This window comes from Stegodyphus dumicola, chromosome 3 (genome assembly GCF_044657685.1).
Source record: "Stegodyphus dumicola isolate Sdum_Otavi_A_Nest chromosome 3, ASM4465768v1".
NCBI classification, from domain to species: Eukaryota; Metazoa; Arthropoda; class Arachnida; order Araneae; family Eresidae; genus Stegodyphus; species Stegodyphus dumicola.
This window is the reverse complement of record NC_140770.1, coordinates 264,309,337-264,378,019: the sequence shown is the minus strand read 5'-3', so window position 1 is coordinate 264,378,019 and position 68,683 is coordinate 264,309,337. Positions and strand designations below refer to the sequence as shown.

At 34.8% G+C, this 68,683-nt stretch overlaps 1 protein-coding gene across 3 annotated transcripts; it reads left to right on the top strand.

Annotated features, from left to right (window-relative positions):
- Positions 1 to 8,554: 8,554 nt before the first annotated feature.
- Positions 8,555 to 67,927, top strand: LOC118185010 (uncharacterized). 3 transcript variants are annotated; one of them, XR_004757527.2, is made up of 8 exons: positions 8,555 to 8,713; positions 13,039 to 13,150; positions 34,072 to 34,247; positions 40,420 to 40,576; positions 53,181 to 53,450; positions 62,715 to 62,873; positions 65,004 to 65,192; positions 67,636 to 67,927. XR_004757527.2 is itself a non-coding variant. In XM_035354777.2 (5 exons), the coding sequence occupies exons 1-5, from the start codon at positions 8,677 to 8,679 to the stop codon at positions 53,410 to 53,412; spliced, it is 714 nt and encodes a 237-aa protein (XP_035210668.1). In that variant the 5' UTR covers positions 8,555 to 8,676; the 3' UTR covers positions 53,413 to 53,567. The 3 variants fall into 3 exon arrangements, 2 of the variants coding, with proteins under 2 accessions (XP_035210668.1, XP_035210679.1); XM_035354777.2 differs by lacking the exons at positions 62,715 to 62,873; positions 65,004 to 65,192; positions 67,636 to 67,927 and having other exon boundaries at positions 53,181 to 53,567; XM_035354788.2 differs by lacking the exons at positions 8,555 to 8,713; positions 62,715 to 62,873; positions 65,004 to 65,192; positions 67,636 to 67,927 and having other exon boundaries at positions 13,093 to 13,231; positions 53,181 to 53,567.
- The last annotated feature ends 756 nt before the right edge of the window (positions 67,928 to 68,683 follow it).

The window sequence follows — 68,683 nt, the reverse complement described above, 5'->3', positions numbered from 1 at the left end:
TGTTTCAAAACCGCAATATATCAGTCAGTCGTCACCGTTTCTGACAAGCGCTGATGCCTTTACAGAAGTCGCGGAAATTATACTAACACAATGCTATCTTGGCACAGCGCGTATCAAACGGAATTTAAAACGGACCATGATTTTGTACCAAGTACTGCTTCTGTTGTTTGCTTCTGCGGAGGATTCTCCATAATGTCCAAGTAATTACGGTTTCATCCCGTTGCATTTATTTTCCATCGCCAAGTGCGCGATGGTTCTGTATAGGGCGAGCTGCTCATTCTGAATAAAAGAATGATTTAATCGCTCACCCAAATGTCGTCATTTGGAGTCAGAAAAACAGGTAATTTTCACTAAAGATTGGGTACCCGGACATAATGATCGACGTGGGACTCTACGAAGCAATAAAAGCTGAAAAGTGCGTTAGCAGCTAAGTCTTTAACTTCTTTACAAGTAGTAAGGCATTGTATTCAAGTTAGATGTAATTTAAAGAATATTTTTGAAAGCTACTTGCTTAGAAATTTGAAAGTTGCTTCCTTAGACTGTTAAATTGCTGAAACAAAACGATAGAATCGAATGAAAAAATTTTGCTATGGAAAGGGCAAAACGGAAATTTGTTAGACAGTTCACAATTAAGTTAATTTCAAAAATAGAAATTAATTTAAATGAGCCGTTAAAAGATACACTTACTAGAAGTGCAAAGGTTGAAAAATTGTGTGATCTAAAAGTAGTGAAAAATTATGAGGTAGTATCTTAAAAATTGTACGAGCTAAACGAAAATGTTAATTAATTAAAAGTTTTAGACAGTGAAATTGACAGTCATATGGATTTAAGTGAATTAGAACAGGAAGTTATACGAAGTAAATATTATCAAGAAGAAATCGCCAAATTGCTAGGGAGAATAGATGGAAGTATAAAATTGTATTCGGGTAGTGATCGGAGTGTTAATATGTACTTTACAGAATGTAACTTCTGAAAAGATTTGATAGAAGTACGGTGAAATTGACTGAGTTAGAAATATCCAAATTTTATGGGGACCACAGTAATTGGTTAGAATTTTGGAATAGTTTTGAAATAGCAATACGTAATAATGAAACATTGACAAAGGTCGAAAAATTTAACTATTTAAAATCGTATTTGGGAGGAAAGGCTCTTACTGTGGTTTCAGGATTTTCTTCTAGTAGTGAGAACTACGACTGCTACCACAGCATTGCTTAAAAGGCGTTTTAGTTGAACGGACCTTATCATAAGTTCTCATATAAATAAGACGTTAGCTATCGATCCAGTAAGAAGTTCCATTAATGTAAAAGCATTAAGAAAGTTGCACGACAAGTGCTAAATACAATTAAGAAGCTTAACTCTTAACGTCACCGCTGGTGCGTACGCAAATATATTATGTCCTTTGATTTTATAAAAATTGACGGAAGATATGAACACTGAAGGCAACAGAAGACACAAACCAACTTGAGAGTTTAACATAAATAAACTTTTAGGGCTTTTAAGAAAGGAAATGGAATAGAGAGAAGCATCTGGCTTGTTAATTCATTCTAACTATAGAAATGTTAATAACGAGATCGGGAGAAAACCTTCGAACAAGATTGCTCTTCTAAAAGGTAATATGGGAAGTGCATCTGCTTTGACGAATTCACTGCAAGAAGGCTGTATTTTTTGCAGATATGAGGCAGAAAATTGGCCATTGGCCGTTCGGGATAGGAAGCGAGAGGCAGAATTGCAAGGATTATGCTTCCGTTGCCTAAAACGCAGGCATATCGCAATACAATGTTGGCGAAAAGACACGTGTAATATATGCAACAAGCCATATAATTATTTAATTTACGTTGAGCAAGTTATTAAAAGCGAAACGACATCTGAATCTGAGAATACATCAGTTTCTAATTCCCGAAAAGCAGACATTCTAGTACAAACTGGTAGTGCTATTTTAAATGCAGGCGAAAAATAGGAGTTAGTAAAAATTCTGTACGATTTTGGATCTCAGAGTCGCTTGGTTAAAAAGGAACTTGCTAATATTTTAGCGCTAGAAGTAGTTAGGAAGGAATGTATTAATATATACAGATTTGGGAGCGAAAGTTCATCTTCGTCGGTTTATGACGTAGTTTGTTTGAATCTGCACAATACAATTAATCCGGCGTTATACAGATGCTGACGTTTTGACGGGAGCTGATTATTTGTGCAAGATTTAATATAACAAATCAGTAAGATTAAGCAGAAGATTAATTGCTACTAATAGCATTTTCGGATTTGTAATTCAAGGAAGAACTTTTTATGAACCTAGCTCTTAAGCTGTATGTGTAAGTAATACGACAATTGAACAAAATTTCTGAGCAATTAAAAACCTTATTTGAGTTGAACACGATAGGAATCAAATTTGAGGTGGAAAGCAAACAATGCAGCGAGGATATCATCCATTTGTTTGAAGATAACACGGTGTATAAAGACATGAAACTAAGTTTTGTCGAAAAAAGATCATCAGAGTTTAAGTAAGAATTATGATGTAGCTAACTTAAATCTTATTAAGCGAGGAAATAAATTAAGAAACAATTGAGAATTGTTCCAACACTATGACGCAGTGTTACGGCAACAGTGTTAAGCGAAGGGATTATTGAAGAATGCGATTTCCATGTTCCGGAAATTCGAGTTACTACCTTCCTCATCATGCAGTTGTAAGAGAATAAAATTCCACCACAGTTTACATATTGTATATGATGAATCTTCTAAGGGTAAAAGCGACGTATGCCTTAATGACTGCTTAGAACCAAGAAAATAACTTAAAATTATTTATATTTGCAAGAGTTCAGTCTGGGGTCTTATGTAGTCCATTTCTCCTCTCCGCGAGGATTAGATTGAATTTAAAGAAACATACAGAAAGTAAAATTGAAGCTTGCCAACTGCTATATAATCTTTCTGCTGATGACTTAAGTTATGGAGAAGACACGGTGGAGAAGGCTTCGTTCTTGTCTTGCAAAAAATAATGGCGGAAGCTAGCATGCAGTTACGAAAATTTGCCACGGATTCTGAAAAATTGAAGGGCATATGGAGAGAAAAATATCGACTGTCAGCCGACCTTTAATCTCAATGATATACCACTGAAGATTTTGGGACTGGTATAGAATAACACAGACGATATCCTGAAGATTGATTTTTCCAATGTTTTAAAAGCGATCGAACGCTTTGGCGAAAAGCAAGCTACAAAACGCACCGTGTTAAGTACATATGGAAAGATCTTACGACCCTCTTGGAGTGACTATATTATCAGATTGAAACTTTTATTACAGTCAGTATAGGTGAGGGAAATTCGTTGCGATGAACTATATAATGATCTGCAGTCACAGTGGAAGGAAATGGTGTATGGAAATCAACTACTTGTAAAATTTGGCTATTAAGAAAACCTACTGCAAAGGTTTTCTCTCTACAGTAGTGCAAGTGAACATATTTTCCACTGCTAGTTTAAAAGCATATTGAGCAGTAGAGCATTTAAAAAAGCGATCCAGAGCAGGCTGGAATACAAAATTCCTGCTAGCTAAATACCGACTAGCGCGGAATAAGCAAATTACCCTTCCAAGACTCTACTTTCTGAGAGCTCTAATAGCAGCGAGATTAGGCAGATATGTATATTGTCTGTATTTACATTTCTTAAACCTCGTGACGTATTTCTTTGGCCTGATTAGCAAATGTGTTTGTGTTGGATCAAGAGCTATGTGCTTGAGACAGGAAATAATTCGTCTTCGATCGCATAGTAGAAATCCAACAGAAGTCGTAACCTCAAAATTGGAATTTTTGTCCAGGGAAAAGAAAATCCAGCTGATAAAATTACGCGCGGGGGTAGAGTATATTCTCTTGTGTCGGATAAACTTTGTTGGAATGGACCAGTTGGCTTCAGGAGTGTCAAAATCCAAAGTTCCAAACAAACATTAAACTTCCGTACTATGCAGACTTTGAAGATGAAAGGCGGTTAAATAGTACACAGATGTCATGTGAAGTTAAAACCGAACTCGAACCGCTATTGAATTTAAATAATTATAGCAGCCTACATAGGGTTGTCCGAATGACAGCATAGACAAAGAGGTTTGTTCATAATATCAAACAGAAATTCGAGAAGATAAAAGGATTCATGACAGAACAGGAATTAGCTGAGGCTGAAAGGTTCTGGGTAAAATATATTCAAGAAACAGAGTTCTAAGCGGAATTAATACAATTATCTGAAGAAAAGGCGATGAATGGATCTTCTCGATTCAACAGGTCCGTGGTCGAGTCCCGGGGAGGGCATTACTCATTTTTCATCTCTCCAGCTTCGAAATAACCTAATATCTCTACAAGGGTTTCTCCAATAGTTTGAGCCTGCCCAGTGTCAGCAATTCTTAGGCTTCCACAGCTTTTTCACTTGAAGTAACAAAACCTTTCATTAGTTTTCTACCATTTTCGAACTCCGATAATTCCCTCTTAAAATATTTTTCAGATTTATTCTTTAAATTGGCATGCTTAGATTCAAGATGTCTTTTGAGAAACGATGATTTCATGCTTTGATTGGATAACAGTTCATTGCAAACAACACACTGAGGTTGAGTGTTCCTTTCATCTCCATTGCAAGTAAATCTAAATGATAAATAATTTTCATTATATTTTTTAGAAATAATTTTTTTATCTTTTCAGTAGTCTTAGTGTTAGTAGATTGTCCTGGATCCATCACCTGTGAATTGTTACTTTTTTGCTTAGGCAATCCTAAGCATTTTTCCATTTTGAAAATCTAGGTTTGCTTTACTATTTTTTTTTAACAAATATTTAAATGCGACTTAAATTTACGATTTCTTCAAAAACAGGCGACGATATTCTCGTATCGCGTAGAAAGGTAAGGAATACAAAGCAAATAGAAGACAAAATATCTACTGTTAGAGATAACAAACCGACGTAAAAAAAAATAATTCTCTTTGAAAATGGAGCAATATGAGCCCGCAAATGGCAGCATAAAGTTCTGGCATGCTAATAAATCGAAAACCTCTAAGAGAATTAATGAGATACTCCTATCTTTTTTATAGGAACTTAGTTTTATTGCCTATTAAATATAGCATCCATTTCTATCACTCCTTTTTCAAACATCATTTATGGTCAATTTTGTTATGCCTACGGCTAAAAGAATACGTGTGAAGCGTACATCATGAAAGAACCCCGAAAACTGCCAAGCGACCAGATCGTTCGCCATTTCCTAAAGTCTATAAGCGGCTATTGACGTAGAACAAAGCTCAGTTCGCATAAATTTACGAGTGTTAGAGAAAAAAACTAAGTCAGGATGTTGGATTTTAATTTTTGAATTTGTTAGTGAAAAATACTTTGATTCTTTACGTACCACCTATTTTTCTTTTGAGAAAAACCACTAGTTGAGAATCCCTGCTTTAAATTATTCTTAAAGAATGTAAGTCTCTGTAGTCAGGAAAAATCAGAGAGAGAAATATAGCAAAAGTTTTCAGTTTTGCAATTCTTCTTAGTCATTCATTTTTACTTCTTTACCAAACGAAAATCCATTTCTCCCTTTTAATTTATATTAAAATAAAATAAAATTTTGATTTTTTCGCATTTCTCATATTTACAGAATAACTTTTTATTCGAGTTTCATTTTCTACAGCTTTGGTTTAACTGAAAATTTTGGAATTATTAAATTTTTTTTACTTATTTCAATTCGTACAATTATTGTATGTCTTTATTGCAATTTTTACACAAATCATTGTTTTCTATTTTGTCAAAATGAATGGGATATTTGAATTTATTTGATTTGGTTTGATTTTAATTACTACTGAATTATTGCAGTTTAAAGCGCATAACTTGGCATGAACATTATTTTCCTGTTTTAGTTAAGAAATGTATATTCGGATTTATATTTTTTTATATACTTTGACCTTAGCGGTTTAGCGCAGTGTCTGCAAATTTTAAGAATTTTCGCGTAATTTTTCTCTTCTTTATTGTGTTCAGAGAACGAGCTTCCCTACATTTTAAAATGTATTCGGCAATATAATGATTGTTTTACAATATATTTACAAAGCACATTTTTTTTACTTTGACATTTGTGTTTTTTGGAATATTCTTGTAACTGGAAATGTATGTGAAATGTATACAAATGAGAAAATAAAAGCAACATTAAAACCTTTATGAACGGTGTATCTGCGCAACTAGAGCCCATGTACAGTGGAACTTTGGATTATGAACGCCTCAGTTCACAAAAAAGTCGGCTCAAGAACAAATAATTTTAACAAGAAATGTCTCGGATGTCCATTGGTGTCGTAAGTTAGGAGCACATAAGGTCGGTAATATACGATTTTCAAATGCGACGTTTGGAAATAAACTCTGGCATAGCTTCCTCGAAAAATAATTTTAATATTTTCAATTGCTTAACTCTCGTTTACAAAGCCTGGCAGAAATTACAAAAACTATGACTCTGGCCTGGAAGAAAGTATGACAAGACTAGGTTGCAGAGAGACACTTTGAACACTCTGATATGTATAATGCTAATGTTTTTAAACAAAACCATGGACTAAAAAGTAAACAATCAGTGTGTGGAAAAGTTACTAAAGCATCATAAAAATGATCTCACCAAAAAAGAATTATAACACCAGAAACAGCAACAATAGATGTATATAGAATAAATGTCTTCAGAAGAAAAAATCATAAGACACCTATTCCTTTTATTAGAGAACTTTGTAATCAATAGGGCAAGATGCGAAGTTTTCAGGCAATAATACCACTCTGAGAGAGATCTAGTGAATTACAGCATAAACATTTGCTGTTATAAAGACTTGTCTCATTTCAGAAATATTTTGAAACGTAGACAACAACATATCATATTCGACAAATTTGAGTGAAACGGAAGTTTAGTGATTCTCAAGCAGAGTGGGTCTTAGAGACAATGAAAATGTGAAAGAAGATCACCTAAAAAAAGTTATGTGACGATTTTATGGAAGAAAGTTTCGCATGCAAACACTTACATCCCCCTCTTTAACTATACCATCTTCTTCGTACACTGTTTTTTGTGCAAATACAAGAAAATTTAATTTCGTATCTATTTTATTTGCTTAATATTGTATTTATATATTTTTTTAAATGACCTCGATCGATTTTTAATTATGAATTTGTGTACAAAGCACTGTTGTATAGTTTAACTAAGCACTCACATGGGGTCCAAGAATGAACTAATCCATTGAAGATTAATTCCTCAAGGAAAAAACGTTTCGGCTTACGAATATTTCGTTTGATGAACTGCATTCAGGAGCGAATTAACCCTTTCCGGCACGCTACTTTTTAAAGGAGTTTTGATAAAAAAAAGAAAAAAAGGTAGGCAGTCTAATTAGGCCTAGAGGAGTACACAAGCAAGATTTTATGAAGATAGCACTTATCTGTGTTTAATTCTGGGGGTGTGGCAAAATTGGCACACTGATTGAATAGAGCTTCGAAAGGAGTTCTGAAACGAGCATTTTTGTCAATGCATTGACGGATGAGATGCGGAGAAACAAAGAATACAGACTCTCAATTGTCCTAGATTATCGGTGAGCCCGGTCTGGGCACACCTAGGGTTTGCTGTTTGATTTTAGGCAAGATTTCAAGATAAGAATTTAAAACTAATATAGAATAAGGAGATTAGCATACAGCCAAAAAATAACACAGAAATTTCTTTTCAAAAAATTCCTTTTACACCCTAAAATATTCTGGAAGATTTCTTTGAAAAATAAGGGTCTTAAAAAACTAAACATGGCTAAAATATATGAACTGGTTTGTGTTGAGCTGCCATCTACTATAAATAAAGAAGTTTCAGAGTAACCTATAGCACAGATCCTTTTCATTAAAATTTTCTGTGCGTACAGAAGGACCAGACACACTCTACCGCAAAGGGAAGCTTGTAAACCGACGTTTCACTGTACTAGATGTTTGTAAATTTTGTATGCATATCCCAATCATTTGTGTTATTCCATGTGTGCCCCAGCTTTTATATCATAATCATTATATATTCCTTATTATCGCTGCTTAGCATAAATTATAATTAGTTTCAGGACACTTATCATCTTTCATTTTACTTGCTAATTAATTAATATTGTACAATTATTTTCTTTAATGTATATTTTAATGTTTAATCTTCTAGTGATAGTGCATTAATTGTTTATTATGATTATTATTGCAAGTATTTGTTACTTTTATGCTTTCTTATTTATGCCCTAAATATGTTTGTACGTACAATACGTTAACTATTTTTTGCTACATTTCTAAACTATTTACTGTTTTAATATCGTGTAGCCTTGAAACGTTAACTCTTGAGTTTCACGAGTTCTGTCTGAACAGTCGCGACACAAAACTTTCGAATTTAATCACCGGAACAGGATACAGATTCCATGCGAGGACTGATTATCCTCCTATAATGAATAAAACTTCAACTAGCAATTCTGGCGGCGTTTTCTTGTTCTATCCGGAAGAAATTACAAACTAAGTTTGTTTATCTGTACGGACATGGAATTTCCGTTAAAATAATTAGTAGGCTGCAATCTTAAGAAACAAATTTTCTTTTTGAGATATACATATAATTCTTTTACCAAAATGCGTTGCCCCACTTGTGAAGAGAATTTCGTCAAAAACGGTTCAGTAGAAATTTATTCTTTCTGGCATCGAAATTTCACATTATAAATCAGGATGTTGAAATTAATCTTGGCATTTCTTATGATTTCAGGTATGGTTTTCAAACAGTTATGCTAAATAACGTTTAACGTTTTTGATAAAATAGAGTTTAACATTTATTAGTTCTATGTATGTGCTTTAAAGCGAAATGTTTCATGCCTTATACTGTTTGATTGTTCTGAAAATTAAAATTCTAAATTCGAAGATAAATTTAAAATAGAATAAACGTTAAGGGACACAAGAAATTTCATCAACTAATTGCGTGGAATGCCTTAAAGTAGATCTATCAGAGCTTAATTATGTCACATTGCTCCTGAATGAATAAATGAGAAGAAAGCAATGATTTTTAATCTAAATGATGATAAAAATTTAGCAACAAATTATTAAAAATCTAGCTGTAGGTGTACATATTTAAAATAGAATGTTTAATTTTAAATATCTAGATGATTCTAGATATTTTAAATTGAACGGTATACTTTGAGAAATCAATATTACCTACTCTTATTATTTTATTAGATGATTAAAAGCTGTGTGAGAACATTTTATGACACGATTGTAACGATTTTGGTTTATTTTATTTTATTACGGCAAAACATTCGAGGGAAGAACATTCTCTGCCTAAGACATTGGGAGAGACGACATTGAGAGCATTACTGTTTTAGTTCTCATATTAATTATTTCAGTATATTATATAAGGTTCGTGAGTAATCTAAAAATTATTGCATTTTTATACATACAAATTGATAACTTTATACGGTATTTCTCCTGCCTCCCTAGAGTGCCTTCGTAGTGTAGTGGTCAGCACACTGAGCCGGTATTTCAGAGGTCCGCGGTTTCATTCTCGGCGAAGGCGATTGCTAATTTTTCAATCTCTCTTGCTTCCAAAAAATCCTATAGTATCTTCTGCACCTTGCATCTTATATCTTGCAACATCCTGCAATACGTAACCTATGTTGTAAAATGTAACCCTGTGTGTTTTAACAAATATCTCGTATTATTCTGTAATATATGACATATTTCTCGTATCATCCCGTAATATGTATCATATATCTCGTATCATCTTTTAATATGTAACCTATTTTGAACCTTCTTTACTTCTGTATGTGTATGTCACCTTATGCATGCCCTTTGTATTTGTCACCTTACGTATCTACTGCACCTTGTGTTCTACGTATCATGCATCCTGGCATCTGCCAATGTTTGTATCTTTTGCTTATTGTAACATATATCCCGCATGATACTGTATCATGCATCTTATTTCGCACCTTCTACCCCGTATTCTGTCACTTATATCACTCTGCACCTCGTATCATCTATCTTGGCATCTGCATATATCTGTATCCACAGGATCTTGCATTATATATCTCACAACATTCTGTAACATGTAACTTATTCTGCACCTATATATCTTATATTCATAAGTATGTGTACATCACCCAATATGTGTCACCTTATATATGTTCTTATGAATGTCCCATTATACATCTCATGCACCCCATGTTCCTATGTAAGATGTATTTAGGCATCTGAATATATATGTATCTTCTGCACAGTCTATCTGTAGCCATCGTATGTTCTTATGTATCATGTATCTAGGCAATAGATAAAGGTGGACGTGGCGCTATACCGATAAACCGTATTGGTAGAGGAGTGGTGTCGACGTTCTCTATCGCATGTCGCTACAGTGGCGCCCGAACTAAAAAGGGTGTTGGACGATGATTCTCCTCACCCAAGATTTGGCGATTGGATCCCCTAAAAACCCCAGTCGCACTTTAAAAGGGGGAGTACCACTTTTAAAAGGGGAACTATATAAGGTGTTTCTTCCGCCTTCCTAGCTTGCCTTCGTGGTGTAGTGGTCATCGTACTGATCCGGTATTTCGGAGGTCCACGGTTCGATTCCCGGCGAAGGCGATTGCTAATTTTTCAATCCCTCTTGCTTCCAAAAATTCCTAATGTCTCTACAACTTATCGTATTGGAGAATATGATTCATATAAGAAAATGAATTCAATGAAATTTCATTCTGTGTGGTTAAAATTTGTTTTATATTTTTATTTCACATATGTACATGTTCATTGATGTCTACGGATTACAAGCTTTTTAATTTTATTTTGCTCATTTTTCATTTAGGCGATTACCTGAACAATTTAATTTTTCAAACTCACCTTCCTATGATTAAGCGTTTGAGCCTTCCCTTATTTAAATTCAATATTTATCTTAAACATTTCTTCTTTCTTGTTAATTCATTTTAATGTTTATTTCAGAAATTTTAAAGCAGAGGGAAAGTGTCTCAAAGATGTATCCAACCCTAGCCAACAGATATTCGCACACGTTTGAATTATCACAGAATTTTAAAGCTTGTTTGAACTGATATTAAACCAGTACCTAATATAAAATTAAAGCATTCACTGATTAGCCGCATGAAGAAATTAATGATTTATATGATACAAAATATAACCTCTTTTCAGATATATTATTAACTTTTAGTATGTTAAATCTATACAGTGTAAAATAAGAGTAATGCTTCTTTAAATATTTATCTTGCTGCAAATTCTTTTATGTAGTTTTTAGTTTCTAAACTTTAAAATTAGAAAAAAAAATTACATTTCAAGAATATAACAATGGAGAAGAATAAAGTACTAATATTTAAATAATATTAACAAAACCATAACGAATATCGTTATTTACTGAGCAAGAATCAATGATTCATCAACAGTGAGAATGATGTAAAAAACAGACTATGGTTTCCTTACGTTGACGCTATATCTCACCGGTAGACGAGCGTTGATTACATGTACGTAGGACGTTACTGGTCTGAAGATAACTAAAGGACATTGAGTAAAAAATGGGAGATAAAGCAGGTTAGAAAAATCTGGTGGGTAAAAAACTTTTAAAATAACCATTCAAACACAACTTGTCAATTTGCATTACTGCATCCTCCCCTTATCGCTCTGCATAAGCTTCTAGACGTTCTTCATCGTGAATACTACTTGTTACAGCAAGAACTATAGAGGTTCTAATACAAAACAAGACAAATCGCTGCAAAATTAACATTTTGATCAGGAATGACACCGTATTAATATTTTCCATGCATCTCTGAAAAGTTTTAATATTAACTTTTCTTTATCCTACCTTTAAATTACATTTCTTATTTCCTTGTTCAATTTTTTCCAGTAATAGGCAATTCTGCATTTTAAAGATACGTTAGGCACAATAAAACAAATATCTTGTGCAAGTTCTACATTTATAGCGGAAACATAATTTCAGGTTAATAAGTTTTCTAACTGTTTTATTTTAAATTTATCCCTCCAGTGTATAAGACATTGAAATGTGATGTTTCATTTTAACCAAAGAGTAGAGCAGGAGGTGGCCAATTTTTGTGCAGAAAAGATCTACTTTGTTCTATAAAATGCATCGCGATCGACACGTTGTCATAAGCGTTTTTGATTCGTGCCTTTTTAGGAAAGACATAGAAACACAAAATTAAATTTTCTTAACCTAAATATAACTCACATTTAAAATAGTCATTGCGTTGTGTTAACTTTTGACGGAACAACAACTAATTCAAACTTAAAGGTGTACTAGTGAGTGAATGAACAAATCAAATAAAACATACACTTAAATATTTCAGTGAAATATGCCGGTTTATTTAGAAACAAAACATCTATTAATTCAAATAATCAAGTGATAAAATCAAATAGAAAAAATTATTTTCCCGGGAAAAATAAAAAAAAAAGGAATTCAACATAGGATCATATCTAAAATTTGCAAATTTCACCTTTAATACAAATAGGTTTAACATTTTACTACAGACTTATTTTTCCATATTGCACATAAAAATTTAATTCTATTAAGCTTAACATATTTCTTGGACTCTGGTTTTTTTCCACTAGCCAATCTCATAATGGTTTTCAGTAGAATATTTGCTAAATTCTAGTATAACAATTGAATTTACACCCTTATTGCACATAAAAAAAATCAGTTATCCAAAGGAAGGACAACTTTAACAAAATTTCCAGGAGGAATTTACATTCCACTGAATTTATACCAGAGTTAATGGCTTAATGTACCAATATTTGCACGAAATGATACAATGGGAAAGATGTCAATTAATTGACCTTAGTTAGAGAAACTCGAACATAATGCCCCAAAGTACGTTTGATCTTCTCATGTGTGGAACTAATTTTGTTATCGCGTTGCCCCTTGTGTCATTTCTGGATGTATATCGCAGAAAGAACTAATTACGCTACCATGAGAAAATTTCTGTGGTAGAGTTTATTGAATCCTTAGGTCCTTTATTTGTTAGAAATAATTTTAATAATCTATGAAGTTTCATTCAAATAATTTGCCCTTAACATTGAATTTTATTCCGCTTTCAGGAATTCACGAAATTAGTGCAATGCATTACTTACAGGAATGTTTTGAGGACGTGGAAGAAAACATTGTATTACCATATTTCCCAAGTGAAGACGCATTAAGGAGGTCTTGTTCGTATGTATAAAATTACCGTTTAATGACTTTAATGCGGGATTCAAGACCATTCTACCCCAACTGTATTAAGGTTTATATTTCGTAAGCATGTTTTGTGATCTGTTTCGTGTCAAATATTAATATTTTAAATTATTTAATCTTACATAGCTAATAAAGGAGATAGTCATGTTATAGTATTTTTAAATTAAAAAAATCAATATTGTGAAAATTACAAAATCGTACTTTTTATATGGTCATTCCGATTTGTATAACTATTTTAGTAAATATTTATATTTATTCTTAAAAATAAAAACCCCAGATGTTTTATTACCACATATGATGCAAATTGGCTAAGTTACTTTATTTTGAAGTTTGATAACATGTTCAATAGTTCCTACACCAACTGAAAAGAGAAATATTTGAATAGGTAAGCAATTCATGAAGAAAATTGTCTATTTAGGAATATATACGCACTATTCGGGTTCCTGGTGTTAATAGTTTTAGTAGTGAGCAGTGCTATACATACTGTCATGAAACAGTTTATAATTTTCATAAATAAAAATATTTTCAAAAGAAAGTTTTCATTCAGAGGATTTCATACAGAATATCGTATTCTAGAAAGGAGTTATAGACTTCAAAGTTAATACAAAGATAATTCGTAACATTATTTGTATAAATTTAAAGTGAAGACATGTATAGTCCAAACACGCTTTGTTGTATGACAATAAAATTATAACCCTAAAATAGAAAAACTGTGTGCGCCTATCATTAACGTAGTTTCATGATTTAAAAACAGTAAAGTTCTTCCACGTAAATGCTTTTGGCATACGAAATGTAAGAAAATTAAAAATCGAAGAATTTTGGATTTTCATAAATCACAAAGGAATGCTACTGAATAGCACAAATTTGCCTAATTTATGTTAACCCAGAGCTTTATTTTTTCAAAATAAATGTAAATACATCCTTTGTCAGAAAAGTTTAAGGACAATTTTTTATTTCTGAGCTTGCAGCACTAAAGAGGAATAAAAGTTGTTTTCATGTTACCTGATATCTATTCTTACTTCACACGACCTAAGTCATGTGTCTGCGCAAGGTTATTGATATATAGTCAGTATTTTGTCGGACTTCCTTTATTTTTTATCACTGCTGCAATCCTTTTAGGCATGCTATGAACACGAGACTGGTAGTAAGCTTGAGAAATCTTTGTACACCACACATGCCTTATTGCTTTAATAAGTTCTGTAGCACCGGATGGTAGCTTCTTCGCGACTTTATTTGTCACAATACACCACAGATTCTCTATGGGATTCAAATCTGGGCTGTTACTTGGCCAATCAAAAGCTTAGATTTGAGTAGCCCTCAGATAACTTAACATTCCTTGCCCTGTGACACGGAGTCCCATCATGCATGGCAATTGAACATCTGTGAACATCCAAGTAAAACTTCCAACTTGTCACATAACAAATTAAGGCACCGACTGCCGTTTATCGTGTTTTTAGGTGGCAGGAAATATACAGCAGCAGTACCAAGCGCAGACATTGCACCCCATATCATCTGTCTTGGAGGGTGTTTCACTGTTAGAATCGTATATCTGTCAACATATCTTTTTCCAAAGGGGCGGCGAATACATTTGGCACGGGCAGAAAATTACTGCACACTTGATTCGTCAGAAAATAACACTCTACTCCACTGTTGTTCTGTCCAATTCTGGTATTGTCTGGCAAAATTCAGTCGTTCCTTTTGCATACTTTGAGTAAGTCGAGGCTTTCTTGCACTTTTATAGGAAAATAAACTATAATCTTCAGTCAAAAGTCTTGAAATAGTACTCGAACTGACGTTGGTCCCCTTTGTAGCCAAAGCAGCTCTAATTTTATTGCAGGAGGTTGTTGGACATCGAGTGGTTATCCTTCTTATCACACGATCATCACGTGCACAAGTTTTTCTTGGGCGACTGCTTCTCTTAAGATCCGTATACTTTCCCGAAATTTTGAACTTACTGATAGATTGATGATGCATGTCTCTCTTGCTGACATTTACCTTCAAACTGATTTCACGTTCAGAAAAGCCAATTTCATGCAAGGATACTATTTTTGCCCGTTTTGCAAGAGTAAGTGAAGGATTTTACCCTTTATAAGAATTATGCAACAGCACTGTCTACGCAAAATCCAATAACAAACTGCTGATCATTGCAGTAGAAAAGCATTTGATGTAATCAACTCATGATATAACGCAATCACGAGCGAAAATAGTGCAATCTGTTAAAATACAGGAAAACGGCTACTGGTTTTGAACTTTTGCACGTGACTGTACAATGGATGCTTATTGTAAGCAAAGAGTGAACATTAAGTTCTGCGTGGAGCTTGGGAAAACCTTTTGATAATTTAGAATACAGCGCCACCTATTGCATATGGAGAGAAACTCTCCCTTGGCCATCTGGAGTCGGCTAAGCAACATGCCAAAGCATGTATTACAACTGAATGTAGATAATTACTGTAAATGAATTAGTTAACTCTTTGCTATACAGTCCATTCATTAGTTTAGAATTATAGGGTCATAATACACCTTTAGTGAAACATGATTAAGCAGGCATATGCAGGCGAGGCAAGTTCAAGAAATCATGTTTTTGAGTGGCACAGAAGGTATTCAGTGTAAGAAGGCAGATATTCAGTGTAAGAAGGTTCCAGAGCTGATACCTATGCGTGGAGCGTGTAAGGCAGTTAATGCAAGAAACCTGTCGTGTAACTCTGCATATGATATCAGAAAACTGAATTATATCGTCATGTGTGTTATATAAGGTTGTAGAGTTGCGCGCCTCCAACCTGCACGCAACCAAGAGGTGACTGTTGAAACTGGAAAATAGACAGAGTCTTGCTAAGGGTTTAAGTCCCTTTTTATTCAACTTAAGAAATTACAATAGCGTGCTCTTGACGCTCACAAACTACGCCGACCCGGCGGTAAAATAAAAATAAGAACCTGAAAAGAAATAATAACAAGACTCTAACTACGAGGCTCTCTAAAAGTAACTAACCTCACCGCGTTTTACAATACCGCTGCTAATTCAGCAAACTTTGAATATCACTTTGAACGATTAACAATTCTGCAAGGCAAGCACACAGGCCGAAACGCGGGGTTCTTCAATTTCTGGCTAACTACCTCCGCGCTCGTGAAGTACGAACAGCACACCTCGAACTCGTTTCCTTTCTATTTAACTCAGAATACTTCCGCTGATAATTTGAATCCTTGCGCGTTCTACTAAAATTTACATACTCTGGCATTGGCAGATCCAGGGGAAAGTAAGGCTTGACAGGAAAGATAGTTTAAACTTACAATAAATGTTAGTTAAAATAAATATAAACCCTACAAGGTTTTATGCGAAGATTTAGGGAAACGGAACCTTAATGCAAGAATCGCCCGTCACTCACTAACAGGTAAACGGGAAGAGAAATAACGAAAAATTTCCGCTGAACTATTGAACGTGATTCCTCATTTGCGTCAAAGATTATTGTGATTTTTTCTGGTTTCCGTGAGTGAAAAAGTGACTGAAAGGAAAGCATCATCAAGATTATTGCAGACATCCAAACGGGTTGTGACAAATGTGCTTCAAAGCATCGCAGTTGAAGATTTCCCTTTTTGCTTCCAAGACCTCCAGAAACGATGGCAGTTGTGTATAGGGCCCAAGGGGACTACTTAGATAGCAGGTAGGATCATTACTTGGTAAATGCAATTTTCTATCTTTTACGAAATCTTTCCTGGAATTCTTCTCACAAAGAATGTATTTATTTATTTATTAAATATATGTTCAGATACAGGAGGACTATAAAGATTTAATTACGGAATTATTAAGATAAATTACGTAATTATTAAGATTAATTAAGTAATTATCGAGCTATATAAAGATTTAATTACGTATTTATTAAACATATTGTTGCGTGCGTACGAGTTCGTTATGAAATGAATGCACAAGTCCGATGAAAAATGAACAAAAATTTATTATTATCACAACAGAAATGCTTAAATTTTCTCAAATTATCATGCAGTATCACAATATCTCACAGTAGTTATCTTTTAACTACTCAAATGTACAACAGAACGTAATTCAAAACAGCTAAAGAACGCTAATCCGCGAATTCGCTATAATCAACAACGGCAGTTTTCTAAACAACAACAAACTAAGCAACTACTACAAACTGAGATGTTTTCCTCCTTTTATAAGATTTTAAAATCACGCGCTAGAATTTTCCAGCACTTTCTCGGAATCAAAAAGAGATATTTATTTATTTAACGCACGCGCTCTTGTATTTTTAATTTTTCCGGCTTAGCTTTCTTTTAATATTCGTCACGCGCTGCACTGCGCGAGAAATAAAATCATTTAATTTATAATTGAACTAACATTAGCTTTTTAAATACCAAATTCGTAATACTGCCCCCTTCCCAAGGACTGCACGTCCCGGGCAGTACAATCCCTGGACAGGAAGCTAAACTTACAACTGTGGCATAAATGCAACTGAGGCATAAACATTACATTACAATATCAAACAATATAAACAATAAATACAATAACTAACTTAAACAAATCAAATGCTATCAAATACTAAATACAAAACAAATACCAAATACAAATCAAATACTAAATGCAAATCAAATACTAAATACAAATCAAATCAAATACACATTTATAAACAAAAAGGACCATGGTCTGATACTATTTACAATTATTTACATTACGTACTATGGCCATAGTAATGAGCTAACCTGTCGTAATGAACGACTTTAGGTTTAGAGTTCGAAGACTTACGAATCCGAACCACGACGTCATTCAGCCTTTTTAGGACTGTATATGGGCCATCCCAAGGTGACTGTAATTTCGGACAAAGTCCTTTCCGTCGAGTCGGATTCCACAACCACACCTTGTCTCCTTCGTGGAACTGATGTTCAGTAGCTCTTGTGTCGTAGCGGGTCTTCATCTTCTCCGTCGCCAAGTTGACTCGCTTTCGTGCAATGTTGTGCATCACTTCAAACCGGGCCTGGAGATCTTGAATATATTCCTCAGACGATGAAGGAGCATCCGGAGGGCGGCCAAACAATAGATCACAAGGCAGACGAAGGTCACGACCGAAGAGCATCTGTGATGGAGAATAGCCGGTAGTCTCGTGGACAGCACTGCGGTAAGCCAGTAAAAAGAGTGATAATTTCTTGTCCCAGTCCTGTTGGTTTCTGGAAACCACTAATGAGAGGTTATTAAGGATGGTTCGATTGAACCTCTCTACCATGCTGTCCGACTGGGGATGCAATGGCGTCGTTTGAGTTTTGTCAATGCCGAGTAGTTTGCATAGTTCTTTGATTACTGCCGAGGCAAAATTCCTTCCCTGATCGGAATGTAACTGAAGAGGCACTCCGAACCTGGAAATCCAGTGCTGTATCATTACCTCAGTTACTGTGACAGCCTCTTGATCAGGAATAGGATAAGCTTCAGGCCACTTGGTGAAGTAATCAATGACAACGAGTATGTATTTGTTGCCATCAGCAGTTCGTGGCAGAGGTCCCAGGATGTCAAAGGCGATACGTTCAAAAGGCGCCCCTGCCCCTACGTTGTAACGTTGCAGCTTGCCTCGGCTGCGTCTCCTCGGTCCTTTCCGACCTGCACAGGCATCGCAAGATCGGCACCACTTTTGCACGTCATCCTTTGCATTATTCCAGTAAAAGCGCTCACGAACTCTCTGCAAGGTCTTCATTATTCCAAAGTGACCTCCAGTAGGGGTGCTATGTAACTCTTTAAGGACATCAGGAATGCGGGATCTTGGAATTATAAGTTGCCATCGGAACATCTTCCCATCATCCGATTCGAATTTGCGGTATAAGACGCCGTTTCGAATGTGAAGTGAATCCCAGAGTGCCCAATATTGTTTGGTTGTAGGACTACAGATAGAAATGTCCTGCCAGGTAGGTTTTCTGTTTGATGACTCCATTAAATCAATTATGGGTTTAATGTCGCGGTCTTCCAGCTGGTCTTTCCTGACTTCATCATCATTCCGCGGTTCTCGATCAGCCGATGTAGATGTTGTAATTTGTCTTGCGACCGGAGTCAGCAGCTCGTATTTCGCTTCCACTCTGGAACAATATCGGCAGCTTTCTTGGCAAGGTCTTCTAGACAGGGCGTCGGCGTTTCCGTGTGATGATCCCTTACGATGACGGATAGTGATGTCATATTCTTGGAGTCTCTGTATCCACCTGGCTATTTGACCCTCAGGATTCTTGAAATTTAAAAGCCAGGTCAATGATGCATGATCGGTGCGGAGCAGGAATTTTCTGCCGTATAGATAGTGATGGAACTGTTCTACAGCTTTGACTATGGCGAGCAACTCTTTCCTGGTGACACAATAATTCCTCTCCGGTTTAGACAGGCACTTGCTCCAGTATGCCACTACACGTTCTTGGCCGTCTATTTCTTGGGACAAAACAGCACCAACACTTTCATTGCTCGCGTCGGTGTCGAGAATAAATGGTCGGTCAAGCTGAGGATACGTCAGGATTAGAGCAGATGTTAAAGCGTCCTCTAAGTTGTTAAATGCATCCTCGCATTCTTTTGTCCACAAGAACTTTTGGTTGCTCTCTGTCAGCTTGTGTAGGGGTCTTGCGATGGAAGAAAAGTCCTTCACGAATTTCCTATAGTAGGTGCAAAGCCCTAGGAAGCTTCTCAGCTGATGGACATTTTCGGGACGTTTCCAGGATTTAACGGCTGATACCTTTTCAGGATCCGTGCGCACACCTTCTGCAGAGATGACATGTCCCAGGTAAGTCACTTCCTTTCGGAACAATTTGCATTTAGCGGGACTCAGCTTCAGATTGGCTTCTTTCAGTTTCTGAAGCACCTTCCTAAGATTTTCTAAATGTTCTTCAAAACTCTTTCCGACGATGATGATGTCGTCCAGGTATATGAGGCAGGCTTCGTAGGAAAGGCCTTTCAAAACAGTTTCCATAAGACGTTCGAATGTTGCCGGCGCATTACACAGTCCAAACGGCATCACCTTGAATTGCCAAAGTCCTTGCCCCGTAGTAAATGCCGTCTTTTCTCGGTATTCAGGCTGTATTTCTACCTGCCAATACCCACTCTTTAAATCAAGTGTTGAGAACCACTTGCTTCCAGAAAGAGTGTCTAGAATGTCGTCAATTCTAGGAAGAGGGTAATTGTCTTTCTTCGTAACCTCATTCAACCGGCGATAGTCGACGCAAAATCTTGTTGAGCCGTCTTTCTTTCTGACTAGGACGATGGGAGATGCCCATGGACTTACTGAAGGCTCGATGACATCGCTTTCTTCCATATCTTTTAACAGTGTTCGCGCCTCTTCCTGTTTAGCAAACGGTAGACGTCTTGGATGTTGCTTGATCGGGGGATGATCGCCGGTATCTATTCTATGTTGTGCCAAACTAGTTCGACCCACGTCAGAAGACGAGCGGGAGAAAACAAATTGAAGATCTTTAATGACGCGATCGGCAGCATTCCTCTCTTTATCGTTTAATTGCGCATTCTGCAATAACTCCGATGTAATTCTCTCTGAGGACACGGATTCTTGGATGTTACTCTTTCTTTCAACGGTGGTTACTGGAGTACATGCTGCAACCACTTCACCTTTCTTAATAATTCTCCCCTTCTCAGTTACATTGGCGACACTCACCGGGATAACCGTTCTGGATAGGTCGACGAGTGTTGAGGCTACTAGTACTCCTTTCGGGCTATTACAGTTATTGGGATATTCTATGATGCCGTAGCGGAAATTTCTGTTTTCGGCTATGGATCCAGGAAGTAAAATTTCTGTTCTTGCCGGTATTGTGATATTGTCTTGTGCTATGATTTTATGGACAGATTTAACTTCATCATTGACTCCAAATAACGCTATGTCCTCAGATGTACAATGCAATTCGTTATTTTTAAAGTCCAAGGAAAAATTGTATTTCCTTAGAAAGTCCAATCCGAGTATGCAAGAATCAGTGATCTCTGCTACATATGCCTGTAATGGTAAGCGGCACTTCCAAACGTGATGTTAGCATTTACTTTTCCATCGACGTTGATCTTCTCACCGGACACAGTCTGTAGGGTAACGCAGGGCGGCGTCCACATAAGTTTGCTTCCCAGTTGTTGAGCCAAATCTTTTCGGATGATGGTAACGTTGGCTCCTGTATCTATCATCATATTGCAGGGAACTCCATTAATATGTCCTATTATGAAAAGTCCATTACTGCCGCCTCTCACTGCAGAAATCTGAAGCGCTTTAAACTGGGGCTTTTCATGATCTGGCAACCTCCGCCCCGCGAGATGGCCACTAATTAGTTTCCCTGCTGTTTGTTAGGAGCGGTCTTAGCATCCGTGCCCTGGGGTGTTCTGCAGTTTCGTCGTATGTGTCCTTCAGCACCGCAGTTCCAGCACTTTACGGTCGGTTTCGTGTCACCAATATTCTGTCTCAAGGCGTTCAGTTGTCTAGTTAAATCGTCTAGACGAGCAGTGACTTGATCCCCTGGCTCCTGGACTTGAGCAGCTCTGACTGGATGGCGGTCTCGACGGGTGGCTTGCTGGGCTGCCTCAAATTTCATGGCATACACTAAAGCGCTTTTCAGATCATTAACATCCGCCATTCGCAGTGCTTTCTGTATTTCAGGGTCCCGGATGCCATCGATGAAATATTGCAGGGACAGGATTTCCCTTGTTTCTGTCGGGCACTCCGAAAAGGCGTGATGTGACAGCCTTTCAACATCCGTGGCGAGCTCCTGAAGCGTTTCGGTGAGCTTCTGTTGACGAGATTTTAATTGGAGCCTGCTGTAGTCTTTTAAACATTTCTCGCCGAAGCGCAGCTCCAAAGCGCCGGATAGAGCTTCGAAATCTAGCCTTTGATTTTCGGGAAGCGTCTGCAGGATATCCGCTGCGTCTGCTCTCACAGAAGCGGCGAGATGACAGGCCTTAGCTTGGGAATCCCATCCATTCGCATCCGCAACGATAGAAAATTGTGTCCTATACACCTGCCAGGAGGTCTTCCCATCATATGTAGAGAGTTTCAGAACGGAACGAGCAGGCATCGATAAAAATTTGAAACCTTCAGAATTGTTTCCTACCGTCGCTATGCACTTCTTTAGGCTGTCAACTTCTTTGGCGACGGCAGCAGAAACCCTATCATCAATTTGTTGTTCGACGGCAGAAACTCTCTCTTCTATATGTTCTTTTACAGAAGAAATTCTTTCTTCTACTTGTTCTTTTACCGAAGAAACTCTTTCTTCTATTTGTCCAACTTTAGTTTCAACCGTGTCTATTCTGCCTTCCATAGCCTCAAATTTATTTTCTATTACGCAGGTAATTTCTCTTTTCATTTCGTCCTGACCTGCTTTCATCTCATTTTTAAGAGATTTCATCTCTTCCTTAACGGATTCCTGGCCCAATTTCATTTCTTCCTTAAATGCAGCAAAGGCTGATATCAGCTGTCTTAACTGCTCTTCCATCGCTCTTGTGATTGGCATTCAAATCCCACTCCTGACACCAAAAATTGTTGCGTACGTACGAGTTCGTTATGAAATGAATGCACAAGTCCGATGAAAAATGAACAAAAGTTTATTATTATCACAACAGAAATGCTTAAATTTTCTCAAATTATCATGCAGTATCACAATATCTCACAGTAGTTATCTTTTACCTACTCAAATGTACAACAGAACGTAATTCAAAACAGCTAAAGAACGCTAATCCGCGAATTCGCTATAATCAACAATGGCAGTTTTCTAAACAACAACAAACTAAGCAACTACTACAAACTGAGATGTTTTCCTCCTTTTATAAGATTTTAAAATCACGCGCTAGAATTTTCCAGCACTTTCTCGGAATCAAAAAGAGATATTTATTTATTTAACGCACGCGCTCTTGTATTTTTAATTTTTCCGGCTTAGCTTTCTTTTAATATTCGTCACGCGCTGCACTGCGCGAGAAATAAAACCATTTAATTTATAATTGAACTAACATTAGCTTTTTAAATACCAAATTCGTAACAATATGTATAGATACAGGAAGATGTATAAAGGTTTAATTACGTATTTTTTATGAAATTGATTTCTAAAGCTTAAAAATGCCAAAATATTAATAAGTTTCTTACTTAAAACATTTTCGTTCTTGAAAGTATATGTCAACGGGCAAAGTTTGCAAAAATAAAGGCCGCGTAATGGGAGTAGTGTATAGTGAAATATGGTTTCAATTCTTGGGCGCCTGAAGTATGCTTTACAAAATTATTCGATTGTTTAAATAATCTTAAACGTAATTATTTTTTAACATTAATTTTATTTACTGATATGAAATTCAGTCGTAAAACGTTTACATGATGTAATTCGACATGAATACATACAATTAATACGCTTTCATAACTTTAGGGTACTTATAAAGCATTTAAATTCTACACAAATATTACAATGTATTCTTGCTGACTGTGGCAGTTACTTAAACGAAATAGCTGACTTCCTTTCTAAATGGCCTAAATCTTCATATATCTTTTCAGTCTCTGAATTTTGCCGTCTCTCTTACGCCATAGGGAATATCGCAAATGGATCTGCAGAAGAAATGATTCACACATAAGCAGTATACCTCGTTTCGCCCACAGGCTAACTTGTATATCGCAACTCCAAAAACTTCAAAAAATAGCACTTACAGAGCAAATATTTTACTTTTTTTATGTCTTTAAAATTAATGAGTATTTCTATACATACTGGAAGTGTATGCGAATTCTTCTCCTACTGTAATCCAGCCATGATCGATGTTAGTATCAAATGCTATAACACACCACGCAAAAGAGCTCCTATGTTTACCTGGGCATGTTATGACAAAGCTCTAAATAATGCTTCGCACTATTATAGCAGTACACTCAGGTTAAGAGTTAGATATATTAATTGAGAATTTTATAAATGATATTAATCTAGCAATGTCAGACAATAATAAGGAAAATTCCCGTTACTAAATTGTATCGTGATCCTGAAATTAAAGATTTAATAAAACGTAAGAACCAAGAACATAAAGCATGTCATCGAACACGCTTTCCTATTGAAAACAGACTTAATTGCGAAATCAGTTACCTTACTAAAGCACATGCACAATGCTTCTGAACCGGATACTAGTACAGAATCATTATTCCAGGATGATAGCTGAATCTGAAATGCTTTCTCTGAATATAAAAATGCTACCCCAACATTTCGCTCCTTAATGACCATTGGAGGATTGCATATATTGAAGCAGATAAAACTGAGTCTCTAGCTTTGCATTAACAACATAGGAAACAACATTTGTTAATTAAATTAAAAACTTTTTAATTGATATTTGTAAAAACATACGAATAAAAATAACACAAAGGAAAATATCAAATTTATACTTATATTTTGCTCGAAATCTAAAAGTTGGTATCTGCAAGAAATTTCTCTTGTTCACAATTCGGAAGTCAAACAGACAGCTAAATATTAAAAATTTCAGACTGTCATTTATTCAGCTATTTGTAATATATTGAACTACTAAGTAACTTACTTCTAATTTAAACTAAAAAGAAATATACTAAAGCTTCCCAAGAGGGGCAAAAGTTGAGAATAAATCCTGATAATCTAGTCTCTTTCTTTCAATTATTGGATTTTTCTATGACACAAATATGTATGTAAATAAGTATAAATATCATTGTTTTTACTATATCTTTCAGCTACGCTATCTCATGACGTATCAATTTTCATGAAGTTTGTAATCTTGGAGGGAAATTATGAAAAAGTATCATCACAAATTGAAGATACTAAACGCCAATCTGGTTCTTTTCCTAGACTTGTTAAGTTTTCACCTACAATAAAACTGACTTCACATAAATGTACTCACAAACAAAACGAATATTCTTATTGCAAAAATTCGTATATCTTTTCGACGAGTACTAATAAAAGTTGATAAACTTTGTATCTTAAAAACTTTAAACAATATTTATATTACAGTGTAAACTAATTAGCTCTATTTCTAGATTTTCGGAAGAGTTACTTTCGTTTTTGGTAATGAAGATAACGTAAACATGGACTGCAGACCATTAAAATCTGAAACTTTGTCTTCATATTCTTGTCACGATAATGCTAATTAATTTACAGGAAATGTATTTTTCAGGCAGCATAAAATTACTTCGACGGCCACCAATTTGATTTTGACACTGCTTTGCTAGAAAACAATATATGTGATTAAAATTAATTTGGGATGTCCATCTGCTTCCGCGATTCCCCGTTCCGCGTTTTTCAAAATACTGTTCCCGCAAAATCGGAGAGTACAGTTTCCCCTCCCACAACTCCTCAGGAGATGTCACTCAGGATGAGTCATTAAGTAGAGCTGGGCAGTTTCTTTGTGAATAAGTTAGTCTTCGTTAGATTGAAAACTTTAGTTTAGGCTCCTCTTGAAATCTCAAGTTTCATTCAGTTTGTAATTCTGCTACAATATTAGCTGTTATTTTCACATGTTATATTAATCAATATGGATGTTTTAGACATTATTAGAACTAAAAGGAAAAACTTTTAACCCTTTATAAAGGTTATCAGTATCGAATTCAGAATAAAAATAAGGAAAATGCAGTTTATTCCATCTGGCATAAATAAAAGAATTAAAAGCTGCAAAAGCGCAATTAAGACCAAAGAAGTCGTCGTTTTAGAAGAAAGAATATCATTTTAGAACAAATATTTATCCTGAAAGATTTTCTTACCTTTATGCTGAATTTTGGAAGAATGTTGTTTTTTACTTTAGGAAACAATCTTTTAGTTCATTGCCAAAAAATCATCGCAGAGTTTGAACATCTCTCTCTTTCCTTTTAAATACAGTATAATCTTCATTCATGCAAAGATCTGAGATATAAGTATTTTTCGATTATTTCTTTTGAAAATTCTTTTTAAATTTAAAAATGGTCTTGGCTTTCCTATCTTTCAGGTCCACTTGCTCCCCCCCCCTCCTTTGGGAAGGAGCTAATGAAGCATGATGATTTCGCGGAAACAGGAATCGCAAAAATAGGAAGACACCAATAAGTTAAGTCAGACTACTTCCTGTTAACCCTTCCTACGAGGATCGCTTCGGCGAGGAGCCGCACAATGTCATCTTGATGGGATCTCCCATTAGATGGCCTTGTGCGACTTGATTCGCACAGAAGAACTAAGCTAGTCCTTCTGTTTATCCCTGGTTACAAGTTCCTCTCAAAGCCGCGATTAGCACCCAGTAATTATGTGCTGTGTTTCAGCTGCCTTGATTTAGATGCTACTAAGAGCGCTGCAGGAAGAGAAATGCTTGAGCTGGGCGGTGCAGGAAGCTGAGCTGTAGAAAGTGGTGGGACCAAAGTCACGTGAATTCTGAGATGACATCTGATTGGTGTTGAAGTATTCGTCAAAAAGTAACATATATAGAATACATGAAAAATATAAAATAAAATACAGAATAAATAGTTGAAAAACAATATTCTTTGTTAAATATAGATTATATACATATATGTATAGTTTCAGGAAAGCTTGATTGTAGGAAAAATATATCTGAATAGCGGAGTGCATAGGTCACGTGGGACGCCACCTTCCCAAGTGCTGGCTCTGATGAAAGCTGCTTCGTTTTGGACTTAGAGTTCCAATATCCCAAAAAGATTAAGAAACGCTAGTAGGGGTAGGGGTCTACACTCATTCTGCAGAGGTAGCTTTTTTCTTAGACATTTGATTGGATATGGCTGCCATTACTTTTGTTTTTACTTAGTTGAATCTCTTCTTTATATTTACTGTACATCTAAAGATTTCAAATTATAATTAATTATTTCTTTTTGCATATATATCAAAATTTTTCTCAAAACTCTTTTTAATGTATATATTTATGTATAATGATTTAATGTATATATCCAATTTCATAGATTATAAAATTTAAATAAACATGGTCCCACTGAGTGAGCAATGAAGCTGAAAGTCTTCTCTGCGGTACAGCTGCTCACAGTCTCCTTTACGTCTAACGATTTAGATAGTACTGCGGTAAACACGCTCATGATCAAAGCGACTCATAACCGCTTTGTAAGGTTATTTTAATTTTATTAATAGTTTTAAACTTCTTTCTTATCAAATCTTTAACTTCAACTTACGACTTACTGCCCCAGAACGTAGTTTTAGAATCACGTCTAAATACTTAATGAGGAAAAGCGCTATTTAACCGCGAAGTTCTACTTGCTGAGTTATAATTCTATCATACGACCTATCTTTGCATACGCCTCTCCCGCCTGGGCAACTGTTCAGAAGAAGGAGATAAACAAGTTACAAATCATACAAAATAAAGTATTACGGATGATCGCAAATGCGCACTATTATGTGTCAAATCAGACTCTTCATAGGGACCTAAAAATGGAGACCGTCGAAATGTATTTGAACAAAGCCAACGTTAAATTCTTTGAAAAAGCGCATGAATGCAATCATATGGAGGATCTTAACGTTCTGAATTATATTGTTCTTGAGGAGGATGTATTGTTGAGACCATTAGCGGCCCACCTCAACCGGGACTTAAATTTTCCGACGTAAACTATCATGAATAGTTTAAATTGATCTTGTATACAAAATTACAAAATTTGTATTGAATTGAACAAAATTTAGAATTCCCGATGCAGTGTTAATTTTTTATATGCATTTTTATATTTTTTTACTCTTCTCGTAGTTCATCGTATGTGTTTACTAAGAAAAATATTTTTGTCTTTTTATTATTAACAGTTTCAGTGTAAACTTTATTAAATATCACGATCTTTGCACTTACGCCACATCAAATTGATGAGTTTGTTAATCAAAAATTCATTAAAGTTTTACAAAATATGAAATATATAATAAATCCAATTCAAAATTCCTCAACCAGGTGCACATGTTCCGGTAGATGACTAAGTTATTCAAAATTTTATGCCTCTAGGTACCGTCGATTTTTCGCACTGCGAAAATCATTCATAATTATGCAGATTCTTATATAATTTGTTTAAAAACGATAATACATGATAATATTTGGTGGCAACAATCTGAAAACTGATACGCCGTTTATAGTGATTCAACGCAAAATCTCGTTTTGTGACTAATAATCTATTTGGCCTAATAACAATAAATATAATTTTATCCTAACAAATCAATGAAAAAAATTCTAGAAGCTTTCAGATTTTATATTAAGCCCAAAGGGGCGATTTTGTCCATTTACACACACATACACGTTTCGAGAGCATATGTTCTAACGCCTCTTTAAGCTAACTTCTAACGCCTCTTTAAGCTAAAAATATTTAAAAATAGCATATCTTTTGAATTTACGACAGTCTCGGGCAATGGACATAAAATGTTTTATTCCGTACACTACTCGCTTTGAAATGGCTGAGTTTAATTCAGAAGTCAAACAACAAAAATCAGCGTTAATTTACAAAATTTTCACAGGACTAGTTTCGATGGTTTTACCGAACCATCATCTTCAGCTGCAAAACCGCAAATGAACAAGATAGGAAATAATGTTTAGATAAGATAAGAAAGCCTGGACAAGAATAAGCAAGTGGCGCCATCTGTTGGCGAAACCAGAATTAAAACATAATTTCTCTAAAAGCCGAAGGCAAATTTGGATTGGAATTAGGATCGTTAACTAGAACAGAAAGATTTTTATGAATGTGAAATGCCTCTAGAAAATCCAGTTCTCCAATGGAAGATGTTTTTTGAATAATTTTGGCAGCAGAAAAATTGAAAGTGTGATTTTCGGACCAACAATGTTGAGCAACAGAAGACTTCTGTGTTTCCTTTTTTCTAACATATGCCTCATGTTCTTTGACGCGAAATTTTAAGGCTCTCTTAGTTTGGCCAATGTAAATTAAACCGCACTGGCAAGGAATCCTATAAATACCCCAGGAATTCATATCCGGAATGGGGTCCTTGAGTATAGAAGTTGGAATTTTATTGATGGGAGAGTAAACAACCCGAAAGTTAAATTTCTGCAAAATATGTGCAACTTTATAGCTAATTGATGGAAAGAAGGGAATGACAACAGAATTTTTATAATCTCCTAAAATAAGAGTTTGGCTTTTAGTGTGTTGAGATGAGAATTTTTTAACTGCTTGATTAATAATGTTGGGTGAAAAGCCCCTGTCAATAGCTATTGCTTTTAAATAATTTAGTTCTTCATCAAGGGCTAGTTTGGAGGAGCAAACTTGAAGAGCACGGAAAACATAGGAATAAAATGAAGCTAACTTTTGTTTAGTCGGATGACATGATTTAAAGTGTGGTGGAAGGCAAACCGATGAAGGTTTACGGTAAACTGTAGTACTGAAGTTGGATGTGTTACGTGTGACCAGAATGTCGAGAAACGGAAGAGAATTGCAAGTCTCAAGTTCAAAAGTGAACTGAATAGCAGGATCAATAGAATTCATTGTTGAAAGAACTCTATTTAAATCATCTTTATTACCTTCAAACAGGGTAAAAGTATCGTCTACGTAGCGGAACCATGCTGGGAAGTTTAAAGTTTCAAACAATTTTGATTCATAATAATGCATGTAGATATCAGCCAGGATGGGACTGAGGGGGCTTCCCATGGCTAATCCCTCAGTTTGCTTGTAATATTTATTTTGGAAAACAAAATTTGCTTGTTTCAAACAGAGTTGAGTGAGAGAAATTAGCTCATCAATTTCGATGCAAGAGAAATGAAATTCGTACGAGACGATACTTTTACGTAGCGTACGTAGACGATACTTTTACCACGATACTTACATCAATTAGCTATAAAGTTGCACATATTTTGCAGAAATTTAACTTTCGGGTTGTTTACTCTCCCATCAATAAAATTCCAACTTCTATACTCAAGGACCCCATTCCGGATATGAATTCCTGGGGTATTTATAGGATTCCTTGCCAGTGCGGTTTAATTTACATTGGCCAAACTAAGAGAGCCTTAAAATTTCGCGTCAAAGAACATGAGGCATATGTTAGAAAAAAGGAAACACAGAAGTCTTCTGTTGCTCAACATTGTTGGTCCGAAAATCACACTTTCAATTTTTCTGCTGCCAAAATTATTCAAAAAACATCTTCCATTGGAGAACTGGATTTTCTAGAGGCATTTCACATTCATAAAAATCTTTCTGTTCTAGTTAACGATCCTAATTCCAATCCAAATTTGCCTTCGGCTTTTAGAGAAATTATGTTTTAATTCTGGTTTCGCCAACAGATGGCGCCACTTGCTTATTCTTGTCCAGGCTTTCTTATCTAAACATTATTTCCTATCTTGTTCATTTGCGGTTTTGCAGCTGAAGATGATGGTTCGGTAAAACCATCGAAACTAGTCCTGTGAAAATTTTGTAAATTAACGCTGATTTTTGTTGTTTGACTTCTGAATTAGTATTTATTCGGCGTGTTATTGTGTCTTAATGGCTGAGTTTGTTAATCAAAAATTCGTTAAAGTATTAAAAAATACGAATGCAATTTAATGATGTTTTTGCGTCATATCTGTACGTAAGGACAGAATAAAATACTTTTTTCTTTCAAAAAAATTATAAAACTGCTTTAAAATTAATTCTGAAGAGAAATTTTCGTGGCGTCTGTACGAACGTATGTACGTACGCACGAATGTACGTGCGTATCTCGCATAACTCAAAAACGAGTAGCCTCAGAACGTTGAAATTTTGTATATAGGACTGCTATAATATGTAGATGTGCACCTCGTATGTTGGTTGCAATCGGCCGCAACAAACGTATATAAATATACTATTTATATATATATCCACTCTATTACCCGGTTCAGTGATCTCAGTTTCTTTACTCTTATATGTTTGTAAATTGTAAATTTTTTGCTTTAAAAATGATTGAATTATGTTGTTTTTATCTTGCGGTTAAGGATTTTATACCTTTAGTAAATCTGTGTGCAATAATTTTAGAATTATCAGCAATTTTAAAGTTGTTTAATTGCCGCTAAGCCTATTTTTAATGGCGGCCATTGATCTTTACATTTGAAACAGGAGACTAGTGGATTTGTTGCCAATCTAGAGAAACTTAGCTTCGCAACAACAAAGATAACGCATTCATTTATTATTGCCAATTAAATCATGTTTAATTCTTTCTGGAATTTTTTTCGAGGAAATAAGCGTTTGAGATTTACTTCGTAATTTTTAATATAGATATTTTAAGTTTTTATGTATTTTTGCCTTCTCGCGAAGTGAGAACTGAATTAATTCAATGAGAAATTCTCTATCGTCTGTGAAAAACTGTTTCTTTTTTGTTTTGTTTGCTTAATTTCTTTTATACGTCATTCTAGCTTTATTATAGTATTTGAATAGAACATGTGGCAACGATTAGATAATTCTTTAAATGATATAAACTTTGTGCATTTTGAATTATAATATGAACGAAATATTGTAATACTGTTAAATGAATCTAGCGCCAGAGTGTCGCTATGGTAAACAAATAGAGTGAATTTTAAAGAATGCATGTATTCTATTGTGGTTTAAGCGCTGTCGGCGAAGTAGATTTAATTCAGTCCAGTAAGTGTAAATGAAATGCAAGAAAAAATGCGTATAATTTAATATTCCGTAGAAGGATGTTATGTGGTGTACACATCATATTTTTTTACTAATATTGTCGTAAATCTCGAAAATCGAAAAGAGATTTGATGTTGTTGACTAATGCTCACTTGTCCGACGCATAGTCAGCCCATGCCCACAAAAACTCATCGTGGCAACAAACGCAAGATTACGCCTGTCGTTGGCCTTGACCACCTTACAGGTGACAGTGCGATTTAGCTAAGTTCCGTCCCTAATTTTGATGGAAAGGATCTCGGTTAGACGGGTCCGAGGGACTCCCATTCATCTTCACTTACCATCAACCTCTCGAGAGGATTATCGGCTCACCGCATATTTAGAGTGTCCCCCTGGCCGACGGATATTCTACATTTACAAACATTCATGCCTTCTCCGAGATTCGAACCTGGACCCTTCGGTACGGCACTTAGCGACGCTACACTTTATTCCGGTTGGGCGCCTCGAAAAGAGAATTTATACGAATAATTTAATTTCCAAAAGACGGGGTTACAGTAAAAGGCTAGAAAATGAAATATATTCGTTGATAATCTGATGTTAACTATCACAATATTATTTGTTTAAAAGAACCCTACACTCCAGTAAGCGTATATAATAATATTATATTACAATATCTAATAAAATATCTTCATTTTTACTTCCCTTTAACTTGAAACTCATGTGTTTCTTTTGTTGTCCACTGATAGAGCGGCTGTCTGCGTCATCTGATGCAACTTGCAAGTCATCACCCTCGCCATAATATTCGTACTATTTCCGACGTGTCGGGAATCTTCAAAACGATCAGCAGTATTAGATATCCTCCTTTTCTGAAGCTCTTCACTGTTATCGCATCATCAGTCAGAGCTCATGCACCCCACAAGCAAATCAGTAAGACGAAAACCATCACTATTTAGACAAACATTGAAAACACACAAACATTCAAAAGTAATGAAAGCAGGTTAAAAGAATCCTACGTATAAAGAATACATATGAAATTTTTTATTTAATACGAACTCAGGAGCAATGAAACGATTAGTGTAGAAAATATATAAAAGGCTATTTAAAAGGAAGTAAAAAGTTAGCAGAAGAGATTTTCAGCCAAAAGCTTTTCACACAAAAGAATCTCATATGTCGTAACAAGCACATACTCAGATTTACATAGGAATTTATTTCGCTGATATTATAACGTCTTAGAAGTTAGGAAAGCTCGCTTTATGAACGCCTTAAAAAGGGAAAATTATTGGGTCAGTACATAAATTTGTGCGCATTCTTTGGTAAATTTTTAAATAATATAAAAAACACAATTTAACATTTTAATCAATTATATATATTCCTCCATTATCTTCAATATCTCGCCATGTTACAGGCAGGTTTCGTATGCCATTGCTGCAGAAAAACTCTGGTTTTGATGCAAAAAAAACTTGAAAGTTCATTGTGTACATCCTGTTTAGAATTAAATTTTTTTTTCCCAGTAAAAAATTTTGTACGGCACGAAATAAGTGAAAATCACTTGGGACAATATCTGGGAAGTAAGCAGGATGTGGCAAAAGCTCCCAATTAAATTCACTCATTTTTTGCAGCGTTGTTCGAGCCGTATGTGGTTTTAGCGTTATCACGATGAAACAACACTTTCTTGATCAATCGTGGGCGCTTTTTGATCAATTCTGAGTTTAGACGGCAAAATTGTTCACTATTAACTTCTGAATGAATCGTTTGATTTGGTTCTAATAGTTCAAAACGTCCTGAACGTTCATCATCGATGCTGCTTTTTCCAACTTAAAATTTTTTAAACCATTTCTGGGCAGTCCATACACTAATAGTGTGTTCCCCAGGTACACTATTAATTTTTATAGCTGCAAACCTTGCAGATTCACCACACGAAAATAAAAAATGTAGCACAGCACATTTGTACTGATTATCTATATTCATCTTCTATGGGTACTAAAATGCGTTCGATATTTACGAACCGGGATAGTGATTACTGACTCTGACTGCCGTTCCGAAAGGTCCAGGTTCGAATCCCGAAGAAGACATGGATGTTTGTAAATGTATACTGTCTGTGCGAAACGGAAGCACTTTAAATATGCGAAGTGCTGATAGTCCTCTCGAGAGTTCGTGATAGAGGAAGACAGGTGAGAAAAGTTGGGGGAAGGGAGAGAAACTGAGCAAAGTCGTACTGTCACCTATACGGTGGTCAAGGCTCTTAACAATGACAGACGTAGACTTGCACTCCTTGACACTGTGAATTTCGTGGGCTTGTTGTGCTGTTACTGTCAGAATGTGAGATAAGTCACAATAAAAACAATAATAAGCATTTAAAAATAACTAATTACTAAAAGTTCATAATCATTTTTATTTGTTAACATTTTAAACTCTGTTTTAAAATGTATTCTGTTCTAAAAGAGCATTTCTAGATGCCTTCCAGTGCTTACACAGGAAGTCAATAGAATACAACGGAATGAGCCTTGAAAGTGTAGCTGAGTTAGAAAGTGGAAATCAAGCTCTTGGTGCTCGGCTTGCTCTAAATATTGAAGGAATCTTTCAAGATCTGTGCAATGAAGAAAGTAACTTTCGCAAAGGTAAATAAATAAAATTTTAAAATATATGTTGTGTAATATAAATTCCTTGGCAAACATGTTTAAAAGTTTACATTGCAGTGAACGATCTCCGAGTACTTGCAACCTGATGCAAGATTATAATACCATATTAAGATGGGTTGATTAATTAAAGTGTGTTCGTCATAAAAAATTTCATAAGTTTATCTGTTTTAAACAAAAGTTAAGGCATAAAATTTATGGCAAAATTAAAATATGATGCATACGCAGACATACTTGCTGTCGTATATATTCGCACAAAAACATTTAAAAAGTAATGAAGAACACGTAAAAATAATCTTACTTAGATAGAATTTGGTATTTAATACGAGATCAGAAGCAACGACAAAATGAGTATAAAAACAAAATGAGTGGACTTTATACAAAAGGAGCTCATATGGGGAGCACACACAAAAGGAGCTCAGAGATAGGCATATACTCAGACTCATATAGCAATTTATTTCGTTAATGTTATGATGTTTTGGGTGACTTTAATATCTACAGAATAATGGGATTCATTAATACAAAAAATGAATTGACCATTATGAATACAGTTTGCATGACTTTATCATAAGTACTGCGATGATTTGCAGTCACAGATGACTGTCATTGACCGTTCATCTTTGATAACAGAGCGCAACGTGAACAGTTGCATTCTGTTCACATTCACTTCTATTCCCCTCTGGATTTCTTTCATTATAAGTTCTAATCTGTTTTCATTTCTGATTCCTAGGTTTCATACATCCAGTCATATTCTTAACTCGAGAGCTTCAAAATTTTGTGACTTTTGTTAAAGATTTTTTTTCTTATGATAATTGAGCTATTTGGAAAAGGACGATAGCATTATTGGAAACATGTTTACCAGGTATAGAGACGTTCTGTATCACTTTTATAACGATCTGTCTAATACATACGAACCTTCTATCGTGCATTCTCCAGTTAGTCTTTACTATACTACGAGTTAACACTCAGGAGACAGTTCTCCATATCCTTAAAAACATTAAGCGATCTAAATAAACGACAAATAATTTTGTAAAGTTGTTTTGAGATGGAAGTAAGATATTAGAAAATAATTTCTTTTGGGTGCACATAAGATAATTTTTCAGCGTTTAGCTTACTGAATAACATGCAGGGAGGATCATCTGGAGTTTCTGTTATTATTTTAACAAACTTAATTTATGATGCGATATTCTTTCAGATGATAATTTCCGTTTAACTTCTTTATCAACAGAATATTTGTTCACCTTGATATAAATGATCGGCTACTGTAACAATATGTAGAATGATATTTTTTTTTTACCTAAGTTATTTAGGATTAACTAAATCTGCTATAATATATTTTCCTGTTTATGGGGACTACTATATTCTTATGCTCTGAGAAATGTGACGAACAAGTAAAGCTTAATTAATCATCTCTTTGGATTTGACTACAATTCCGATTTTCTAGTTGTAAGGATTACGTTAGTTTTATTAACAGGTAAATTTTAAGTTCCTTTTCTGTCGATTTTTTAACTTCAAGTTACTACTTCTTGCCAGAACGTAGTTTTAGAATCACGTCTGAATGCATAATGAGGAAGAGCCGTATTTAACCGCGAAGTTCTTCGGTCTTAGCATGAGAGTTACCAGGTATTCTGTCTGTATGCGTCCGCCTTTTCTAGGCTACTCTCTCGTAAGCTATTATTACGCTCGGCCGTACTTTAGGCCCTTGATAGCTTTGCAGTCAGTTAGCGTTAAGCGGCCAACTCGGTTAGAATCTTGATAGTTTCGGCTATATCTCTTTAGTTTAGATTAGTTTTAGTTTACTTCTTAGCCTCTTAAGTTCAGGCCCAAGTGTCGGCTTTTATTGTACACTCCAAGAAGGAGTTCTGTTAAATCTTATTTGACTAATAAAGGGTTATTTACCCTTCCATCTTGTCGTTTCTTGTCTCACGAACTCAAGCGATTATTCGCTTATCAGTTCTTAAGATTCTTCACGTTCAACTGTAAGTTAGCATTTACAAAGTGAAGAACTCTACATAGTGTTATTGATTTTTCAACTTCCGGTTACTGTATATCTAAGTTGCTCGCTTGGGGCATCTACTGAATTGAGATTTTCCGTGATCCAGCATATTCTGATGTTGAATCCAGCAGATTATCTCGATCCTTTCTAAAGCTATCCACATATGATGGAAAGTCCTCCTGACAAGTGTACAGGACTCAAATCTCTATAGAGGCAAACGCAAACGGGCGGGATCTCGACATTAAGGCCTATCATCTCGCCGCTTCTCTGATAGGAGACGTAGCGAATATACTTCAATTTCTGTCCGAAGACCAGAGATTAGGCTTCGAAGATCTAGCTGGCACGTTTGAGTTGCGCTTTGGCAATAACTGCTTAAAAGACCTCGTTGTCAGTGATTTAAACTGAAGTCTATTACAGTTTAAATCACTGACAAATGAGGCCCACGGAAACACTCGAAAAGCTTGCCTCAGTGACTGTCTCATCTCGTGTTTTTTATCTGTTTAACAAAAACAAGGGAAATCCTGTCCCTGCAATATTTCGCCGATCGCATCGAGAATCTCGAGTTACAGACTTAAGAATCGCAGATGTCATGCATATAAAAAGCGCTTTCGGGTACACCATGAAATTCGAGATAGCCAAGCAAGCAACCTGTAGAGACGGACACCTAGATGTCCAGAAGCTATACGTTTAAGTAACTACTCGTTGAAAAGATTTAATCAGGCAAATGAATGCCTTAATGCGGAATATGAGTGGAACAAATTGAGCTTTAGGGGCCAGAATAGCGGTGGTGAAGATATTGTACGAGGGAACTGCAGAGCACCTAAGGCACGGGAGCTAAGCCAGCTTCCAAAAAGAAGAGAAACTAATTAGTGGGGCGAAGTTCAGTAGATATTGAGAAGCCCCATTTTAAAGCGCTTTAGATATCTGCAATGAGTGAGCAGTAATGCGCTTTCCATCATGGGACATACAAATATAATTCTTTACAATATGATTATTGATACTGGAAACAATGTTACCATCATCCGAAAATATCTGGCTGGAATGTAAAGTCATCTGGATGTTGTCTTGGGTTACGCTGCAGACTTTGACCAGTGATAAAACCAGCATCGCATGAACGTTTGGAAGTGCCGCTTATCATCACAAGGCGAATGCGGCAGACATTACAGAATACTCAGATTACAGATACTCAGATATTACAGAATACTCAGATTAGACTTTCAAAGGGAATACAATTTTTTCTTACCTTTAAAATAACGAACTGCATTCTATCTCTAAGGACGTAATCCTATTTAGAATAAAAAATAAAGGAGTTAAATCCGTCCACTAAATAATAGCTGATAGCAGGGAGAACAGAATTTTTACTATCAGGACACATACCTGAAAACAGAAATTTGTGGTACTGCATAATGGAATATCCTAGAAATTTTAACAGCCCAAAAAGAGTACTAGCGGTAGACCTATCGCGGATCGACATGCTGATGAAAGTTGCCAACGTACGTGTTAAGGCGAAATTCGTTCGGATAGGCAAAAGTTTTGCAGAAAGTTCTCCGGGGACTTGTGTCAAACGAATCAACAGTGCTCCAGCCGCTGTGTCGTCGGAGAATTTACAGCGTATCAAGATATTTATAGGAAAGAAATAATAAGTGTCTTGGAAATACGCCTACTGCTTTGATGATTGTTTACTATCTGAAATAACTTTATACATGTAAAATTGTTGAAAACTTTTCACATTACTTTCTATGTTAATCATTTATGTCGTCGGAGAATTTACGTCGGAGGATTTACAGTAGAATGCACAATTATGTAATGAAAAAAGAAGTGTTGCAGAACGCGCCATTCTAGAAATTTCAAGGTATTTTCTCCTGAACCTCTTCTGAAGTAGGTCGAACAAGACGAGATGCAAAAGTCGGAAAATTCTGGTCGAAAATTAAAAGAAAAAAAGTAAACACCTGAATTACGAAGTTAATGACTTTTTAGCTATTCAAAAGACTAAATCACATATAGGCTAGAAGTTCAGGCTAAAATTTTTTGGAGCGGACCATATCAAACCTCAAAAGCGAATTCTAAGAAAAGATACGAATTTAAAAAGATACGCGATCATTTAGAACTTATATAATGAATATACTTCTGCTTATACAAAAAGTTTTTCAAAAGCCTGATATCACGATTTTCTGTGAGTTATTCTAAATTCGCATTTGTCAAAATGTTTTTTTATATAGTATGTTATAAAAACGAAGAAAACTTAAACTTGTAAAATGTCTCTGAGGGCAGTAACTCCTAGGATGGCCAAATATGTAGGGATTAAACACTAGCTATCCATTTATCGTTTCTTGATTCTTGGCAACATACCAAAAGAAAATCAAGTGGTGGATTTCTAAAAATATTCATAGTCGGTTTGGTTATATCACGTGTGAGTTAGCGTTGTTAAGAACGGCAGGCTCTGGTAACGAATTTTATTCGGTAAGAGTACGTGTTTATATCAGCGGTCGCCAACCGGTGTTCCATGGACCACTGGTGGTCTGTGGAAACCTTTTGATGGTCCGCAGAGAAATTGGGACATTATATTTTTATGAAGCTTCAGTTTAAAAAATGACGAGTAACAAAACCTATTATGGAATATGGGTTATGCCTTTTTTTTTAAATTTTAGCTACTACTTTTAGAGAAATTCCTTCCGAATTTAGTGACTTTTTAGCTACTTTTGCAGGTGTATCTAGCGATATTTGAAAGTGAGATTTGGCATCCGTGGATATGCTGCTGTTATTAATAATAGCGCGAACTGGAATTATCTTTACAAACATATGTTATTGTGGTCGTTAATTACAGTTTTTCTCCGTGTCACTAGGCAGGCTTATGGATATTTATGAGAACTATCTGCATTCTTGTTTATTTTAATTGCATCACTTTAAGCTCCCGTTTTAGTTCTGTCTAACTGTTGATCGATGGCGCCATTGCTAAGTAAGCGATGATTATTATGTTTACAATAATTAAAAATTAGCGGCATGACACTTTCAGTTTATTGATATTGCTTTGCATTTGCCGGTTTGTACTTGCTTTTCGTGAAGTTCCTTTTCAGTGATATGGAAATGTGAAGCTTTTTGTACGAGAAGGTAAGATGTTTGTAGATTTCAAGCAATTTTCCAATGTGAACGAAATTTGTATAGTTTGCTGATTATTATTGTATAAATGTTTGTACCTTTTTAAAAAAGAATCATATTAGTGGTCCGCCAAATATAAAATTATATATGTAGTGACGTTCTAAGGGTTGGCGACCGCTGGTTTATATTATAATTATATTTTTCTTGAGCATAAATATTGTTGCTGTGCAGAACGTAAAATACCCCTAGATGAACCATACCCTTCATGTGTACTTTGAATTGAAATAAAACTCCATGTTATCAGAGAAAAATATGTATTGTGAAACGTTGCAGCAAATATTTTACACAAAAAATTACCTTTTTCTTTCGACAGGCATTTATCACTGTCCTCTAATACAGGAGACTGACTGAAAGGACAGTGATTTTCCTTTGTCTTACTGTATTTGCACATACGTTTGCATTTTACTTTAAAATTTAAATAAAATGTTTTAAATATTTAATTTTATTTTCAGATATATATTAATATTTAGTTAATGCTCATTCCTTAAGCACATAAAAATATGCATATGTGTATTTTCATATACATACGCTATACATTAGTTAAAATGTTTAGAAATTATTTTAATATTATGAAATTTTATTTCTGCATATATAAGTGTCCTCTTAACAGGTTATAAGAAAAAGTTTTTTTCTAATGTTTTAATGATAAAATTAAATGTTATTTTGAAAAAGACTGTTATCGCGGTTTTTGTTATAAGTATTTTTCCCTACTGTCTAGTGTCAAAGAAATTTTCGGATTGTTAATTCTGTATTCATTATTAATTGTTAATTCCGCATATTGACAACAAAATCAAGATATTTATAGGAAATAAATAATAAGTGTCTTGGAAATACGCCTACTGCTTTGATGATTGTTTACTATCTGAAATAACTTTATACGTATAAAATTGTTGAAAACTTTTCATATTACTTTCTATGTTAATCATTTTCAATTTTAATGAATATCTTTTTTTTAAAGGGTTTAAAACTAGAAACATAACATATATTTGTTTCATTACGCAGATTATATTCAAGTTCAATCCTGTGTCAAACAATATTTCCAAATTGCTCTCATTCCTGGACAGAAAATGGAAGAGTGTCAAAGCAAAGCTGCATTTAATGCGGTAACTGTATTAGACTACGACATGAGCGAAGCATATTTTGTTACAAAGGACTGTCTGTAAGTTATTCACAAATTAATGTAATTAATAAAATAAATGCGTGCTTGCAATAAGCTTCAGTTAGAGGCATAATTTCAGCCAAATATGGCGAATATACATTTAGTGATGGTATGAAGACGTTAATAAATAAAGCATTACTGATCTTTTTTAATAATCAATGAAAAAATGTATCATCAATAATTCTAAAATAGCGCTAGCAGTTAGCAATTCCTTGCATGTACACCTAACTGGAAATTAATTTATATTTTTTTATAAATAATAAATTATGTTCATAAGTGTATATTACACTCATGTCCAAAAATTAAGGATAATTCGGAGTCACGCGAAAATCGAACTCTAAAATAAATATATCACCTGTAAAATCACTACACACATCTTCAAGAAACATATGCAAATTTCAGGAAGTAACCAGATGACACCGATGGTACGTCACAATGACGAGAGTGTAAGGGAGTGATATATAAGGAATACAGGCAAAGAAGTAAAATTGTTCGCAGGCGCTTTATAAGCATTTCGCATATTTTTATTTTTATTGCAATAACCAAGCATATTTTATTGCAAGCATATTTTTATTGCAATAACCGAATAGTTATGACACAAAGGACGCATTTGGATGATTTTTTACGTGGTAGAATTATTGGCCGTCTGGAATGTGGGCGTACCCAACTGGAAGTATCAGACAAACTTGGAATTACCCAGAGTGTCATCTCCAGGCTTTGGCAACAATTCCAAGATGATGGTAATGTGAGTAGACGTTACAGCACAGGTCGCCCCAGAGTTACAATGCCGAACGAGGACCGGTATTTGGCAGTTACTGCCAAAAGAAACAGGCGGAGCACAGTCTCAGACTTGTCTCGTCAGCTTTCTTCAGCCACTGGTACGACAATTTCAAGGCAGACCGTGTACAGGCGCTTAGGGCAGATTGGTCTACATGCTCGTAGACCTGTCAGATGCGCTCCACTTACTGCAACTCACTGTCGCCTGTGGTTAGCCCGGAGTAGAAAGCATGCATAGTGGACACCGCAACAGTGGGCTTGTGTGATGTTTTCCGACGAGTCCAGGTTTAGCTTGCAGTCCGATTCTTGCCGGACTTTCATATGGAGAGCTCCAGGTACCCGTTACCACCAAGAAAACATCATTGAACGGCACCGTTACGGTGGTGCAGGAGTGCTCGTTTGGGGTGGATTTATTCTGGGTTCCAGAACTGACCTGCATGTTCAAGTTGGAACCATGACAAGCCAAATCTATCGGGACGTCATTCTGGAACAACATGTACGTTTGTTTCGGGGCGCCATGGGCGCACAATTTGTGTTTATGGATGACAACGCCCGTCCTCAACGTGCAAACATCGTAAGCAAATGCCTTCAATCGGAGGATATCACCCGCTTGGACTGGCCAGCATTCTCACTGGACTTGAATACAGTAGAGCACGTGTGGTACATGCTTCGCCGACGAGTTGCAGCCCGTCAACCTCCTCCTACATGCCTACCGGAACTTCGGAGAGCATTGCTTTTTGAGTGGTGTAATATCCCCCAAGATCAGATCGCTAATTTGATACTCAGCATGCCTAGGCGTTGTACGGACTGTATTGCATCGTCTGGAAGACATACAATATATTAACAATCATACCAACCATGTAATATTGGTTTTTGTTTTTTGTAATTTGCTCCAGGGAGAAAAAATCGCTAATTGTTTTTAATAATATCAAACATATAGCACCTTTTTTTGCTCTTTACCTTTTGTTTAATAAATAAACTTTACAAATAAGTCAAATTTGTTTTGCTTCTAACTCTTCCTTTGCCTGATTTTGCATTATCCTTAATTTACGGACATGAGTGTAAATTGAGACTTTATCTTAATTTCAAAACTGCAGTCTGGAATTTGCAGAGAAATCCCTTTAGAAGACGATTTTTTACTTCCTTGTAGGAAGTAAAGAAAGTACTGTAACCGCGAAAATTTTGGAGTATTATATTTCAGCGAAAATATCCATTTTGACCGCTATCGAATACAATTTAACGATGTTTTTGAGTGACATCTGTACATAAGAACAGAATAAAGGACTCTTTTTCCCCCAAATCGCGTTGTGAAAAGGATTTAAAATGGATTTAGAAGAGTTTTTTTTTTTTTTTTTTTTTTTTTTTTTTTTTTTTTTTTTTTTCATGACGTCTGTACGTAGGTGTACCTCAACACAAAAACAAGTAGCCACAGAACGTTGATACTGCTATAACATGCACTTCTGCATCTTCCTTTTGGTTGTAATCGGTCGTACCAAACGTATATATATATATATCCACTATATATATATACATCTACTCTGTTACTCGGATCAGTGAGCTTAGTATTTTTATTCATATATATTGGTATATTGTGCATTTGTTGCTATAAAAATAATTGAATTAGGTTGTTCTTATCTTCCGGGTAAAGATTTTATGCCTTTAGTTAATCTGCCCGCAATAGTTGTAGAATTACCAACAATTTGAAAGTTGTTTAAATGCGGCCTAATTCTTTTTACTATACTATAGCAGCCATATTTGTTTACATTTGAAACTTAGCAGAATAGTAAATTCAGTTTCTGCATCTTTAGTGTCTTTTTGCTAGTGGGATCAAAAGTAAACTTTTAGTTTGGTAGACCGAAAAATCTGCCTTCTTGCCCGCTTGCGGAATTGCTTGTTTTTGCTTAGATACTGTAGTTTTAAATATGAAATTTTTTAAAAAATTTTTTTAAATTTATTTGGTGTTTTGTGTTTCTGTATATCTTCAAGTTCTAATGAAACTATTTTCAGATTTTATGTTTATTGCTTTGCCGAAAAACGAGAAGTGATTTAATTGAATGAGAACCATATGTCTAATGAAGTTCGAGGAAATAAGTTTAAATAAAATGCAGCAAAAAATGCATATAATTTAGTATTCCGTGCTAGGAAGTCATGTGGCGTATACGTCAGATTTTTTAACAATGAACTCTTATGTATTGTAAAGATTAACAACATTTGCCAATTTTCGAAAAATTGCATGCCTAGAAAGAAAGTTAAAATTAAGTATTTGTTAATAGAAGAATAACATATTACCGTTTTTGTTATTCATTATTGTTTCTTATAATGGATATCTTTATTGGTATCCTTACGTGAATAGAATTTTTAACTGTCATCTTCTGACAAGATGAGTACTCTAGGATATGTGTGGAACTACTCTATGTGTGGAAAAAGAGATTGAATTCTTCATCGTTGTTATTACACAGATGACCGAATAAGAGAGCATTACTGAGAATTTTGTCCACAACAGACATGACGTATTTTAATGCTGTCGCTGAGGTTTTTTGCAAATAAATGCTATCTCTGAATCACGGAGTGAACAGCTGAAATACATGGTACTTCGTTTTACAAAAGGGCGATGAACCCACCATGACGACCCATCGTTGCAGGAACTCTACCGTTGGTAACAGGTACAGTGTTCGCAAGAGAAATAGTTTTCTCTTTAAATTAATCTTCGACAAAATTAAAAATAAATTCACCTTTAGCATCTGCAATCAACCTTTTTTTGCAAAAAGTAAAATGTTTGAATTCTTGAAAAAGGTTTTTTTCTTCATAAAAAGCCTCATCAGGGCACTATCACTGCTTAATGGTACATTTTTCTAATACTCGATGGGGCTGGTTGGTGTAAAACTGTTTCTAAAATTTCCTTGACAGCCGTCAGTATCAACTCTTCGCTGAAAGTATGAGCTTTCCCTGATTTAGCGATTAATTTTGATATATTATAAGAAGCTATCAAACTATCGTCGCATTTTTATGAGGCCGCTAGTAAACATGAGACAAACGGTACCTTCAGAAACTTGTCCCTGATTTTCGTAAAAATGATAATCCTTTATTTTGTTTGTCAGAATGAATTTTTTGCAAATGTTTCCTCAAAATAGATGGTTTCATTGCCTCATTTGAATAAAACTTTGTTACAAATTACACACATGGAGAGTTGCAAGTTCGATGGCGAAAGAGCAAATCCCAATTTCAAGTACGTGGAACCACACTAACAACACTTCTCTATATTAGCTGTCATCGTTGGTGGCAGCAAAATATGATAAGGAAAAGGTACCTATTTCTCAAAATTAATAATTCCTAATCACGATAAAGAAATAGTAAGAGCAATCACATAGCTGACTGGCCGAATAAAACACTAAAAGTAAATCAAATCTGAGGGGAAAATAAAGAAATGCAGCAAACGAAAAGCAGCACAAGAAACACGGGTCAAATCCAAAGAGGTTCTAATAGAAGGAGGGAAGGTTCAACTCAAAAAGGGAATCTTTGGCAGAAAGTATTGTTCAAACACTGTGACTCGTGCCAGGAGACTTTTCATTGCAACTTCGTTTTAAAAAAATTTCTAAGTATGAGATCTTGTGTTGCATATGGATGTACGAACAGAATCTCTAAACATATTCCTGGGTTACGTTTCACGCGTAAGCATTAATTGCTTTATGGAATTTGGTTGTAACTCAAAAATATCTCAGTTTCAAGTTCTTTCTTTCCATATAAGAAAAAATCTGATGAGAACAGCACATTATTTCCTTGTGCGGAATATTAAATTAAACCCTTTTTTTTTGCATTTTTTTAAAACTTACTTCCTCGAAACTCATCAGAGATATATTTCTCTATCAATTAATTCAGTTCTCACTTCGCGTCACGGCAAAAGTACACAAAACCTCAAAATACACTGCTCGACATTGAAAATGCAACACCAAGAAGGAGTGGTCAGAAAGTGATGGAATTTGGAAAAAAGACAGAGACAGCAAGCAGCAATAAGTGATCTTTATTTCAAAATGATAGTCAGAATACAGAGCGAGAACAACGTCGGCTCAGTAGGATTTAGGATTTAGGATTTAGGAACGGGGAAGACGGACACCACGTCTTTACCATTTGGTTAATTGGTTTAGCGCCGTCTCCCCACTACGTGATCCCAGCCGTTTATTGATATTAGCAAACAGATACATAATTTGAAATGAATACATAATTTGAAATGAATACATAATTTGCAATGATACGCAGTTTGGAAGGTTAAAAAAAATTGAAGCATAATGTATAAAATAGCATAATTATAAACGTACAGAATTTTGAATGTAATACAAAAATTTTTAACATAATATATGACATAACTCTTTAAAATATGTGCGGAATTTTGAATATAATATGCGACGAAAAGAAATAGTAGTGATGAAGAGTCCAACAAAAGTCTATAGTTCAAAGTCCATTTCAGAATTCAGAAAAGTCTATAGTCCATATTCTATAGATGTAGTACAGAATCTATAGATCAAAGTCTGCAAGTTAAATATTTTGTTTATGTAATTCATGTATATTGCTCAAATTTGCAGATTTTGCAAGTCAGTAGGATGTAGTCGGCTCAGTAGGATAAGGTTCTTACATTCAGTAAAAAATTGTACAATACAAACTGGCTAAATAGTTGGGAGCCCGATGTAGGCTAACGTGATAAATTCTTACTACATTAGATAAGTTCAAAATAAATAACTAACATGATACCATCAAACTAACATTTACAATTTCTGGTATGGTAAAGAGCTGACAGAAATAATACAGTTGAACATATAGTACAATAGAACATAGTAACATAGTGTACTGATAATGCTAGATTTGTTGACTGGATGATAATGCATGCTAATATAATATAAAAAGAAAAGCATACAACAATTATTTTCTTATAAACAAGTAGATAAATGAAAAATGCGTAAAAACAGTAGAAAATACAGTACAGTGCAAACAAACCAACATGAAATCTGTATAAATGCTTGGCTCAAAATGCGATAGGTAAACAAGAACATATACAAATGCTATATGCTGTATAATATATATAATATTTACTTTTTAATTAAAAAGTTGAAAGATTCATACAGTAATAGCTAGTACAATGCAATTAACTAACATCATGCCAAACTAACATTTACAGTTTCTGGTATGTTAAAGAGCTAACCTAACATATTGTACAATAGAACTTAGTAACATAGTATGCGGATAATGCTATACTTGCTAACTGAATAATAATGCTTGCTATTATAACAAAAAAAAGTAACTAAATGAAAAATGCATATGAACAGTAGGAGAGTACGGAACAAACAAACAAGTCATCTGTAAAAGTACTAGGCTCAAATATGCAATAGTTAAACAAAAACATATACAAAGGCAGAAAGTTGCATACAAGTAAAGAAGAATTTTCGGAAAAAGCTATACTTGCTGACTGAAACTATCCATATTGTCAACAATAACTATAGTACCGACAGAACTATATTACTAACTGAATGCGATATTTGCAGACCGACTAGAATTATTTACTGATAATGCTATACTTGCTGACTTAAGAATGAAACTAGCTAACATGAGACAAGAAACAATGATATTGAAATTGTGTACTAAATAAAAAGTAGACATATTCTTACAACATGAGACAGATTTCAATGTAGTTAGATTAACATGATGCCTTCAAATAAACATTTACAATTTCTGTTATAGTACAAAGGCTCACTATACATTACAATAGAACATACCAACATAATTTACTGATAATACTATAGTAGCTCATTACTATACATTACAATAGAACATACCAACATAATTTACTGATAATACTATAGTAGCTACATCCTACTAAGCTATCCGGCTCAGTAGGATGTAGGACCATCGCGAACAACGATGCACGAAGAAATACGTCTAGGCATAGAGTCAATAGGAGTGCGGATGGTGTCCTGACGGATGGCTCACCATTCCCTTTCAATCATTTGCCACAGTTCGTCTTCTGAACAAGGCAGGGGCAGAATCTGCAAACGACGTCCAATCACAGCCCACACATTTTCGATTGATGACAGATCAGGAGAGTACGGTGGCCAGGGAAGCATCTGTATACCTTGCAGAGCATGTTGGCAGATGTGAGCGCTGTATGGTCGGGTGTTATACTGCTGAAAAATTGCATTAGGCAGACCCTGAAGTTCTACTGATACTGTGGCCAGTGGGGATTGCCACTGGCCACAGTACATTATCCAAGTATAGTTGGGCCGTCATAGTGCCCTGAATACGAACTAGAGGTGACCTGGAATCGTAGGCAATAGGCCCAAACCATTATGCCACGTTGTCGCGCGGTGAAGCGTACCACAGTCACTGCCGAATTAGATCTGTCTTCACGTCGACGCCACACACGTATGAGGCGACTGTCACTTGATAAACAGAAGCGTGACGCATCTGAGAACACGACGTTTCGCCATTCTGTCATCCACATCGCTCCAGTCCGGCACCATTCTAAATGTTGGCGTCTATGCTGTGGGTGGCAGTCTTCTTAACGAACGCCGGGAGTGCAGTCCACGTTCAACCAATTGATGGGAAATAGTTCTGGTCGACACAGGAACATCCAGAGTATCTTGCACATGCTGCAGAATCGCGGTACAAGTGACTTGTCGGCGGATGCGTCGATCCACGCGTGCTGACGTCACTCTGGCTGCACCTGCACTCCTCCTTCTTCCCACATTTCCTTGTCCCAACCATGTTCGCCATAGCCGATGCGCCGATCCATGTGGGTATCAGCTGAGATTTTACGTAAGGACCAACCCGCCCTTCTCAGTCAGATCACCATACCCCTCGTAAAATTGTCTATCTGCTGGAAGTGTCTTCGTTAACGGCGGCCTAGCCATTCTCTCTTATTACACGTATCCTCCGGGACAAAAACAAACTTTCTTCGATAATTCGTCTGGCAGAAATAACGACACGAATATTGCCCATTCTGCACGTTCCTTTCCTTATCTTACTTCGCGTGTGTCGGAGAGCTGCATATTTCACATCATTCGCATAACTCAGTGACGTGTGTCTACGCTACAATTTGCATAAATTTCTGACCACTCCTTCTTGGTGTTCCATTTTCAATGTCGAGCAGTGTATCTTCATTAGAAATTGAAAAATGTAGAAAAACATTAAAACAATTTTCAAAAAATTACAATTAAAATTAGTTTATTCACAAAGCAAGCAATTCGGCCGGCAGTCAAAAAGACAGATTTTTCGGTGCCAAAACTGAAAGTTTACTTTTGGTTCCACTCGGCAAAAGGAAACTGAAGGTGCAAAAACTGACGTAATTCACTATTCTTCTACGTTTTAAATGTAAACAAGCATGGCTGCTATGGTAAAAAAAAATTAGGCTTAGCCGAACTTAAACAACTTTTTTAAATTATTGACAATTCTACGATTATTGCATGCATATTAATTAAAGGCATAAAAACCTTAACCGGAAATTAAGAACAACATAATTGAATCACTTTGAAAACAAAGAATGCACGATTTGCCAACATATAAGATTAAAAGAATTGAGCTCACAGAACCGAAACAGAGTGGGTAAAGCACACATACATATATATATGTGTGCCGAAACACACATATATACATATTATTTTGAAGCGGCCGATTGCAAATAAAATGGGAGGGGCACAACTACATATTATGGCAAACCTATGTACAAAATCTCAACGTTCTGAAGGTTCTCTTTTTGAGTTATGCGAGATACATACATACGTGCATTCATACGTAGGTACAGACGTAGGGACATACAGACATCACGAAAAAACTTTCTTCTGATTCCATTTTACAATCTGTTTGGGAAGAAAGAGTCCTTTATTCTTTCCTTGTAGAAAGATTAGGTATGTTTTAGAAGCAGGAAAGATGAAAAATGAGCAACACCCTCGCCGGAAATCGAACCACCTCTGGAATACGCATCCAGAGTGCAGACTACTACATTAAGAAGGTATGCTAAGAAGGCGGGAGAAATACTTTATTTACTCCCCTTTTAAAGGGCAACTGCAGTTTTTAGGTAACCCAATCTCCAAATCCTGGGGGTAGAGAATCATCATCCACCCCCCTTTTAGTTCGGGCGCCACTTGTAGAGACATTATTGGGTAAGTGCAAAAGTTATACCCGTTTTTGGATGTGTAAATTTGCAATGGAACTGACGCCACACATGTCATTGTAATGACAAAAATCGTCAGCCAATCAAACTTGTGGATGTCTCATGTATAAATGCATTGTGTCTCACATAGTTAATCATCTGAAGGAAAATCTCAGATGATGTAACATGGAAAGCGACAAGGAGTATATAAAGACACTGTTTGTTATACGAGTTCGATAAAAAGAGCACGGCAGCCACAGCACGTCGCAATGTTTGTCGCCGGGAATAGAACCAGGGATCTGTGGATTACGCGCTCAGCGTACAGACCACTACATTACGAAGGCATGCTAAGATGGCGAGAGAAGTACCTTATAACCTTAAGTACTGATGTCACCCAAAACATCGTTGAATTGCATTCGATAGCGGTGAAATGGATATTTCCATTCAAATATGATACCCGGAATTTTCGCGATTGCAATAGTACCTTTACTTCGTACAAGGAAATAAAAAGGACTTAATAGTAATCAAACTATTTTAAAAACAAACTTACAGGTTTATAGGCAATATAGCGGTAAAAGAAAGTAAAATATTTACAGTAATTGAATATGTGGAAAGACGTATCCAAAAATCTATGTAAGTATAGTTCAGTAATTCAGTTTAATTCAGGGTAATTTCTTTAAGTGAGGTTCATAAATATGAAACAGCAATGTATATTTATTGGAAAATACTTGCATGGAACATTGCCTTAATCAACAATACTTCCTTGAATGTCATGCGAATGATTCGGCGATTGCTGCATGATTAATTAATGTTAACTATGCAATAATAAAAAAGCGGCAAGATCAAATACTTTACATTAAGAGATAGTATACTTCATAGACAATTGGCATCAATGCAATGATATTTCAGTTATTTATTATCAAATGGAAAAATCCTCACACTTAACCTATTCATCAGATCTTCTTAAATAACAAAAAAGAAAAAAAGTAAAAAAAATCAATATCGGTTTCTTTGCGTTGTTTCTAATGCTTATTATTGTGTCAGAAATAAACACTCCATGAAGACCTTAGACTTGACACTACCGAAACCTATCTCAATAAGACAAGTACAAAATTTTACGGCAAAGCACTTGGCTGTGAACATTTAAATTTCATCAACCACTTCAATTATATATGAGTACTTGAGGCGGACTATGATCTTAGTCCATTTGCTGCCCTCCGCAAAAAAGAATGATTTTTCTTCTACCTAGCTTTTTATGCCTTTTATCATTTCTGTGACTGCATTTGTTTTGTATTTCATTGTTCTGGCGATGTATTTGTATTCTACAGAGGCTGTTCGCACAATTTTAGACCATTTTGGTAAGTGATAATAAAAACTCGTTTGCTGCAAAAGAAGTAATTGCAATTGTACTATGTTTTTAAAAGTCAAAATTATCGTCTGGGGCCTGAAACTGGTGTTTTTATTCAAAATGACGAATTTAACAAAGCAATGGTTCGAAGGCTACATTTACGCTCTTTCCGAAGAGAAATATGCATACTCCGTTATCCAAAAACGATGTGGAGTCATAGTTTTGTGATGTTTAAAGCGTCGATAGATAATATCATAAACAAGAAAAGAAAAAAACGTCAAATTGGAGCCTCAAGTGGGGCAAAAATTCCAAACAAGTATCCAAGGAAAAAATGGACATCTTCGAATATTGCAAATGTACGTTGTTTAATGTTAAAAAAAATCCCCCTAGTCAAAGGACAGTTGCAAAATCATTAAAATGCTCGGTGTCCACTGTAAACAAAATGATAAACCTTGATTTAAATCTTAAGAAAGGAAAAAACACAATGTGTATCGTCCTCTTCCAAAGCATATCGCTCAACGCAGGACACGCTGCAGAATTCTATATGAGAAACACTTATCCAAAGAAAAATGGAAAACATTTGTCACTATAGATGAAGCATGGGTGTATTTAAATGATTGTAACAAAAACAGAGCCATTTATTATCATAGAAAGGGAGGAAAAAATTTAAGTACATGGTTCAAAGAATCGAAAGAAAGTTTTTCTAAGGTATTCATGATTGTTGTTGGTTTTTCTTATAATGGCAAGTTAAAAATAAAGAAAGTGCAAAAAAATGTCAAGATTAACTCCAAATACTATCAGAAACATATTTTATCGCCAATTTTTCTGAATGAAATACCATCGCTTTACCCATCAATCTTTGAGACTCCATCAGGACAAAGCTAGCAGTCACACATCAAAATCCACTGTAAATTTCCTAAAAGAAATAGAACAAAAAACTGGTATCAAGGCCATACCCTTCACTGATATCCTTACTAAATCTCCCGATGTGTGGCCTATGGATTTTTGTGATTTCGGACTTTTAAAAACTGCATTATTCAAACGTTGTCCCAAAACCCTAACAGGACTCTGGAAAGCTGTTTGGGAAGAATGGGATAGAATACCTCTTTTGCCACTTCAAAAGGCATTATTATCCTGGAAATTGCGGTGTCGAAAGATAGTTCAGAATAAGAGATGTCAAAAAGAACATTTAAAACACAAGAAATTTATGTAATTTAGTTTTGTGAATACAATATACGTCGTCTAAGAAATGTGTGAACAGCCTCTGTATTTTGACGCTTTTCCTGTTTATGTAGACTGCTAATTTTCAGATTTTGGAGTACTGCCAGTACAATTTACCTACACATATTGACTTGATTGGTTCACAGGTACTGCAGCCATGTTTTTTATTTTGCAATGTCGGATCATTTCACGATCCTTATGCTCTATTTTGCCGTCAAAAACTGTTACGCCCTTTGGGTATGTTTATGGTAGTAATATGTTTTATAACTTTATTTGTCATCGATCCGGACATGTCGCGCTTTAAACGATATTCGCTAAATTTTCTAGCTCGATTCTATTCGATTTGAAACATAGAAAACCTTGAGAAAACCTCTCTTTGGCTTTCCAGATATCTCAGGCCTCAGTTAAGACACTAGACGGATAACAGTAGGGAATTTCATCCTTTGCTGTAAACCAGTATAGCACGAAAATATCAAAGGAATGTTGTAGAAACAAGTACATTTCTTTCCTTTAAAGCAATGTTTTAAGTTCATAAATATGGCCGCCACTTGCTAGGTAGGGTTCATTTTCAGATGGTGGAAGAAACTGAAAATCTCCCCCTCGCTTGTATTCTAACCTCCTTGGTGAAATCAAGCATTCATACTGAAAGGACGCTCAACGTATGCGCCCGGAAACAATTGACGCAGGCGTTGTGCAAGTTGGGGTTGGAGAAGAACCCAAATGTTGAGTTCTTTAAGGTCATCCTTCCTAGAATTCATTTCTTAGAATTGCGTGGGAAGCCGCCGATAAAGTTCTTTTCATTGCTGGTGTAAACCAGATAACGATTAATAATTTTTTTGAGAATTTTAAAATTAAATTCGAATGAGTCTTAAAATTAAGTTCGAATGACAAAACATATTCATCGCCCACTACCGCCCGAAACATCCCCATCGCCCTCTATTGACCAAAACAAGTTCACTGCCCATCAGCATACTCCTATTGTCCCGAGGGTGGCACCGCCCCCTTTGAGAACCGATTGTTTAGTCGATAGTTTAAAAAGTATTTAAATTTAACTTAAGCATATATTTGTAGTAAATTCCAGACTGTCAAGTATATTCAATATTATGTCATTTATTTTTCTTTAGAGAGAATGCTTACTCTTTTGGCTGCATACTGGTGGATCTTCAAAACACATGTAGCGAAGCTGCTCGAGAACTTACAATGGAAGTCGTTAGCCGATTAATGAATGAATTGCCAGATGAATGTTCTAATTTAATTACAACCGAAATAAAAAACACATTCCTTGCATCCTTGCTTCTGGAAGATGAACAGAGAAGAATTTACTCTTCAGCACTTGAGATATTTCTGACGAAATAAATTCAAAATACTCTTCTGTAAGAAAGTAGATGAGCTGTGTGAGTTTCATTACAAATATATATTTTAGAATTTTGTTAGTAATAATTGGATGTTCGAATGTTTCAACTGTTTGTACGAATGTTTCAGCTGTAATAAAATCTGAACAATGCAAAACATCTGCAGTGACTCATTAACATGCAAAATGACGAAACTAATACGCAAAACGTGAAATTGTTTGATTTTGGAAATATAACCTTTTAATTTCCATTTATCATTCGGAAACATATTTTATGAAATTGAAATGTTAACTTAAGTAAGAAACGAGTAGTCTTGTAATAACTCACAAATAAGAAACATACTACAAAGCAGTAGGGAATATAGCAGTCATGCTTTATAAATAAGTAGACTAGGTCTAAAAGTAATGAAGTGGAAGTAATCTAAAAGTTAAGAAATAAAAATTGCCTTTTTTTTTACTTTTGAAATTCATGCATATGGGTTAGGTATCTGCTTTATTCGCAAACGTTCATAGGTTTCAGGTTTTTAAAAAAAGGCTTTATTTATGTTTTTGTTGAACCTTTTTTGTGGACCTATCCTGATCTATTGATTACTAAAAGGCACCAAAATGAACGCAGCTATCTACTGTTAAATTTTAATTTAATTATTTTTTGCAGCATATTACCTAAAAGAGTTTTCCACTTACGTTTTTTCTATTATTTTATGTAACTATATTTGGCTATTCTCTTCAAATAGATGAAAAATATTTAAATAATTTTAATAATTTTTATTTGGAATTTAACGCTAGAATTTTTATGATTTTTGAGTAATTTTGTCATTTTTTTATTCCACTTTTCTTGGAGACTCAGTAATTTGCAGAATTGTTTTCCTAGTTTCAAATTTAAAAATTTCTTAACTTCAAATTTTAATTTTGTATGGTATAATATCATATAACTTACTTAGGTTTTTGATGAAACAGATTATATCTTAAAGGTTTCTTCAAAATTTTTAATATTAATTTATTATTTACATTTTGTTACCATTTCTTTAATGGCTTTTTAACTATATTGTTTTAACTTCAATTTAAATTTATTTACTTTTAAGCTACTTATTTTTTTAAATGAATTCCTATTAATTTTTATGATTTATTTATCGAATTTATTTTTATAATCATCCAGATATGATTTAAGAACGGGGTTCTGCGGAAATTTTTCTGCTTCTACTGAAAATGACCCAAGAATTTTCCACGATTTGCTATTGTATTATTTTGTTTTTGTTTCAGTTTCGTAGTTTAAATTTCTATTTGTATTAAGTATATATTCTTCTGTTAGTAAATCTGCCATCTTTTTATTGATTTAATTTTTCAAATTATTTTTTGATTACTTAATTAATGTCGCAGCATGCTGCTAGTTTATCGTGAAGCGGCTGTACGTTGCAGCGTGCTATACCGCCGAGATCAATAGCCGTGTAAGTCGTCTACCGAATGAAAGCTTGCTTAGATGTCTTCGGGCTCTCAGGATGAAGGACGTCTGATTTCAAAAACCTTTGTTTCGTGTCTTGCACAAGACGCGATGCAGCGCTCACTGGAACAAAGATATGCGATAACGTTTTGTGTAAAACTCGGGAAGTTTGCACTGAATACTTTTCGAATGGTTGAATTCGAGGAAGAACTTGATCACAAAGACAAGTCCATAGATGCCACAAGACGTTTTTGGAAGGCCGTGAAGAGGTCGATGACGAAATCCGAGTTGAATGCTCGTCACCTTCCTCAGATGAAGAAAAGATGACGAGAGTTCGTGTGAAATGACTTTTGCAAACAGACCGTCGAATGAGTTCATACTAAGTATTCCAAACTTCCACGAGACTTGACCAAGAATTTGCAAGAGAAAAGTGTCAACACATTTCCGAAATTTTGGAAATGTGTGAAAATGATCCTCACATTTTGGGCAATGTTATCACGGAAGATGAAACACGGATATATATAGATCAGTATGATCCCGAAAGAAGAGCGACCTCCGTGTCCTCCTCCTCATATGTGTCCCTTGCCCCAAGAAGGCTCGAATGAGCAAATCAGATAGCAGGACCATGCTATTTTGCTTTTTGGCATCAGCGAATAGTCCACCGTGAGTTTGGACCTCCCGGCACAACCGTTAACCCTATATTTTACATACAAGTCTTCAAGAGAAGACAGCAAGGATCCAGCGCATGAGAGCAGACATCAGAGGTGACATTAGAGGCAATTTGAAACTTCATCGTGACAACGCGCCAGCACACACTGCCTTCGTCGTGAATGACTATCTCGCCAACTGTAAAGTGCAAACGGTGTCCCAGCCACTCTACAGTCCTGACATGTCTCCTACAGACTTTTTTGCTCCCTTGTTTGAAATGTATCTTCCCTGAAAGGACATTTTTGCAGAACAATTGATGACATGAAAGCATATTGTGAAATGGCTTTATACACATTTCCTGAATAGGTCTTGGTTTAAAGTTCTGGATTAAGTGCCATCCATAAAACTTTTATTAAAGTTGATTCTATACACCATTTATGAGAAAACTATTAAAGTGCCTTCTTCGTTATCGAGATTAAAGCCAAAATACCTGTTTGAAATGATATTGTACCTAAGTGCTTCCGGTTTGTACATTGCATTATAAGGCATTTTCCCCTTCTTTCTTCGTGCTGTAACGGTAGCAGACTCGACACATATTCGAGAAGTCCAAATTTGAGACCCGGCGATGATATTACACATTTTTCACATCTCTAGCATCAAAATAACTTAATAACTCTACCATATGATATTAATGTGAAGAAATACGAAGAACATATACTATAAATATTTTATTTGAAGTAGCACACATTAACATGAATCCTTTTGATTTCAATGGTTTCTGCCAAATAATAATTTTATAGAGAAACTATTACTGATTTACAAAAAATGGTTATTTTTACTACTGATGGGGCAGCTGTATTGCTAAGAAAATGGAAACAGGAAAACTAAAAGAAAAATACGCCAAACAAATAATAATGCCAGCAAATTTTAGATAATGCCAAAAAAATATGAAAACAATTCAACGGTGTGCAAAAAGGACTTAAAATGGATTCAGAAGAGAGATTTTTTCGTACGTATGTATGTATGAATCTCGCATAACTCAAAAACGAGTAGCCTCAGAACGTTGAGATTTTGTATATAGCTATAACATACATGCTATAACATACAGTATATGCTATAACATACAGTTGTGCACGTTCCTTTTCGGTTGCAATCGGTCACACCAAAAGCATATGTAGGTATGTATATTGTTTAAAAAAATAGTAAAGTGAAGTTAAATTTAAATAATTCTCTTGCGCCATTGCTGCAAGGAATGAAATTTGAATTTAACAAACATTCTCTATTCGCAAAAAGCAAATTTAAAGTTAATTAAATTTTAAATAATCAAATTTAATGCAAACAAATAAATAATAATTATTGCTGCGAACTAATCTATAATATCATTTAAATTCTGAGAGCATATGTAAATCAAGTGCAAGTATCAAAATCCATGAATAAATATATAATTCCAAACATGTTTTAATCCTAAAAAAATTTATAAAAAATGCATAAGTGAATAATTTTTGAGCAGGCAGGAGACAGACTTATTATCGAGGGGAAGTTCTCTTGAAACCTAACTCTTCAATTATTTAATTCGTGTTTCGTCATCCATGTAGGCAAGGGTAAAAGTTAAAACCAAATGTTGCGAATTACTGAAAAGAAATTTAAACAAGTGAAATTTCGAAAAATTAGAAAGTAAATGACTAGAATTAATATTAAAAAAGTAAATGACTAGCGTTAGAATTAAAATTTGCTTTTTATGAATAGAGAATGTTTGTTAAATTTAAAGTGAATGTGTATATATATACCCACTCTCTTACACGGCTATGTGACCTCAGCTTTTTTTTCTTCTTATATGTTGATAAGCTGTGTATTTTTAATTTAAAAATTATTTAATTATGTTGTTCTTATTTTCCGGTCAAAGGTTTTTTGGCTTTACTTAATCTGCATGAATTAGTTGTAGAATTATCAACAATTTAAAAGTTGTTTAAGTGCGTCTAAGCCTAATTTTTTACTTCCTTGTACGAAGTAAAGGAAGTATTGTTATAACAAAAATTTCCGGATACCATACGTCAACGAAAATATCCACTTTGATCGCTATGGAATGCAATTTAACGATGTTTTTGTTTGACATTTATACGTAAGTGATAAGTGACGGAGGACGTGGGCACTGTCCCTTTACCTTAATGGTTAATCAGTACAGCACCATGTCCGCCATTATCCAGAGCCACCAATGGGGTTCGCTGCCGTCCAACTGCCCGGGTCCCAGTGTTTGTTGATATCTGAGAAAAATATAAATACATGGCCATACAGGGGCTTTTTTAACATGCTACTTTTACAATACGTTACGATACTAATGATTCAATTATAATACATTTAAAAACTAATTTTGCAGCATGCACTATATATGACGATACTGATTTATACAATTCATACATTACCAATTATACATTAGAGTACGAATTATGCAATTTCAATACATTATGATACTAATTATGCAGTACACACATAGACTTTACAGTGTAAGTTACGATGAATAATAGAAACATTACCAATTATACAATTATTATTCATTACAATACTAATTACATTACCAATGATACAATTATTATACATTATAATACTAATTACATTACCAATTATACAATTATTATACATTACAATACTAATTATGCACTGCTACTGCTAGTAATTCTGATAAATATTACACATAGTTATGCAGTAATTGTGCAATCACGAAGTGAAACCTTTGTGGCATATTTAATTTCGGATAACGAGAGGCTTCGTTTTGAGAACCATAGGGGCGGTTATTATTTATGGTATAATTTTGTTTCAATTTCTCCACAACTCAATTAATGGAAGGTATTTTCAGATTGCTATAAATCTTAAGTGTTTTATTAATTGCAAAAATTGTCGCTTTTTTAAAAACTCTTAATTAAAAAACGTCTGAAAATTATAACGTTTTTTCTTCTCTGTTCATTTACGCACCTTGCGGCATAAGTTTAACACAAGTTCATTAAAACCTATTTGCTTAGAAAAACTGTTAATATTTAAGTGTTATATGTCGATAACAAAGATGAAATTAAGTGGAATATTCAAACACAGAATTTAGGTAAGACTTTCGTTTTACTTCCTATTATATTTATATATGTAAAACATGAAATAAATGTAATGAAAATCCCTGAAAGGTTTCAGATTTTAACGATCGCCCAGTAGGTTTCTTAAAGTTTTTTACGCTCTCGCTGAGATCGCGGTCTACCACTCTGTTGTTACACTTGTAAAGACATTCGGTTAATTTTTGAAGCCAGAGAGATGAAAAATTAGCAACCGCCTTCGCCGGGAAACGAACCATACCGGCCCAGCGTGCAGAACCACTACACCACGAAGGACGCTAGGAAAGTGGGGGAAATACCTTATACACTCACTCCTACTAACCCATTTGTTTTTGTCGTTTTAGCTTTATTATTAAACATAATTTTTTTCGCACTTATGCCATGTACAACTCAACAGCCAAATTACAAAAATTTTAAAAGCAGCATAGCAGTGTACGTTTATAATTTCCGATACTGAGTTAAGTGTTGGATACATATTTTTCTATTTTTTAGCCCAAAGGGGCAAGTTGCCCAGAAGGGCTATTAATTTCGTTTTGGCATTTTGCGTTAATTCACTATAAACGGCGAATCACTTTTTAAATTGTTACCACCAATTATTAGAGACCTGTAATATATTTCAAGAAATTAAATAATGAAGAATCTGCATAATTATACGTATGTTTTTCACATTGTGATAAAACAACAGTAGCTACAGCCATAAAATTTTGAATAACGTATATCTCCACTCGAATTTGGGCATCTGGAAGCCCAAATTGGGAATTTAGAATTTGTTTTATTATCAACTTCATAATTTAAAAAAGCATTTATGAGTTTTTTTTATTATCTATTTCATATTTTGTAAAGCATTTATGAGTTTTTGAGGTACTTTTCCGTTTTGCCGGCGCAGGCGATAAAATCGCCAGCAATAATAAAACTGATGCCAAAAGGAATATCCTCTCTGGTAACCTTTTATGCCTCATTTTCAAAACAATTCGAAGCCAGTTCTTCTCATATTGATTGTTTCTTTCAATACTGGCATACAATTACATAGAATTTTTAACAGATAGTTCAATTTTATGCCCCAAAACCATTCACGGTAATTAAGTTAATTAGAATGCAATCATACGGCTCACCCGAAAGCGAAAATACAGAAAAGGCAAGGTCAAGGGTTAAATTCATTAATTCTAATGAGAATGCACTAGCGAAGTAAAGCACTGCGGTTTTACATAGTTTCTGAGTAAGCTATTCGTACGAATTGAAATAATTCGTGCATTTAACCTTGTATTCCAAATTAAGATTTAACCTGAAAATAATGTAGATAATTACTGAGAGAATTAGACTTTTGTACTGTAGTTTACGTAAGAGGAGATCAATTGGGGTCGTGTGATATGAACCGACGAATCAGGATGTTGAACCATGAAAGCATAGTAAATTCTTAATGTCTTTTTACAAATTTATTGTGTATATTTATTGGTCTTTTAGAAAATTTTAAGCGATATTAAAATGAAAAAAAAAATAAATAAAATAAAAAATTCTTAGAATTACCATTTGTTCACATGTTTTATGTATATACTGTATGTTGTCGCCAATACAGTCTGCTTGGCGAGATTTGCTTGGCTAGAAACGGAAAAGCACCGTTTTTGATTAAAAAACAACGATTTCAAAGCGAACAACGACAACACTGTACGGAAAAAAAAATATCTCCAGTGCGCGAGACTGCGTATCGGAAATTCTAAGGATTTGCTGTTTTTAAATATTTTCTGATTTTGTTCTTGAATTGAATTTTATAGTTTAAGTGCGAAGAACATGATATTTTTTAATAAATAAAGGTAACACAGAAAAAAATCCTTTTGGGAGTAATATAAAACCTGAAAACTTTCAATTTTTATTAATTTTTATATATATATATATAAATTTCTAGTCTTTTCTCAGTTGATAATATCTATGTTCAGTTTTCTTACTAAAATAGCTTTAGAAAACTTTTTTCCGTTTTTTATGCTTAATGTTGTGTGGGTTTACTTTATTTATTAAATATGACGTTTTTGGCGCATACGGCACATAAAATTCGATTCAACAGAAACATCTCAAGAGATTTAAGAAGAGCATATCTTTAGGCATTGAGATAGACAGTCTAGCACGCTGGAAATAAAAATGTTTTATTCCGTACAGTATTGCCATTTGTCGCTTTGAAATCGTAGAGATTTTTAATAAAAAATTCCTCAATATTTTACAAAATATGAGATATATAAAAAACAAAGTCGAAAATCAGAATTCGGGCATCCAGTTGTTCATGTTCGGGTGATGCCCTACGTTATTCAAAATTTGATGGCTGTAAGTACCGTTGTTTTTGCGCAATGCAAGAAACATACATGCATTCATGCAGATTCTTCATTATTTAATTTTTTTAAACATAATACAGGGCGATAATGTTTGGTAGCAACAATTTTAAAAGTGATTCAACTCATTTAAGTGTTTCGACGCAAAATGGCATTTCGAGACTAACGTCCCTTTCGAGACTAATGTCATTTCGTGAGTAAAGTCCCTTTTGAGCTAAAAATATAACACCATTTCTGTAAATTTGCTATTATATCTGGGAATAAAAGATAGATTAAAGTTGTAAAAATAAATTTTTGCTAAGTGTCAGTTCATGATTAAATCTTTTAAAGTAAGCAAACATGTTTTTATAAAAGTAAAATTATATAAATCTAATATTTCTGAATAGTATAGTATTCATTAGTAATAACTCGGAGGGAATATCTAAAGTCCAGTTATAAGGTATTTCTCCCACTTCCCTAGCGTGCCTTCGTGGTGTAATGGTAGCACGCTGGGCCGGTATTCCAGAGGTCCGTGTTTCGCTTCCCAGCGAAGGCGGTTGTCAATTTTTCATCTCTTCAGCCTCGTAAAAAAGTAGCTATAGCGTTACGCCGCCATCGAAACCAATATCAATAGCTGTCAGAGTTCGAGTGGGGAAGAATCATCGGAATGATGAAAGCTGGGTGGTCAACTCGGCGAGTAGCTCGTCAGGTAGGCCGTTCTGATTTTACTGTAAGGAGGTGTTAGAACTAGTAGACAGAAAAGACGTCATTTACACGACGACCATGCTCAGGACGCCCTCGACAGACCAGTCGTCGAGCAGACTGCCACATCATACGACACTCACGCGTAGAGCCAACTACGCGGTAGCTACCCAGACACAGGCATTCTTTGGTAGCTATCCAGACACAGGCAGCAGCTTCTTTACGGGCCCCTGTGTCTTCCCGAACCATCGCAAGGAGCCTGGTTGAAGAACATCTAATATCGCGGTTCCCTTTACGTGTGCTGCTAATGACACCCACCGACGCCTCCGTTTCGAGTAGTGTCGCGCACGACAGGATTGGACTTTAATGGATGGAACCAGGTCGTCTTCAGCCACGAATCTAGATTCAATTTGATCAGTGATGACAATAGTGTTCGTGTATGGAGGCCCTGTGGTGAACGCCTCAATACTGCTTTCGCTTTACAGTGACACACCGTTACCACAGTTGGTGGTGATGGTATGGGGTGCTATTGCTTACGATACACAATCACTCCTAATATTGATCCATGACACAATGACAGGCCAGCGGTATGTCCATGACATCCGTCAGCCACATGTGTTGCCACTCATGGCAGGGTTCCTAGGAGCCCGTTTTCAACAAGACAATACTCGGCCACACACAGCACGGATCTCATAAGACTGCCTCCGCCACATTAACACCCTTACCTGGCCTGCTGGATCCCCAGATTTGTCACCAATCGAGCATATCTGGGATCATTTGAAACCGCAAGTAGGGCAGCCTGCGGGATTGGCCGAACCAGAGGCGCGTTTACAGCAACTGTGGAACGAGATGTCTCAAAACACCATACGGAACTTGTATGCCTCAATGCCAGTGCTTATCGCATCGTGCATTCGCGCTAGACGTGGTCCAACAGAGTACTAAAACTTCTGTTCATGTGTACTTTTTTCTGCAATAAATTATCCTTTTTTCTTTATCCTTTTTTCTAATCACCTATTTATATCAAAGTAGTACTTACGTATGTAAAATTTAATTTCATTCTAACAAGTTTTTCTTGGTGCGCAAATTTTTATGGCAATGAGCGTATTTATTAAAATTATGCTCGTTTTCAATAGGCTGTGGAGGTAATTTTACAAAGAGCAGAGGCCAGATATTTTCTCCTTTTTATCCCCATATCTACGAACGTATCAAGTGCACTTATACTATTGGAAAAGCTGGCGAGTCCATAGAAATACAGTTTGATGATTATCTTAGTTCCCACTTTGATCAAAAAGGTAAATAACTAATTTTTCATTCCTTTTTTATCTCTTTTTATCTATAGAATGACTCTACTTCCTCTTTTTTGAATTACGCAACTGTTTTTGAGTAAAAATTTTTTACTGCTGTTTCTCCATCCTACAATGTGTAACTTAAATATAATATTCTAATGGCACAGCAAAGAATATTAAATGATTCTATCTTTATACCCAAACACAATAATCGCACAGTCATTAGTCTTTACGCAGACATCTGACTTGCTGAAATTTGTAGTCAGGTTTTAAGAATACAAATCATACTTTTAAACCCCAGGAAGTAAAACCTATACAATTTGGTAGATGCCACACGTCAGCATCAATGTCAAATTCGCATTATTTTTGCATCGTAAACTATTTTACATTCAGTGCTGAGAATCCACGAACAAAAGAGCAATAATACTGCTGAATAGTCGGGATTCTGCTTGGGTTCAAATGCTGGAAAACAGGCTGGCTGTATGGAAGTTTTTATTGTTTTCTCAATGTGTAATTCAATATATGAGCCGATGTACCTTAAAAGCAAATATCTTAAATTATAAGCTAAGATATACCAAGTAACAAAAAAATCTGATGACAGGATAAAGCCGGTCATGGTCCTCAGAGGATTAAAAATTCCTCCAAGAAAATCCCTTTTAGGTCGATAATTCTAGTGTGCTTTGCATTAATCTAGATTAATAAATCGCATTCACAGCTGCCGAGATTTCAAAGAAATTATTTGCATAAACATTTTAGGTGTCCAGAGGGCTGGCAAAATAAATGCAAAATTTCGAAGAATTTTCCGTGTAAACAAAAGATATACATTCGGTTTCTTGACAATAAAACCATTGCTCGCATTACTTCAGATAGACTAGAGACATTTTCATATCATGGTATTTTTGCCATGAGTGTATTTTTATATCATTCAGTTTTTTCTCTGAGAGGTTTCCGAAATATTTATTATTGAATAACCTTTCTTTTTCTGTTTTCCTTACACTCAAAGCACTACAGATTAAAACTGAATTATGTACATACATTTTGGGGCAGAACTTCTTTTGAAACATTTCGTGAAAGAATATATTTTTGCATCTAAACGAAATTAAAAAAACTAACAATAATAAATAATAAAGCACTTTAAAGATAAGTTTATAGAGAATTCAAAATGTTGAATTCTCTATAAATTAGAAAATTCAATTAGAAAATAATCAATGGATCAATGGATTTTAAATATTATGTAGAAGAAAATAAAAAGAAGCTATAAAGCTAATATGAACTTGTTTTCATAATTCTTGTAAACCACAAATAATTTTACCTAGGGAAAACAGGGTAAAATTACCAAATATCAAATATTTTATACTATTTCCTGAATTTGAAACAAGTTATAAATTATATAATACTTTGCAAAAAGCAATATTGCAAAAACCTTTGCTTTTAATTAGGAATACACATCACTTGAGCATTCGTAAAGATCATTCGTTGGTGTTAGGAGATACCAGGATATCCTTTCAGCTTCAATTTCAGCTACTTTTTTTCGTCTGGATTCATTATAAATATCATAATCGTTCCAACAAAAACCTCAAACCACAATTCTGGGATTTCCTGAAGCATCAAAAAGTCAGCTTTTGTCAAAAATTATAAAATAATCAATAGATTCTTTTTTAACTCTTACTTTTTATATAAGGGTTTTTTTTCCCTTTAGTAAAATCAAAACAACCATTTTAACTGTTTGCAAAATAAATTGCATATCAGTTGGAACAAACTGTTTATTAAAAGTGTCATTCAGCTTTTATAATTTTTAAAATAATCCAAAGGGCAATTTCCACAGTAGTGCTATTATTTTCGTTTTGGGATTTTGCGTTGATTCACTGTAAACAGAAATTCTAAAATCTTTTAAAATTATTTTGTGACATTGCTGTTGAATTGAATGGATGGTTTAAATGCAAAGAACATGACATTTAATAAATTAAGGTAACACACAAAACGTTAGACAAAGGACCCTTTGGGCGTAATATAAAATCTGAAAGCTCTCAGATTACGTTTTTTATTTTTTATTTTTTATTTATTTTTTTTTTCTTATTTGCTGTTATTTATTTTGTGATTCAACTGTTTAATATAGGAATTACTAACTATGTTCAGTAAATGTGAATTGTACGTCTGCTTATTTGGAAATATACGAGCAAGAAGTAGCTGAAACCAACAAGCGAGGCAAATACTGTGGAGACAACCCACCACAAGATAGTTACACTTTACTTGCACCCATTACGATAAAATACAAAAATTCTTTAAGCAAATCTCATGGATTTATGTTAAGATACGAAATTATAGGTGAGTATAAAATTACTTACTTCCGTTTCAAGAATCTGAGTGCAGTTGTGAGCTTTACAATAGAAATAAAGACGACAATTTTGTACAGACTTATAAGAACGAAACCTCATTTTACATTCCTAGCAGCCTTATTGTTACGTATTTTGTATTTAGTTAGCTATTTTTGGTAAAATTGTTTTATTCCCAGTGTAATGCAGCGCGTGACATGTTTTAAGAAACAGCTAAGCTGAAAAAGTAAAAATACGGGAGCACGAGCATTTGATAAATAGATATCTCGTAATTTATATTGAAATTGAAGTAATCTAATTGTATAGGTGAAAAAAGGTACATCGTTCATTCTTTCAAATAACTTTCTGTGTTTTGTATTTGGTGCTACTTTGGTAGACGGTTGCACGGATTTTTGGCGATTTAATTTGGGGCAATTGTTGGCGCGGTTTTTACAATCGTCAGCCATCTTGAAAAACGTTGTTTTTACGTATTTTGCGCATAGTAAAGTATTCGAAACTTTAAAAAAATAAATATCGTTAAAAATAATGGATTAATTTTTTCTTGAAAACATTGTTTTTTAAGATGGCAGGCGAATGTAAATAAATAGATTTACTACAAGTATAAAATACTAAATAAAAGGTAAGGTTAAATTATTACTTTCATATAGCAAAGAAATAGAATAAAAACACCGCTATAAAAACACTGCGCCAACGTTTAATTGGACTAAAATATTACGTAAATTGAATATCGAATTAAAAACCATCATACCAACGTTTAAAAGAATTAAATTATTACTTAAATTCAAATACTTTAAAATAAGTAAATAAGAACGCTTCGTACACTAGAGCTAAAATGACAGCAATTAGTTAATTGCCGGTAAAAAAGGAGGAATGTCTAATACTTTTTTTACCAGTACAGCGGTTATTTCTTCCACCGTGATCACAATACCATATACGGCTGTCCTCAGAATCGGCTCTTCTAATGATCTTCATCTGTGATCCACTTTTCTCGCACTTCATTGAAGAAGCAATTAGCGAGGTTTCATCTAAAAATTTAAAATAAATTTCCTTTGACCCTTGTAGCAATTTATAAATAAATCTTTGATTAGGAAAGCCAGGTTAGCCAAAATAAGGTCTCATAGGACAATTTTTTTATTCCGATACCAATAATTCTTGGTACTGACCAATAGCAATATTAATCTTTGAAAGGGTCATATCGATTTCCTATGAAATCTAAGGAATTCGAAGAGATGAATAATAAAATTTTAAAACGGCGCGAATTATTTTGCTGCATTTCATTCTAACTTATTTCCTCGAATTTCATTGCAGATATATTTCTCGTTCAATGAATTCAGTTCTGACTTTGCGGCAAGGCAAAAATACACAAAATTTCAAAATATCTTTATTGAAAATTGGAAAATATAGAAAAATATAAAACACCAATTATAGTTAAAACAATTTTTAAAAAAACAGAGTTTTACAAGTAAAATTACATTTTCTACGCAATAAAAAGCAATTCGGCCAGCGGCAAAGAAGGCAGATTTTTTGGTGCATAAAACTGAATGTTTACTTTTGGTCTCATTCGACAAAAAGACACTGAAGGTGCAGAAACTGACTTAATGCACTATTCTGCTAAATTTAAAATATGAACATATATGGCTGCTATGGTAAAAAGATCAGGCATAACCGCACTTAAAAAAACTTTCAAATTTTTGATAAATCTACAACTATTAAATGCAGATTAATTAAAGGCATGAAAACCTTAACCAGAATATAAGAACAACATAGTTCAATCATTTTAAAAGCAAAAAGTGCACAATTTACCAACATATAAGTATAAAAAAACTGAGCTCACAAAGCGGAGTAACAGAGTGGGTATGTATTCTAACCTAACGACATATAAAATTCTAACTCCCTAGCGAGACGTATCTTTTCTTTGAGGTTCAAAACTTTTCATCCTTTTAAACCTATTTTATACTTCTATTAACACTAAACATTTATATTTAGTATTATACAGAAAAATTTTTGAAACTATTAATAATTTCTTGAACAACTGTCATGGAACCATGGTTCCACCGCGAATCAAAGAATCAATTAAGATAGTTATCAGATTTGATTTTAATAAAATTTTACGTCATTTGAATTTTTATAAATCCTTCTACAAAAAAATTTTATTTAATTTGTTTCTAATTGCTTTACTAAAATTCTTTTCGGAAACACAAAGCACAAAATCAGTGCAAATATCTGGAGGAAATCGCTGCTTATCATTTACGCCAGGCTATGATAATGAGTGATTTCTGAGAAGTACCTTCTTTTTTATGCAGCCTACAGTAATCGGTAATAAAAAATACAATGAAATTCCTTTCATGCAGATTTCGTAATAACTGCTACATTTATCGTTTCGTTATGAGCTATTATTTTCTTTATTTATTTAACAATTTTTTTCTTTTCAACAGATCCAAAGGAGGCGGTGTCATAGTTCCATTGATAGTCGAATAACAGAGAAGACATTCGTCATTCATGTTGCTGAATATATCTGTGAAAAATACAGTAGTTTTGAACTATAACATTATAGAATAAATTAAAAAATTTTATATTAAAACTGTGGGCACTGTGGTAATGTCTGAAACTTATATATCCTGCAAACGTATTTCTCTATTCTTCTGGTATGTGAAGTGTCAATGTTTGTTAAGTGATTTAAAATCAATTTCTGCAAAAAAATGTTTCTAGAGATTCTGATATTTTAACTTCTATAATTTTGTTTTACAGAGAAATAAATCAATATTCTTTGTCAAAACAAAAGTACAATTGTATATCTGTCCAAAGAATGTTTGAAACTTCTTTTATTTGTCCCATCAGAAAATTACAAATCTCTTAATCACGAACAAATTTCATTTACCTAATATGTCCTCCGTCGACACCGGCACTGTTCTGAAGTCAATCATGTGTAACAGACTAAATAACGATCCATAAAAACACTTATTGCATTTTATTTTGCTTGAGGAAATATTAATATTTCATCGGTTATATGGAAGACAAGAAGTTAGCTGCTCAGCGATAAAAGCTCTCGTTGCAATCGAACTTTTAAGGCTACTGCTTCTGACTTGAGGAAAAAAATCAAAGTCAAAGAATAATAACTTAACTTTTGGATGCCAAAACTCCAACGTCAAAAAGAGTAAATAAATCTTGGCACTGATTTGGTCATCCGAACTCGAAATCCAGCACAAGGAGAAGAAAAATTAATAAAGTTTTTGCAATAAATAAAATAAAAATCTGAAGTATACATAACAATCAATGAGTTTTTAAGTCTAGTCTGTTCGGAGTCTCAATGAGTCTGTCTTTTCTAGTAATTTGTATTTGCTTAATACATCTCGTAACGAAGTCTGTCTTCTTATTAGCACTCGTGGGCAGATTCTTATCAGCACTCGTGGGCAGATTTGAATCATCAGGGCATCTCTTCGAAGTTGTTTGCGGAGGTATCTTAGCTTAAAATCCTTAAAATGC

Bases quoted from the DNA above. Each gene is read 5' to 3' on its own strand.
- LOC118185010 (XM_035354777.2), top strand. From the start codon at position 8,677: ATGTTGAAATTAATCTTGGCATTTCTTATGATTTCAG. The intron at 34,248-40,419 runs GTAAATAAATAA...TTCATTACGCAG, and splicing joins AGAAAGTAACTTTCGCAAAG to ATTATATTCAAGTTCAATCC. The intron at 40,577-53,180 runs GTAAGTTATTCA...ATTTTTCTTTAG, and splicing joins TTTGTTACAAAGGACTGTCT to AGAGAATGCTTACTCTTTTG.